At 38.1% G+C, this 72,089-nt stretch overlaps 2 protein-coding genes across 3 annotated transcripts; both read left to right on the plus strand.

Annotated features, from left to right (window-relative positions):
* The first annotated feature begins 3,081 nt into the window (after positions 1–3,081).
* On the plus strand, positions 3,082–5,481 carry gpr78b (G protein-coupled receptor 78b). Its single transcript, XM_036551905.1, has 3 exons — positions 3,082–3,749; positions 4,142–4,255; positions 4,985–5,481. The coding sequence occupies exons 1-3, from the start codon at positions 3,082–3,084 to the stop codon at positions 5,220–5,222; spliced, it is 1,020 nt and encodes a 339-aa protein (XP_036407798.1). The 3' UTR covers positions 5,223–5,481.
* Positions 5,482–7,982: 2,501 nt separating this feature from the next.
* LOC118793150 (carboxypeptidase Z-like) lies at positions 7,983–18,981 on the plus strand. Of its 2 annotated transcripts, none has more exons than XM_036551178.1 (11): positions 7,983–8,128; positions 9,042–9,071; positions 10,186–10,560; positions 12,687–12,902; positions 13,685–13,914; positions 15,574–15,735; positions 17,008–17,166; positions 17,363–17,498; positions 17,632–17,771; positions 17,907–18,006; positions 18,120–18,981. In XM_036551178.1, the coding sequence occupies exons 1-11, from the start codon at positions 8,014–8,016 to the stop codon at positions 18,467–18,469; spliced, it is 2,013 nt and encodes a 670-aa protein (XP_036407071.1). In that variant the 5' UTR covers positions 7,983–8,013; the 3' UTR covers positions 18,470–18,981. The 2 variants fall into 2 exon arrangements, with proteins under 2 accessions (XP_036407071.1, XP_036407072.1); XM_036551179.1 differs by having other exon boundaries at positions 13,685–13,881.
* The last annotated feature ends 53,108 nt before the right edge of the window (positions 18,982–72,089 follow it).

Genomic DNA, 72,089 nt, shown 5'->3' on the forward strand with positions numbered 1-72,089 from the left:
TGCATGATATGCGTATGTGAGGAGTGAAATGATGAATTTTACCACACTGCACAATGACCCTGTTGGGATGGTAAGTGTGGTGAATGGTAAATGGTGAAATGACACTTGTACACCCAAATTAAAACTGACAGTGAAATGTGGAAGGAAATGTCTGTCTTCATACAAAAGAAACATTTAAAAAGATAGAATCCAATTAGGGGTATGAATCATTTTGTTCGTTAAGCTATGTGGGTAGGCATGTTACTAGTCTATACAAGAACAGTGGCTCTCAACGTATGGGCTAAAACTCATTAGTCACTCATTTGAAAAAAGAAAAAAACAGAAAAGAGTCATACATTTTCTACAGATGCTCAAATTAATCAAATGAAGCACAGTGCTTGTTAGTTTAAATGAATTCATCAATGGGTAAAACTTGACATATGGTGTATAGAAAATGCTCTGTTCCCTTTCATGAGCACATATTTATATTCATCTGGTTAATGGGCTACTATCTCATGAGCAGTGGTTTCAGAAAATGCGTTTCCTTATTACGTGTGTCATGAGCTTGGAAAGTTTAGGAACCTCCTTGAATGAATAATATATGTAAATCATCAGTTCATAGGCATTTACTTGCACAATAACTGTTTGCCAAGTCAATGGCAAGACATACAATTCGACATACAATCTCAGTCTGAGCTGCTTGCATTTGCTGCTGTCTAAATGAAAGTTCATTATTTTAACTGATTGATTATTTATTTAGCATTTCAAGGCAAAGCTTACCAGTCAATCTTTACTGACTGGTAATACCGTCACTCTATCCCCCACATCGGAGATTGGTCACTATAGTTTTCAGGCAGAAGATACGCAGGTTTCAAAGATGCATTATAATTATATGATGACTAACAGATGCCCCTATTTGCTTCTAAGTTCACCGATTAAGAATGGGAATGAAACCCTATTTACCTTGTAGCCCCCAAGAACTGAAAATGCCAGAATGAAGCACAAAATAAAAAGCATAACAATAGGGAATAATGTAGTTCAATCTTCAATCAACTGTATGAAACAAAGGGGGGTTACAGTACATAAGGAAGCAATTAAAAAATCAAGGAAACACAATTTTGTACCTTTTCCATGGACATATGTAATAATTTCAAAATTATCATCTTAAATAAGCAGAATATTACAGCTAGCACAAGTTTATTGGGGGAAAAAAATGAAACAGAGACAAAAAAAACATCACAGAGTACTTACACACTGACTCTTAAATGCCACAGGGGAGAAGATAAAAAAAAATAATAATAAAGAGTGACCGACCCTCTGACTCAGATTGATGAAATTCCCATTAACACGCTCTCTCCCTCCTGGGCGCAACACTTCTATTTCTGTACATTCTAATTCTGCTCATTGTTCACCTGACATGAATTATCCCACACAAAGCTGCACGCCGCTCATCCACATTATTAATTACACTGGGCAATTTATAGGTCTTTATGTTAGTTAGAGTATTACCTACGTGTGATGCTTTTCAAGTGCATGCAAAAAGAAGCAAGCAAATGCACCACAGTCTCATGATGGAACATATAAAGTTCATTTAATTGGAGTAGACTTCCTTACTCCCTGTCATTCCGGGTCTGTTATGAATAATCAGTTTCAGGAAATGAACATCTCTGCTAAACTCCCAGTGTCCCTCCACTGTCAGCATAGTGCCATTTGGCAGATTGAGAGGCATTTCAATAATGTTCAGTCCTTTCCCCCATACTTTAGTACCATGTGCTACATACTGCAAATGATTGATTGCAATTGCAATCAATCACGAAAAAAAAAAACAGGTAACCTATCTCTAACAGAAATAAATGTATACATTTCAGCTCAGCTGTATTAAGACACATATATTTTATACATGCATATCTACACAAAATTTATTGTAATTAATATTAAAATAAAATGAAAAATGCTTAATTCAAATAGCAAGCAGCAATATGAGACTTCAGAGTTAAAATAGCAAGTGAACTTGGCTTTTGTCTTTAATAAATGTCACATTTGTTGACACTGTTCTACTCTAAGAGGTCTGTTACTTCATTACTTAACAAAGAGCTTTCAATGAGCACAAGGATGCCAGTATCTTTCACAGCATTGTTAGACCATGTGGATCAGGTTTTGGAAATGGGGTGACATGTGTCATTTTGTTATCAGCTATTCTTTGTGCATCTATCCTTTATTATGCATCTCTTTAAATATTGTATAATAGAGATTTTTTTTACATTACTAGTTTGTTACAAATGTACAGTACATGAAGCAGATCATCTCTATTCCTGTGAAACAGCATGCTAAAATCAGGGGTGCTAATAGAATTGATTAATCAGTCAGACAGATATGAGACAACAGGGAATGTTGTGTCCATCTTGAAAGTGAAATAACATTGAAATTATTAATGACACTAATCCGATATTGATGTCACTCCACAAAATCATACAAGCCTCAACAAGCCAGACAAGAACTATTATAATATATACCTGAAATAGCTTCACTTATTTCCCACACTAGTAGATAAGACCTGGATGTATTATTCATTTCATGAATTTACATACATGTTCGTATACGGTTTTCCCAGATACATCTCCTTCGAGCAATATATCACCACATGAATATGAGCAGAGCATCAACATTTCGTGGCACGCGTTGTTTTCTTGTGCGCATGATCTGTGCAAAAGGCATAGCGAGGAAAAGCCTTACTTCGGGTTTTCATGTGAGGTAGTCATAGCAGCGGAGGAACACGAACAAATACATGCCCTTATATTTGAAAAAGAACTGTAAGGACGTGTGATGCCCTGTGCCCCTGTGATTCTGGCATTTCTAAGATAGGAGCAACGGAAAGAGCACTCATCAAGTTGGAACATCACAATGGGGCGCAAGGGCGCGGGATCGTCGAATTCAGCACGCTGGACAGTTCCATCAGAGGGCTGAGTTGACAAATCTTGCAAGGAGTTAAATTGTCCAACGAGGAATGAAGTGTTGAGAATGCGCTGCAGAGGATCATGCGGGAGATAATGTACAGATCTCGACAAACGCCAATAAACGGCTGGTGAAATTTTGAATTGAGAAATGGACTTGGCAGAAATTCTCTTGGCGTTGTTTATTGTCGTGGTTGCGATTGTCTCATTGTTATCGAACTTACTGGTGCTGCTATGTTTTGTGCACAGCGCCGAGATCCGCAGGCAAGTGCCGGGCATATTCACCATGAACCTATCTTTCTGCAACATTCTTATAACGATTTTAAACATGCCATCAACATTACTGGGGATTATAAAAAGCCAAAAGCCTTTTGGAGATTGCGTATGCCACACTATAAGCTTTCTGGAGACTTTTTTGACCGCAAATACTATGCTGAGCATGGCAGCTCTAAGCATAGACAGGTGGATCGCTGTAGTTTTCCCACTGAGTTACTCCAGTAAAATGAGATACAAGGATGCGATAATCATGGTGTGCTATTCGTGGCTTCATTCCCTCGCGTTTTCTCTGATCTCTCTGCTTTTTTCTTGGGTTGACTATAACCGCATATACGCGTCTTGCACCTTACATTTAAACGAGGAGAGCGAAAGGATAAAGTTCACGGTGTTCACCATTGTGTTCCACGCAACAAGCTTCATGCTTTCCCTCCTAATACTGTGTTTCACATACCTAAAGGTTTTAAAAGTAGCGCGGTTTCACTGCAAGAGGATTGACATAATAACCATGCAGACCCTGTTTTTGCTGGTTGATATTCACCCGAGGTATTTACGCAAATTTACTTTTTGTGCGTATTAAACCAGTAATGTAGAAAGACAATTGGTTCAGAGACTAATGTAGTACCATGCCATTTTTAAGTATGCTATTCTAATGTCGCAGGTGAATTTACTGCTGGTTGTTTGTCTTCCGAAAGGTATACATACCCCCCAAAGGAAACTACACCTTACTGTACAGATTGTACAGCTATTGCATGTTATAGACGTAACGAATGAAATGTGACAACCCTTTGCAGTCAGTTTTCTCTGGAGTAAATCAATGTAGCTGTAAAGTAACATGTCTTCATGTAAGAGTGAAAATATGCACGTGTTTTTATTATACCCTGCAATGACATTGTTACCGCTTTATCATGAATTTCTAACGCCACTATCATTTCTAGTGTCAAACAACGTTGTCTCGCGGAGCAAAAAAGGAGGAAACAACGTGCCACCAAGAAAATAAGCATTTTCATTGGATCGTTCATTGTCTGTTTCGCTCCTTATGTTATCACGAGGTAAGTATATTTCATGATGTCAAATAACCCTTGAAACACTATTTGACATAGAGTGATATTTTCCAATTTGACGATATCGCTACAAACGGCGGTGAAGATTAGATGTGTTGAGAAAATAGAAATATCCGCAAATTGTACACACATTGTTTCTAAAAATACTTTCCAGTCAACACTACAGCTTATCTGTTTTATGTGTTGATATGCATACAATGAGTTGTGGGCTATGAGTCATGCTTCAAAGCCGACATCGCTTGCTCTTTCTGGATTGGGCCATAGGAAATATAGTTCAATTACCTCAGATGATTCAGATCTAGTGCATGTATCAGTTTTAAGATAGTATAATATAATATTCCATATTTTACTGTACTGGATGTTTAATGCCATGTACACAAGAGGCACAAGAAGATTTTGACATTCTCTTTCCTCCCATATTCTTATCAAAGAGGTTATCTTTTATTTATTCTTATTTCTTTTACACATTCTAGACATGGGTGACAAACACTATATGAATTAACAATGTAGACACAGAGGACTAGACAGGTTTTCATCCAGTGTGTCTGTGAAACTAGATCAGTGACCTGAAGCTATGAAAGTTGAAACCGTTTCTAAAATGAATCATTCAGTTAGACTTCATGTACCGTACATTTTGGTCCCCTGGAACTCTGGGATGGACTGAGTGTACCTGAGCCCCTGGTGAGTTTGATAATGCCCACCCCTTCCTGTCTGCAGGCTGACCGAACTCCTTCCATTTGTGGGGATTAACCGACACTGGGGGATTATGAGCAAGTGTCTGACATACAGCAAAGCCGCATCCGACCCCTTCGCCTACTCTCTCCTGCGGCAGCAGTACAAGAAGGTCCTGATCAACATAGTCAACAGGCTGCTGAAGAGGGACCTGTACCCTTCGTCTGGACACAACAGCTCTTTAGACACTGAGAACGACTACTGCCTGCAGAGGATCAGCTAACATAGTGCAGCAGGACCACAACACCATGTCCTTTTACCAAGAACACTTTTTTGAGAGAGCATTCAACACTGGAGATTTTAATAGATGTGTGTCCTTCAGAGATACTTATCCCAGACTGTTCAAGTAAACAAGGACCCAAGATGAGCATCTGTGACTCACAGACCAAGCCAAATGGAGGGATTGTATCAAATCTATTAATGTTGCTGTGGGGCATTAACCAGTGAGTTAATGGAAATGTTAGCAGGAGGAACATGCAGCTACAGACGCAATACTCAGTGAAAAGTGTTTAGTTGGCAGAGTACTGAGTTACAATAGTGGCTGAATTCATACTCTAGATTGCTGTTAGTAAAGGTGTGTGTTGTGCTGACTAGCCAGCTTTAGAAGCCTTTTCACAAGCAAAATTACAAGGTGGCCCTTTGGAACAGAGAGGTGACATTGTCATACATGCTGAGAAATAGCTAAAGCCACCTCCTGACTTAGCACCATGCCCTCTGAGTGCACAAGAGACATTGAGGGCATCGAGGCCATTTCTTTAAGTGGAAATATGTGTTCAGCTCTACAGGGGATACCTCAGGCTGTGGAGTCTGCCCAGAACAATTCTTTTACCATGTTTAATTTGGACTTTGTAGAGCTCCTTCTCGATCGTTCACAATGTTATTTCAGTCACTACATATTAATGCACTTTGTCATTATTTCAAAAAAAGAGCCAAAGGCAAATATCAGTTTTTATTTTGAGGTTGGAGCTTTCGTCTTAACTGAATGTACTGCCAGATTCTTTTACTGAAATGTATTTGTACTATTTTATTTTGCTGAGAAAGTGAAATGTTTATAAAAAATTATATTTATATATAACATTTAGGCTACCTATTTTGCACTTCACAAAAATATGGTATGTATTAATTAGATCATTATTTTATCTCAAAAAGGAAGAATGAGGGGAAGGAAATATTTAATGAAAGAATGTCTTTACTATTCAAGTGCTTTCAGCTATATTGTGTCAGTGCCAGATTTTGTCGATAAATTATTGGTTTTACAGTGTTATTAGGCCCAGAAGACCTTCTTGCAGTATTTTCCCAGTTATATTTCAGGCTGAATACTTTGGAAGTACACATTCAATGTGGATCATTCTGCAAACTAGTTTTTGTGTTTTTCTTATGCGTGAGTGAATTCAATTGTGAAACTAGTGCAATAAAGCTGAACAAATATTAAGAATTCTGACCTGTCCCTAATCACTTTGCCACACTCTAGGAATTATTGTGATTGTTGTGGTTTGTTAATTTAGTGAGGTCTAAGAAAGAGTTATGGGAAATTCAGTATTACCCCCCATGAACACATGCATGTGCGCATGCGCACACACACACACACATACACACACACACGCATTGCTACATTGAATAATAGGCCAAAACTTAATCTCTCTACTCTTAATTGTTACTGTCAGCAGTAACCAGTTGGAATATGTAATGCAGGGGGAACTGCTAATTTAAAGGTAATAAATCAACTGGTACTAAAATGAGCTAAGTAGCTATATCCAGGGCCAATGAGGAATATCTGCATTCTAGGTCTGGCTTCAACTGAGACATCAATGGACTAGCAACTGATAAAATCAAATTTATGCTTTACATGACAGCACACTACAGTTTTCATAATGGGGTAGTGTGACTTGTTTGTAGTGTTATTTATGTGTAGAACAATCTAGAAGCACACTGCTGGGAAAATACAGGGGAGACTTCCGCTAAAGGCAGAATCACTGTCTTGGCATGTAAGCAAACAGCTGTCACATCCCCGTGCTCATGTTTCATGTTAAAAGCCTTTAGTAGGCCTACATCAAAAAATCCGTTACTATCTCATTTACTGTGCAGACTGCATGAAGTTGTCAACTAATAATTACTGTTTAAGACATTGAATGCGTCAGACACAGTCATGATGACCATGATGCTCAATCATGATGACCTGTGTTAGAAAAAAAAAAATCTGAGAGTAGCATGGATGCGACGAGAAACAATAAAACCATGACGATGAGGTCATTGTGGCACTAAAAGGATCAAGCCACATTTTTTTTTGGTTTTGAGAAGGAACTTTATTATATCCGTGTACAAGGCACACTACGTGTCAAAGCCATCACACCGCAAGACTGCGGTCCACGGATAGCTTTGCCGAGAATGATTTAACTTCTCCCAATCCACCAAAACCTTTCCAAAACGGAGCGAAGCTAAGCATGACAACGGAGAGTCGGCGGGCTGTTAATAGCAAGGCTCTGGCAAAACATCAAATGAAACTTCTGCAATAATATGACTGAGGAGAGTCGTTTCGGGGAATTACATGGTTAGAAATGTCCTTCAGCTATGGATTCAAATCATAATGATGTGCTTACAGGTTAAAACATTAAAGGCTATAAAAAGACAGGTGGACTGTAACATAAAAGCATACAACATTAACTTTCACATCACGCTCCAGAATTTACAGATAAAATAATCACCAAAAGTAAAAATAAATAAATAAATAAATGAATAAATTAAAAGAATAACAGTTAACGACACTTAAAATCTGATAGAATGTTTCGTTGAGGGGAAAAGGCTTATGTGCATTAAAAACGCATTTAAAAAATATTAAGAAAAAAAATTGACGCAAGCTGTCTCTGTTCTTGTGCTCTCCGTCCAACACCCATGTCTTCTGAAATTTGATAGTCGACCGTAATACGTGTAATAAACTCACTTTTCAAGGGAAGCGCTGTGATCTGAAAGTTTCCATACTAATTAAAGCGGACAGAGTACAGAACTGCCACATCACAATGCATATGGAGTACAAACGGATCAAAATGAACTCAGTTATTTTTGCCTTAAATGTAGTGGTTACAGTTGTCTGGTGTGCACCACGACGTTGCGAACCTGGAGACGAAATCTTAGGTAAAGTATAAGTGTTTCAAAACTTCACAGCGCATTGGCTTGTTATGTAGTTTTACTCTAGGAAATGACAGAGGGCAACATCAAAATGAGATCATACTGTATGCGAATTTAGCACTGGACATGGAATGATATGTCTTGATAATTCATTGTCATTTATCCAAATGCAACAACTGTAGGCGTCATGTTATGTACCTTGTGAGGATCAAAATGCTGTGGTTGTTATTCACGTGCACTCCTCTAATAAAATCAGCTGCGCAAACAATGTGGCGAGTGTACATTATGTGTCGCATGAATGCGGTATTTTAGAAAAAAGTGTCGCCGAGTCATCAGAGTACGTGTCCCCATTCACCCTATTAACTGAAATTAATGGTAAAATCTTTATAACCGACTAGTATAAATAGTTGGTAGATATAACACTAATTATTATGGGAATGGCACTTAATGTAACTACATAGCCTACTGTCCAGAAGGGTAAAACTTATTGTAGTAATAAAGAAATGCGTTGTGTTGGCAGATGCAGTTTCTGTAATTATTTAAAGGTATACTTTAGAAACAGCGCATCATGTATCGGAGGTTGTGCGATGACATTGACATATTCGCAACGGGCAGAAGACAGATTAGGCATACTGGAAAATAAGTAAGTAAAACAAGTGTCACAGAGTTGCGAGGCATAATTATGTTAAACATATCCAACAACCGCAAGTACTGTGAAAATGTTGTGTTGTTGTGCAGAACATGATTTAATATGCTTTAGCAACACAAATAACAGCAATAACGAAACATTTTGTTGTTTTCTGTGTTTACATAAAGATAAAATGGGAGAGGTTTACATGATCAAGCGCTGTACTGCCATCTAGTGTTACATGTAATACTTTACATGCACCTCTCACGCATTGTATTGTTTATTGTGCAGGAAGATGCAAAGCCTCAGTCGAAGAGAGAGGTAGGTCTTGCTTTGATGTAAGAATTTAAAAGGTCCGTTATTAAACGTATGTGTTGCGTCACTCACAAATGAACATTACATTACATGTTGAATAATGGGTTGAACATTCAAAAATTGTAAAAAAAGTGAACTTCCAGCCTTCCAGAAAATTGCAGTGAAGCAACAGTACTAATACTATTTGAAAACTGTCAGTCTGCACTGTGTTTATTTTAGAAGATTTCTGATAGAGAAATTGAACTGATTGGAAAGTATAGTAATTACAGGAACTCAGAAGAGCTTGCTTGCATTGTGATCATCTCAATTATTGTTCTTGTTAAAAAGTTTTGGAATCATATCTCTGGTACAAAATAACAATTGCACAAAGTAACACATTCCTCCTGTATCTGTTTCACTGAAGATTATAATGAGGGGTTAGATCTATGGTCTGTCAGCTGTAGTGCATTGCCTGACATGCCAGCATTTTTGAATGATTAGACATTGCAAGGTTTTGGAATGTGTATCTCAGAGAAATTACTGGGGAAATAGAGAGTGACTGAGAAATATGAAGAAATGTTGCATGAAGGGACTTGCATGAGTTTTATATTTTGGCATAGGCTGCACTATAACATCACAGAACTAGGGAAAGGTTTCACATTCCAACACTGTAAACCTCCTGTACTCATTTTACATTTACATTTATTCATTTGGCAGACGCTTTTATCCAAAGCGACTTACATAGGTTACAGTTCTTTACAATGTTATCCATTTGTACAGCTGGGTATTTACAGAGGCAACTGTGGGTTAAGTACCTTGCCTAAGGGTACAGCAGCAGTGTCCCAGCGGGGATTGAACCGGCAACCTTTCGGTTACGAGTCCTGCTCCTTAACCACTATGCTACACTGCCGCCCCATTTTCTTAGACTTAAAATATGTTTTTACCTTGGTATTGTGTCAAGGCAGAACATTTTTAGATTACATGATACTACAAACCATATTTGATGAAATTAGCATAAATGTTGTTTTAAAATTGTTTAAAAATTGTCCCTTAATGGAGGCCTCAAATAAAGGCGTTAAACGCTCACTTTCCCTCCCTTTCGCTGAGCGTGATTTGTGTTTGTCCACTCCCGGGGAATCAGCCAAATGCACAGACATTGTGATGGGCTACTGCGACGATATGCCCTACGCCAAGACCATTTTCCCTAACATTCTGGACCACAAGACCCGAGCGGACGCCGAGACGGGCACGGAATACCTGCTGCTGAGCGTGATCCACTCCCTGCTGAATGGGGAGTGCACGCCGGACATCCGCATGCTGGGCTGCTCCGTCCTGGTGCCCCGCTGCGAGAAGGACAGGATCGTCAAGCCGTGCCGGAGCACCTGCGAGGCGGTGCGCAAGAGCTGCGCGCACACCTTCGAGGGCATCGAGATGGCCTGGCCCTACTTCCTGGACTGTGACCGCTTCTTTGTCAGCGATGAGGAAGGGTGCTATGACCCCCTGGAGGGACTGAGAGGTATGGCCCGGACAGGGGTAGGGTTTGGGCTGGAAAACTTTGGGCTTTTAAGATACGTGGATTGGATTTATTTCATTTGCATTCCATCAATCAGCCATTTTCCTTGTGCATTCTCAACTGGCTGAGCCGGTGCATCCATTGGCTGGTCCACGACTGGGTTAACCTGCCTATATCATCTGTTGAGGCTTGTGGAACAGCTGAACATTGTTCAGCATTGTTCAAATCGTTTCCCTCTGCAGTACAACCGTGACTCAAGTAACAACAGACAACAGAAGTGTATTATGACAGTATCCTGAATTACTTATCTCTAAAAGCAACAATAATAATGTTGTGAACTAGACTTCTAGGACAGGATGCACTACAGGCAGTTAACTTTTTACACATATACACAGTTCTGGTACATGAGCATACATCTCTCTTTACATTTGACATAAACATACAGCTGATTTTTTAAATGCATCAGCACATCAACAGTGTGTTGGACTAGACTTGTTTTTTCCAGTAATATTAAAAAGAAACCCCACTTTGTAGTGGAATATTTAATCAACCAATAAACACTTTTAAAATCGTACACCAGTTTACAACAGTCATTTGGTTGGCACACATATCTGGCCATTAACTTTATTCCTATAAAAATCTTCTGAAAATACATTAAACATTTTATAGGGATTTTGTCTTACTCATGTGTGTGTTTCGAGCACTCTTGTAGCTCAAAGGACCTTCATAAAAAAGCAGATTAAATGTATGGAGAAGCTATGCTCACTGTGGAAGCTCCTGTGAGAGGAAAACTACTGTATTGCTTTTCTTTGATATTGAACGTCTGTCTTTTTTTAATGTGCTAGTCAGAAGTAATCACTGATTTGTAGATGCATCAGTTGTAGTGACTTTTCAACTCCCATAGGCCAGGATATCCCACTCTTAATGTAACCATGTAAGTCTGTAAATGACTTACTGTAGCATTAACGTACATCACATTTATTTAGCAGGTGCTCTTATCCACAGTGACTTCCAGCACAACAGAACACAAGTGTATCCATTCAAGTTGAATGAGAAACAGTGTCAGTATATTATACTGACTTGGTCTTGAATACAGGTCTTGAATAGTGTTATGCTAATATATATAGCATGTATGCTATATATGCTGATGTGCTGATTGGTGCTTTGAATGGAAAGGAGCCATTGGGTACCATCGGTTGTCATTGTTGTAAGCTACTACAAGCACAAGTCCCTTTTGAGTTGTCGTTGCATGAATATTGATGTCCATATCAGTGGTGTCTTATACATGGTGGATTCAGTCCTCCACCTTAGCACATTGACTTGTTCACTTTTTACTCAGAGTGAGACTAGCTTCTCTCCCCAGCTAGTTGTGACTTCAACCTCAAATAGCACATCAGTGTCCATTTCAGAGGGTCATGATATTTATTGGAACAGCTGCTCTGCAATTCCTTTGCTGATGGGAAGATAAACAGATCTCACGACACCCGGGTAAAACAAATATTCACCCAGATGATAATGTCTTTTTCACCATATATGGCACAAGAATCATTAACATGCAATAAGGCTGATGAACATGCTTGGACGAAAGCTTTTTTTAGATTGTCAAAAAAAAAAAACTTTTCAAAGCTGATTTTAAAGCAGTAAGAAAACTGGAGCAGATGTTTGGCATTGCTTCTCAGTTCTTTAATTATTCCAAGGAGTTAAAGGCCAGATTTTTCCCACATTTTGACGTGAGTGACTCATGTTAGTCTAATGATACTGCTCTCAGCTGCTTTTGAGTGCAACCTTTTGCTTTGCTGGTTTGTTCTCACATTATTATTTTAAAGGGCAATTTTCTTCACATTAATCCTCAGAGCCATGATTCGGCCCAGTGGATTGTAGAGTTGCGGCAGACAAACTTTTACTTTCCCATTAACCCTTTTCAGGTTAAAACTACACTAAAAACTACACTACATGATGAAGGTACAAAATCATATTGGCATGGTTGAACCCCTACTTGTTAGCATTTGAATTAGCTACTCATTAATTATTAAAGGATGGATCTAAACACACCAATTTGAATTTGGTATGTTTAGATCCATCTTGGTTCATACCAAGCCTGAATTTTGTAAAATGTCCTCCTTCTCTAGAGAGACAAGAGGTGGCCATGGCCAGCATTTCTCCTGAGGAACCTGCCACCATTATCCAGTTCACCTACCATTCAAATGCACAGATGATAAATGTCCTAAAGAAGACAGCCGCAAGATGCTCCGACATCTCCAGAACATACAGCATCGGTCGGAGTGTTGAGGGGAAAGACCTTCTGATAATTGAGTTCTCAGATAACCCTGGCCAACACGAGTTACGTAAGTACTGTACATCTGCACTCTCCAGACTGCACTCACAGTGCATGCTCTGTGGGATTAAAACTTTGTGAATCATGAGAGAACTGAGTGCAGTCATTTAAACGCAGACCTAAGGTCTCTTTAGGTCTTCTACAAAAGGAACACAAATCCAAAAGTGTGTTGTCATTTACAGAAATGTCCAACAAAGTAACATTTGTGTACGCCATGTAATGGAATATTATACTGATACCAATTTCACTTTATATAATTGTTATATTACTGTACTTGAGCATGAAACTGAAAAACAAAATTTATACATACAGCAGTAATGGTTTGACCATGCAGTTAGTGCACAAAAATGATCCACCACACCTACATAAAATAATGCTTGATACTAATGTCCTTATTTGGGGTAAAATTATCTCTGAGTGCAAGATCAGACTACAGCAGAGTATAGGGATTAGCACAATCAGGTCTGAATACAAGATGTAGGACATATCTAGGTAATGGGGATCAAAGTTAACTCTGGACAGGTGGCTTTGTTGTTGCAGATTAGGATAAGACGTTTAGGACTTCTTGCTGTTGCAGGTGAACTTCCCATTTGCATGTAATTCATTTCCAAATGTGAATCTACTCATCTTTGGAAATGAGTTAAATGCAATCTAAAATGAAACTACCTGAAAATGTTAAATAAGTGTGTTGCCCATCGAGCATCTCACATATTGTTATTTTCTTAAACACGGCTTCTCAGTCACTCAGGTGAGCAGAATGTCTGTTATTTCCCTCCTTGTCTTCCGTGGCAGTTGAACCAGAAGTGAAGCTCATTGCCAATATGCACGGGAACGAGGTTCTGGGCAGGCAGCTGCTGATCTACCTCACCGAGTACCTGTGTTCCGAGTACCTGCTGGGAAACGAGCGCATCCAGACCCTCATCAACACCACCCGCATCCACATCTTCCCCTCCATGAACCCCGACGGCTACGAGCTGGCCGCCGCAGAGGTAGAGGGTAACAATGACCCAGAGAACGAAGAAGTAAATATCCGTTTGCAAGGTTCCTCTCCGGGCGCTCTCTGACCAACCTGCTCCTCCTGTGACCAGGCCGCCCACTTCCAGATCGAGTCCTCTTCGCTAAACCTGTTGAGGCTCAGAGACCTTGAGCAGTTTGTGATCCAGGGCCAGCCTTATTATTCACGTGCTTGCAGCCACACGGTTCGGGCATGTTCAGAAACCCAGGAATGGTAAAAGATTGGTGTAGATCCAGGACACCTGGCAGTGGGATGGCTATTGGCCTGAATCTTTAAACCAACTAAACAAGTTCTAATGACTAATAATTAAAATTTCTAATGACTAACAATTTTTAATGACTAATAATAGTTTTCCACTTTGATATATAAGGTCACCACGGGTTAAAAAAAAAAAAAATCAAATTTAAAAGGCAAATGCATTACAAAAAAATGTAAACAGCTTTACAAGTTAAATACCACTACTTGTCTCAAATCTAATATAACTCATGCAAACACATACCTTACAGAGTACAGGTTGAAGTGACATTAGATGTATTCAAATGTGTTATGTTATTCAATGTCAAACGTGAAATGTAAGTTAGAATCTCAGTTCCCTTGGAGTACTTATCAACCAGAATCCCACTGAGGGCCCACTCTCTGGACGCATGTGAATATGCTAGAAGGGAGAGAAACTGCACTACTAAAGATGTTATGCTTTGCTTAAAAGTGCATGGAAGCTGAGACGGAAGTAGTGGTATTTAATGGCTATTTATTTGGAAACACAGCTTGACACAGTGTACATCTTTCTGGTGTTATGATAAGTGTTAGTTTCCATTTTAAACTATAACCATGATGAAAGTTTTTATATAACCCATGTAGATAAAGCAGATGGTGTTATATATAATTTAGACAACATTAATGAATAATTTGGTAATCTGGTACTTTGATAAAAAATGGAATTTCTTAACCAAATTACAATAGCCTACTTGAATTAAGGTATTATTTTCCCACATCAAATGGAAAAGGAAAATTTAGGTTAATGATTATAGTAGGAGTAGAGAATTAACAAAAATTAGGGATAATTTCCTTATTAAATGCACACTAGAATTGAATATTTCCGTTGTTAGTTTATCTTGCATACAGAGTAATAGAGAGCTATAGCAAATCTTTGAAAGTGAAATAAAAGTGGAAAAAATGAGGTGATTATTTCCTTCACCAGATTTTCTCAAATTGAATGCATGTCCATTTCCTTTTACGAGCGATTGGGAAAGAAGACAACCGTGTTGATCTATTGTGTAAAAAATGCACAGAGAATTGTTGTTTCAGGATGCACTTCAAGAAGATCGTAATGCTTCACTGAAACACAAAAACAGCCTAATTGCCAAATCTCCTCTCATTGTTAATTGTGGAGCCTGAGAACAAAGAGAACAAACAGCATTGGTCCATGTGAGGCATTAGGCTGAAGGTAGTAATCAGTGAGACGTTTCAGTGGAATGAGACAGCATCATGGAGCTGTTGTTCCCTGTGCAGTTTTAAAGAGCACTTCGACATGTCTTTTCACACTGTACTTATACTCTGCCTATATCTATGTCTGTCATCAGTATCATCCATTCATTTCCTGTTGACCAGAGCTCCCTGAATGACCTAAAACAATATGCTCTTCACAATCACTATGTGAAATCTGTAGGGTCCTAGATATAATGGATGGACCAGTGGTCGGGCCAATTCCCAGAACATCGATCTGAACAGGAATTTCCCGGACCTGACGTCCATCATGTATAACCGGCGTAGAAGCAAGCGATTCCGCAGTGATCACATTCCAATCCCAGACTCTTACTGGTTTGGTAAGGTATGAATTGTATTTTTATACCTATATTCTCTTAAAAAGTGTACCATCTCAATGACTGAGCAGCATGCAGATATATGTGTGAATGAGGTATGAAGTACTAATGGTAGGCTTTCAGTTTGCAGCTGAATTGACACATATTATACAAGTACCTTTGGTAGAGAATGATTTACACTGCTATGCATGCAATACTTTATCACATAAGGCAGTGGTTTTTAACTTACCATTGTGGTTTTTAACTGTACCATTAAAGGGTCTTTCAATATGTATGGCATAAATATACAGTATCAGTCAAACATCTGGACACACCTACTCATAGAAGGGTTTTTCTTTATTTTTACGATTTTTCACATTTTAGGATAGTAAAGACAAAACTATGAAATAACACAAATGAAATTATGCAGTGACCCAAAAAGTGTTAAACAAATGAAAACTCTTATATTTTAGATTCTTCAAAGTAGCCAAAAATATTTTTTAAAATTAAATGTTTTCGGAAAGAAATTCATAAATAGACAAATATAAGCAGTGAAGGTGATACCTAAGAAACAAATTTCAAGCATTTAAGAATTTAAGTCTTTTGATAAAAATGTCTTTGAATGCATGTTACCCATTATCTTAATCAGGTGTGTCCAAACTTTTGACTGGTACTGTACTGGCACTGCAATTCGTCTCCCAGTATTAACAGTAACCGTCTACAGTATCCTTAAATGTCAATGAGCTACAAATAGTAGAAGTTTACCCAAATGCTCTATCATACAGCAGGCTCCAAGGGAAGATCCTTGTCAAGGAACATGCCACTGTCTCATGACTGACACTGCCAGTTAATTATCTTTCCCCTTCATTCAGCACTAGATAATATCTGCAGTGCCACCGATGGAAGGGTCTTGGCAGATGTTGTTATAGTCACCACATAGCAATGCAGTCAGTCCATGAGTGGCATTACATGTAATTACACTGTAAGATCAAAGAACCTGGGAGGACTGGTGCATCACGGAAAATCAGGGTCATATTGCAATGGAAAGAAAAACAGCAAACTAAGTAAGTCACAAATGCTGAATATCCACTGTGGGATGGTAAGTAGGTTTTTGTTATGTGGGAATCACAACTTTTTTATGTTTCCACCAGGAAAATTCCTGTGGGAGAGGAATAATCCCTCTCATATTAGAACATGACAATACTGTGTGTTACAGCTGGGCATATGGAACATGGTCCCTCTAGTTGAATGAACATGTTGTTTGCTGAAGACCTCAGCATGATGGTATCTGTCCTGTCCAGGTGGCTCCAGAGACATATGCTGTGATGAAATGGATCAGATCCATCCCGTTTGTGATCTCTGCCAGTTTACATGGAGGAGAACTGGTCGTTTCCTATCCCTTTGACTACTCTAGGCATCCCCAGGAAGAGAAGATGTTTTCCCCAACTCCAGATGAGCAGGTAATGTCATTGATGGATGCACATTCAGGTATGTATATCATAGCATGTCAGCATGTCAGCCCACTCAAGATTGTGCAGCCTCTTAAAATCCTGTGAAAACAGCTGGAACACCTTAGTCTCAACAACTGCTTGGATACTGTATGTGGTCACCATAGCTATGATATAGCATGAAATTGACCCTCTCCATTTACTGCAGGTGTTCAAACAACTGGCCAGAACCTATGCAGATGCTCACGCCATCATGGGGAACAATGACTCAAACAGATGTGGTGCATCATTTGCAAGTAAAGGCGGGATCATCAATGGTGCTCAGTGGTACAGCTTTGCAGGAGGTACGCTGTGCCACCACATAGGGGGTTTTAATGTTACAGCCCCCTGCTGGATGGAATTAGAGTCTGTCCTGGTTTTGCAGTGATGTATGTAACAAGACAGGTACTCAGAAAAGTGTGTTCCCTTGCTCATCAGGAATGTCAGACTTCAACTACCTCCACACAAACTGTTTTGAGATCACAGTGGAGCTGGGCTGTGATAAGTTCCCTGCTGAAGATGAGCTCTACCTGGGCTGGCAACAAAATAAAGAAGCTCTTTTGAGCTTTGTGGAATCGGTACGTTGAAGACTTGTCGAGTATCACAGTGCCACTTTTGTATAGTTTAGTCACACCAAAAATGAGCACAATCAAGTGTCCCTCATCATTGAGCAGGTGGTGATGACACTGTTTGTGTTCTTGTGTGTTTTCCAGGTCCATCGGGGAATAAAGGGCATAGTGAAAGATGAAGATGGTAATGGAATCAAAGGAGCGAGAATATCAGTCAGAGGAATAAGGCACGATATCATTACAGGTATCTTGTGACAAGAGTTACTTCGCTCACTCGTATCACTTTTAAAAGGCAGAACACTGTTCTTAAAATCATTTATAATTTTCAAATAATTCTGAGTTGCTTTCCTTCTTCAGCTGAAAACGGGGATTACTGGAGACTGCTGACCGCAGGCATCCACATCCTCACGGCTTCTGCCCCGGGCTACAGCAAAGTCATGAAGAAAATCCACCTGCCCTCGCGCATGCAGAAAGCCGGCCGTGTGGACTTTGTGCTGAAGAAGACTGTCCTGGAGCCAGACATGGACGACACCGTTCTGCCGGCCATGGGCACCTATGAGCGCTTCGACCCCTACAACCAGTTCGAGCGCTATTCCCTGAGTGAACTGGGGGAAAACGGGGAGGAGAGGCAGGAAAAGCCCTGGTGGTGGTCTTACTTCGCCCAGTCTGGCAGCTCCGCGCCCACCTGGCTCCTGAGGAACTACTAATCCCCTAGTCCCACTCCACCTCTATGCACTAGTTTAATACCAATAATCTCAACATTCTAAGGCCTATAGTCTTGCTGCCAATGTAATACTCAGCTGAGAGGCTCAGAGCACCTATGTAAAGGTACACCTGTGGTCATACAGGACCCATGGTTTCCTCTCTCTATCCTTGAACATCTATGCACCTATTCCTTAATGTCTCTGGCAGTTTTATTGAAAAGTTTTTTATTTTATGGAGCAACTCATTCTTGCCACTTACATGTATTTTGTGCAGGCCAACTCTTCTCCCAGATGAAGGGACAAAAATTGTATGGGTGTGTTCCTTATTTCACTTTGTTGGTTGACTGTTTCTTCTTTTTTGAACACCCCCAATCCAACTCTCCCTCCATATTTGTTGTAATTGTATTATTTATTTTTATGGATGAATGGAATGAAGATTCAGACAAGACAAGGTTTTGAAAATTGTTCCCCACCATTTCAATAAATAAAATAACCATGTCTCTTCATGAGTTTCATGCAGCCCAATAATGATCTGATTAATCATGATTAACTATGTAATGCATTTCAGAAGAAAAGGCTGTATAAGAGAGATTTTGTTTGGTGACCATATTACAGTTAATTCCGCATTACCTTAATCTAAACCTCTGTTGGATATGTAGTCATTTGTGCTTCGGGTGTGAAGGCACAGGTTAAACAGATATGTTTCATAAGTGGAAGACAATGTCTCATATTAAAAACATATAGCAAATCATGACTTGTAGCAAAGGAATGTGATGTAATAATGAGACAATATATTAAGTATATATAAAAAGCAATATTTGTCAACATGATCAAATGATGGTCACAGACAAATGTAAATGTGATACAAATACATTACTTTACCCCTGATTAAGGAACTTATAAATTACAATTATTTCAAACTCAATATGGGCCTTTTGGTCAGTAAGCAGAATGAACAGCAAATTCAGCATTAGCTGTCAATAACTGCAGTCATCACACAAACAACTTGATTATAAAGTACGGAAAGAAACATAACATCTGTCTTGTGCACACTCACACAATAAAGCTAGATGCCTCTTTAATGGTTTATGCATGGTTGAGATAAAATATTCAAATCTCATCTTACAAACTGCAATACATATGACATGTAGACTGGGCACTCAATGTTTCATTATTCCTAACAGAATATTTTACATTGCTTACTTTTTCAGTTTAAGATTAATAATATTGTGTAAATAATTTTCAACAGGAAAGAAACAGGACTTTAAGGCAACATGTTCCTCATACCTTTTAGAAGAAGAGTGATTCACTTGTTTTAACTGGCCATCAATATAAAATTAAAGAGATGGGACTGTTTGATGCACTTCCATGGATCAGATTGAGGTTTGTAATAATGGTATGTGATGTTGATGTAAAAGAATCTTAGAAAATGTTCACTGTATAGGTTTTCCATTGCTGTCAATAGCAGTTATTGCACGCAATACTCTGGCCAATTGTCTTCATTTACAGCCCTTCACAAGAAGGAACATGTGTGTCCCACAGGGGTACATGCATGGCTTTTTATAATTGGAGCTTCATAACAGCCCTCTCATACTGGTGAATGAATAGTTAGGAGATATCATTTATAAATGATGGCACAAATTAGACATTTACCTCAATGGGAAATTTCAGCTTTGCCTTACTGTTTCATTGTGTAATCCTACATGTGTATAAAGCAGCTTAGCTATATCAAATAAAACTTCATTGATTGATTAATGCATTGATGTAATATACTGTAAGTGTGGAGGTGTACCCTTCCCTCCTCTGATTTATTCAACATTATATCTGAAAATAAATGAATACAGTAATCTAAAAATTGCCCAGAGGGGGGCACTGTAGGCCCATTAACAGAGAATTGAGATGCTTTTCTTGCTCCCTCATGTGCTACTGTGCTACAGTTTTTGTGAGTCTGTAATTATCACCACGTGGTTCCACCACCCTTGCTAACATCCCCATTAAAAACATGAATGGGTTGGGATCTATAGGCTGGTGATACATTCTAACTGTTTTGTGTCATGCGGTATCAGACATTTACGGAAGAATCACTGTAAAAGGGAAGCTTTCCCAGACATGGCTAATGCATTTTCACTCTGGCACATGGCCATCATTTCCCAGCTATCATTTCCATCCTAAACTGCCAGTCTGCCTGCCTTCTTTAAGTAAACATTTGGCTAAAGCACACATATTAAATATAATAAAAAATGTTCTCATGAGTTAAGGATAAAAGGGTAAACAGACACTGGAACTTTTATATTAAACATGAGTCAAATGTTATACAGAAAGATTTTTCAGACTTCAGGCTTCATAAGAATGTCATATGACATTTAATGGGAATCACATTTTGTTCATGAAGGGCCCAGGGTAAAGCTGCATTATTCAGAAGCTTGAATGTGCATGCTTTGTCCTGTGCTGTCTCTTCAGGCAAAGGTGCTGTGAGATGCAGTATCACAGGTCAATGCCGTGGTGAAACCATGTGACTCTGGTACTGAATGACAGTGACAAGACTATGGGATTATTATCTTCAGAATATTTTTAACATCTGAAGACTTCCTTTTAAATCACAAGAGGTGTATGATGTAGAAGTGTTTCAGTCATCAGTTGGCCCAACAGTTCACCAGCTTCAATAAACCCAGGGCCTCTGCTTATGATAAACTTCTTCCTGCAGTTATGTTAGCTACTTCCCATACATGCACAGTCAGTTGCCAGGCTGTGATAGGTACATGTGCTTAACACTTTTGCCAAAACATGACAACCATATTGTGCCAGTGTTGTGTTTTTTTGGAATTGCCTGAATGGATCTTTGTGTGTGCATCTGGACCCAGAGATGCAATTCAGCTAAAATACCTGGGCTATACACAATAGTCACACCAATTTTTTTGAGGAACTAAACATCAATCCATGCTAGAATTTGTGGCAGTTGTTCTTCTCAGGGTCTTAAATAATAAAAGAATAAATCAGACCAATACTGTAGTGAAACGTGGGTTTGGATTAAAGATGTGTTCTAGAAATAAATAGGTACTGACCCAACAAGGTATACTAAAAATTTTTTTTATACTAAATATTTTATACCTAATTATGCATAGGTTATATGTCTTTGATATATGACCTTCAACAACAGATTAAGTTATGAATTTACAGATTAAGATACACTTCTAAAAACCTCAATATTTACACCATTGAAAAGGTATGTAGGCCCATACACTTCTTTTTCTTCTTTTGACCTATTATTAAAGAGAACTACTATTCTCTTGAGTAGTACTGTAACAGCAGTAACTGACTAAATGTTTACCTGTGTCTGTACAGCTACTTTCCACTTGGCCAGCTACTCGACTGCGGACTTTTTAGTCATTCTTCTTTTGTGCAATTCTCACATGGGTGAAGGTAAACTATAAGTAAATATTGGAAGTATACTGTTCTGGAAAGACACGTTGGTACAAAGACTAATATGTTGTATGAATTAACAGTTGTACGTGTATGAACGTAACCACTGAGTAAAATGTAGTTTTGTTTGGTCTAACATCTAGTCAAAACATCAGAGGAAGCTCAACACAGTTGCGCTCTGCTGTTTGCTCTTCCACTTGATTTAGAATCTTGCGCATACACGTGAGAATTGTCATGGTAACACAATTGCACTTATTGAATGCCAGGAAAATGTAGGAATGGAAGAAAATGATTGAGCACGTCCCACCGTAGCCCGCATGTTTACAGCCTTGCAGCCACAAGGGCCTGTCCCAGGTGGTTTTGTGTGGAGGCATCATGAAGGCATGGACTGCTTTATTGCAATCCGGGCTCTTGTATTGTCAGAATGTGCACCAAAGAAATAACAGACAACAGAGGACTCCCAACATTAATTGTTTGTAAGTACCTGCATGTTCATTTTGTATCAGATATTAATTATGAACGCTTAAAAATATATATGTAATACACAATTTTTAAAGGTCTAAGGAAAACATTTGAAGTTGTGAAAGAGCTGGTATTCCTGATGTCCTTTTTCTTAAGATAAATAAAAAATAAATATTATACATATATACATACAAACATACATACATACATACATTCACATATACATACATACTTGAATTCAATTTTTGATATAAAGCGATGAATTCCTGTGAAAAAAACATTTTTATGCTTTTTCAGCATTTTAGCCTCTTGTGAGGCTATTCTCAGGTTACTCCATCCAGTGTGGCCGATGTTATTGTTTCAGAGCTGGTTAAACATTTTTTAGAAAGACAGTGAAAACAAAAGGGAAAACAAAATAATATTTGTTGAGTGGAGGGGAATCTGAAATCTTCCGGTTGCAAAATTTCCTTGGCTGAGATCAATGAAACAACAAAAGTCGCAAGACATTGTGGAGACTATGCTTTGAGCTGTTGATGATATTTATTTTAAGATGGTTTAGTAGTTCTTTTTAAGACATCACAGTCTGCATTGACTGACTCAGTTCAATGGATTTCATTCATATGCAAGACCCATTGAGGTGTTTGTACTTATTTTCGCTAACTTTTTAGGGAGTAGGCACATCCCTTTTGTGGATACACTGATTTCCTGGGAAGCTTTTTCTTGGAGACATTTTCCTTGGCAACATTATAAGACTCCCTGAAACCCAGTGACAAGCTGTCACTATACCTCAAACCAGACGCCATCCTCTCCACCCCCCATCCAGTAGGTTATAAAGATCGAAGCTTAAAAATATTTCCCCTAATTTAAACCTTTCAGCATAAACTCAAGATGAACTCGTTAAATTCCAGTGTTGTGTAAACTGTAAGCTAGCTTCATTTGTGTTTATGTATTGACAGATGTTGGCTCTCCTGGGGCACTAATCTCCTGCTTGACACAGCCCACTGGGTGCCAGGTCACTCTTACCAGACCCCAAACCAGGGGTCTGCCATTCAGGGTGTCCTCTGACAAAGACAGGAGGGAGGAAATATTGCCCTTTCTGCTTCATTACCTATCAATAGAAAACGGCTGAAAAGAGGATTCTTAGCAAAAACATCACTTTCCAAAACAAAAACAAAAAGGGAAAATAATTAATCCTCTCCCTGCAGGTACAGTATATTGCAGAAGAATCACAGCTATTGATTGCAAACCTGGAAATTCACCAGTCTGGTCGTGTGATGAAAGCACAAAACTAATAAATAGCTCTTCAGAGTTTAAAGTTTTCATTACAGCTTAATGTTTCAATTAAACTGTATATTGCTTATACATAAGAAGTAGGTCATCATTACGTCAAGGCATTGTGCTTTAGTTATTTGTCATAGCTAAGGGACATGTCGGTGCATGTGATCACTGGATACACAATTTATCACTCTTTAAGCAAATGCTGTAATATACTCTTGCTGGTTTTCACATACTTTATTGTTGTGAAACCTCATTTATCATTGCATCTTTCATATATTAGTCTTTTAGAACTATAGAGACAAATATGAAACAGGCCTTGTCTAAACTCTCCCAGACTGGCACAATACTGGCCGTGGAATTTGGCCCAGCACTTGCTTCCCAGACTGACAGTAGATGTTGCATCTGTATGTTTGCAGATCTTAGCACAACTGAGAATTTTAATTTAGTCAGTCATTTCCTCCCATGTATTACTAATGTGCCGATATGTTGGAAAGAGGATCTAAGCAAAGTATTGTCTGCAAATGTGCTGCATGCATAACCTATCTATAGCCCATCTGGAAGTGGAACTTTCAGGAACTAAGGCTAACTTAGACACAAATCCTATAAGTCCACTTTCTTTCCAAAACAAGAACATGTGACCAGAGGTGGACACCCCGGCTTCAGAAAGTAAAAGTCCGGCCACATATTTGTTCCACCCATGTAGTAAACAAGGTGATTTCACTAATCAGCTCCTCTACCTGGCTGAAGAGCTGTGCTAATTAAATTCAGCTGGTGTAGTGCATGGGTGGAACAAATATGTGGCAGGACTTTTACTTTCTGAAGCCGGGGTATCCACCTCTGCATGTGACACTTGATCCTGACAAAAAGGCTAAATATGGAGGCTTGCAGTAATAAGAATAATATAAAATCTTTATCTGTATAGCACCTTTCAAGCAGCCAGCATGAAGTGCTTCACAAAAACAGAGGAACAATTAAAAATAGTTAATGACAATATCACCATATTGGGCTGAGTGCAACAAATGCTTTGCTTACCATCACACAACACACAGATGTTGAAATATTGTTCCACCAGAATCTTTATAATTCGACCTGTGTTGGACTATTCAACATATTTTATGGCAGGTACAATATTGTGTTAAACATATTTCCAAATGGAAAAAAAAGAATGTAAAACAGCTAGCTAGATAGCTAATCCAACATGCCAAGAATTATCCTTTGTTAGCTGATAATAGGGCTTATAATGGGCAAATGACAAAGACCAAAAAAAAAAGAAAATGAGTGAAACCTACTTTACAGTAATTTTGCTAGTTAGGTTACACAACTGGTAGGAAACTCGTGAGACAGACAAGTAAACAGTGGTCAGTACATATTATATAACACATACCATGTAGTATTGTGTGTGATATCCCTACCTTAGCTCCAGTTTCCCCTCTTGGCTTAGGGGCATTAGCAAGAGTAAGGGCAGAGGGTGAAAAAGATGGTAGGCCATTAGTTTCAGTTCCTGTGATTTCCAGTTCTAATTGTGGAAATGGATCTTATGTCTTACCCATCTTGTTTTAATTCACAGGTTTCCTTTCCTTTTCACTCTACATCCACATGTCATCAAATTGGAAAATTAAACAATGCAAAAACACATGAGATACAATGAAAATATGTCAATACCAACTGTCTGAACATTATATTCAGTAGATTTTTACCTTTTTAATATGTTCTTTAGTTCTTTCAAAAGACAGAAGAGATCATGCCTACGACCTACAACCTCCAAGTAAGAATGTTATTCTTATCTATATAATAATTCTGACATAAGGGATTAACAGGGATTTTCTATAAATCTGTGAATCGCAAGTGGTATTATATAGTGTGTTAACCAAACCTAGATACAGATAACTTCTGCTCGACTAGGTCATACCCTGAAAACCCATTTAGATGATATAAAAAATTCATGCTATTCAACTAATAAGTAGAGCGCCAGGGCATATCAGATATTCTACTTTAGAATTATTGCATTATTTCTGATATAAAGTGTGGGTTAAAAGGGAGGTGTTTTCACTCAGATCATGAGCAGTCAGGAATGGCTATGTATAAAAGGGCCATGACTGTAGGAATTAAATTTAGCATTATGACTGCTTATAGATACAGTGCATAATGGGGGTGATTACATGTCCATCTGTCACTTTCATCTGATGTAAATGCAGGATTTTTTTCCTGCTGGCTTTGTCAGCCCTGTACAGGCTGGAGCAATATACTGGAGTGTGCATCATAGAATGTGCAATGGGGAGTGGTCTTTTCATTGCTTATCTCATTACTGAAAGCTGAACCTTTTCAAATCTGACATCTAATTTCTTCTGTTTTTACATTATTACTTTACATTATTGTCATTTAGCAGACACTCTTATCCAGAGCGACTTACATAGGTTACAGTTTTATCCATTTATACAGCTGGATATTTACTGAGTCAGTTGTGGGTTCGGTAAACAAACAGCCCCCATTGGGAAATCAAAGCAACGTCCTTTTGGTTACCAGTCTTGCTCCTTACCATCACACCACACTGCCCACTGTTTCTTTGTCCGTTTCTACTGACCTCTCTGGTGCCTGTCACTCTCTCCACTTTCCTCATTATGAAAATATAGGAGTCACTCATGATTCTTCCCTGCCCTATACTTAGGATATTCCATATCTGATTAACTTTTGGAAGCTCCACAACTGCAGTGTTTATGTAATTCCTCACAGCATATTTTGCGCCAGGCCCGGCATTATGGAGGTGGTTCAGGGTGCACTGCACCCCCAGAGGAACCTAAATACACCTCTGTTGTCTCCTTATATCCTGATGTCTCTATAGCATTTATGACTTTTTGTGCACCTCCCGTTGATTGCAATTGCACCCCTCTTTTCTCCTGGCGCCGAGCCTGTTTTGCTTCCATAGCTGAATTCTCTTTTCGCTGGCCTTCCTCCTCATGCTTGCTGCTCAGTTCAAACTGCAGAGTATTCCGCTGCCTGTCTTGGCTCTTCATTCCTTCCCTTGTGGCACTCTGTCACTTCATTCATTCCCCTGGTTTCCTGTTGCTGCTCAAGTTTGCTTCAATACCCTTGTTCTTGCTTATTCCCCGGGTCAATTGTTCTGTCACTCTTCCTCCACAGTCTATCATGTCCTCCTCCTCGTCCCCTGAGATCAGCATCTGCTGGTCCATGTTGCCCTTTGCTACTGTTGTTCATCGGCTTGTTTTAATGTGTATTTAATAACTGCTTCAATTTCACACACTTCCTGAAATTCTATATTCAATGACATGTATTTTTTTCCCCTAGATTGTGCTGATATTGTATGTTTTAGCTTTGGGACCAGGAGGAGGATCATGATATTTATAAGTAAGGCTTATATTGAGTTGTGTTGATTTGTTAATGTTTTCTAGTCACTTGTGTTAGAGAATTGAGAATGGTTAAAGCTACAAGGAAAACAACAGCTAAAACACCTGCATATTGCATTAAATGCAAGTAAAGGGCTTCACTGGTCATCCAAGAGCTGGAGCTTCACAGATTGATGTAGGAGACAGAAATGTTACCTTAATGTATGTGTTTCAGCCATCACGGCATTTAAATTTACAGTTAAGCTGATATGTATTTGACCATGAAACCATCTGCTAATTTCACAATGCTATAAATAATAGTGTGTGGTTAACATGGACACAATGCTGTTAATCTAAAGGTCACTGATATTTATCAGATCCTGGTGGAATTGTTCTGTGTGGTGCTAACCTGAAAGGTAGCAGAAAAACAAAAAAACATGATGAGTATTGTGCAAAATAATCCTGTATGCCAGCCACATTCACGATTACCAGAACTAGAACATATACACATTTTTTCCAAATCAAACGGACATAATGTGATGAAGCCTCTTTAATGAAGAAAACATCTGAATGCTGAGATTTTAAAAGTAGCAATTGTAATCACAGTAAAACTTTAATTATTCATGGTCTGTGGTGAGTATGAGTCAGTTCTTTGCCCCGTCTGAGCACAGCTCACAGCTTGGCTCGTAGCATTGGAGCACATTCTGATTTCTGTGGTGTGAAGCAGATTGATGTACAAACACAGCTCCTAGACAGAATGAGTTCATGAAAGGACCATTAGGCTATCAATTTCTTGCTGATGATCCAAGAAGAGAGGTAGTGGGTTGTAGGTTGGACTAACACATTGAATGTAGCCTTGTATGATAAGTACATACATCTCAGCTAACCTGTGGACTTGCATGTGTTGATTGATGAGTATAATTACAGTATAATTTACATATTGCAGCTTACATTTTGCAATCGTTTGCCAGAATTCAAGGACAAGGGATTTGTATCCATTTTAAAGATAAACAGCTTATGAAATACACTCGCTTGATTTTGGCAAAATCATTACAATTATTCACCCTTCTTCTATATACGCATTCCAATGAGGATTTAGTCATTTTACCTGAGAATCAGTAAATTAATTCTGATAGAAAGCATTTACCAACAGTCACCGATGGTTGGGTGGCTACTTGCTGCAAACATGAGGTTCTTTAAATGTGCTGGCTGCTGTCCCACCTTTTCCCCTTCCCCCATTGTACTGGCAAGTCACTTACTGTCAGAGTTTATTCAGCCACCTAACATGACACTTCTTAACACTCACACATTTATAATGCAAAGGTGTCTGCTTTAAAACTCTCTCCTTCCATCAGTCTCCATTACCAGCCAGTATAGCATTTATTTTGAAGAAGGCATAACTGCAATAAAACAAGCATCAGAGCCATCTGATGCCATAGCCGCAGTGGCCCTCGAGTGAAGTGAGCTCAATGTGGTGGAGATAATTTGTTTGCTTTGCAATTATTTTCCGTCAGTGGAGACAAATTGATTTATTCGGCAAAACTGACAGTTGGCTTCCTGAAGAGCAGGAGCCTGACAAGCTTGTGCAGTTCCCCTTGCATGCAGGCACTGTGCCACAATGTGTGAAGTTTGTGATCAGCTGATTGTCATTTCAAACACATGTACAGTGATGGTTTTAAGTGACATGTTTGAAATATATCATATTCTGTACTTCCAAATGGTAGCATATGGGTTATTCCTACTGTACCTATTTGGTTTATACGTTTGACTAATTCTACTTGTTTATACATTTGACAGGGAAATAAAATTTCTATTAATTTTTACAGATTTACCAACATCACTACATATTTACAATGTATCTCAGCATTACACGAAGAAAGTTGCCTACATACTATTGTGTTCATTTTAAAAGGCTCAGATATTTTTCAATTCAATTACACCGGACTGGACGAATAACAGAGGAAAACTGAACAGAACACACAGCAGCCAAAGTGCTCATTCAAGGGCTTAAGTTTAGCTCTCTAGGTGTGAGAGTGAATGTTACATGTGTAGGTCAGGTTTCAGAGTTTAGAGCAATCTTGCCATGAACTAAGTCTTCCCAGCTACCCATGTGAGATAAGGTCCTAGGTCACCAATTACTTAGGGAGACTGAGAAAGTTGTATAGAGTTGCTCTCAGCTGCCACATGAAATTAATGTCAGGAAGCTTGCAGGTAGGCAGTTGTTGTAATGCTTCGTTTCATCTCACTGATTTTGCTCTGTTTACTCTTTTAGCAGCTAGAATATGCAGTTCTATGTCCTTCCTAATGCTTCATCTGCTTTATGAATTATTGTAAACCAGAAGTTCTTGACAGTTACATCAACATAAGTTATGTGATACTGTGATGTTACCTTTTTTGCAAATTGATTGATGATTGATTGAAGTTTTGTATAGTATAAACGTATCACAACAGTCACAACTTTTTGTTGTTGCTTCCATCATAATAGTTCACTTCATTGCAGGGTAAGAACAACTGCTTATTTCTTCCACTTAATGGAAGGCTATGAGTTAGGTTTCATTGATGTCAGATTGTAAAATGCTAAATACCCGACATTCCAAAATAGCTTTAAGGAAATGATACCCCTCATTGTCACTGTAACCAGGAAAAGATGGGCATTTAAGTTAATATGCCAAAATAGTACAATAGTAATAGTACACTGTATTAAAAATCCTAAATTATAAAAGTTGAACTGATCATTGTATCTGTTAAATGAATTAACAGGCATAAATCTTTCATTGTGCCAAAACAAAGCAGCAAAACAGTTGGATGCACTTCATTTTCAAGCATTTGACCAAAAACCATTGAAAGCAGACCACTGTGTATTTTAATTTAGGAGAATGAGCAGCTCAGCTGAAACTATCCACACAAAAGAGGTCCATCATTGTGTTGCTCAGCGTTTGCTGAAGTTGCACGGTTGTGGATAAGTTAACTTTTTTCTGAGAATCACAAGGCCGATTCACTGTGCTCAGCCAAACTAACATAATTGCAAAAACAGCATTTGATTTTCAAATAATGGTTCAGTGTCATCTCCAATTCAGTCTGCTTGTTGAGCGGCAGCAATTACCGGACTGTACATGTGCAGACAACTACTTCAGCAGGCGATAATAAGCCACTTTCATTGTTACAGACCTTGAGCAAACTTGAGCAAATCTGTGAAGCAAAAATAATGTGGCAGCTCATGCATGATTCCATACAAAACTAAAGATCATTGTTGTCAAAAGCTCCTCGACTATAACAAAGCAGGTCCAACTAAGTTAAGGTAATGCCTCTTTCAGTATAGGGATCCCCCAACACAAAAGCATAGAATAGGGTGAAAATACAGCTGCTCGTTTGCGAAAGTCACTTCCCTCGAAAACAGACACGAGGTTACACGTTTAAAGACCACAGTGGCCATCAGAGGCCTGTCTGAAGTTCAGCAGTTTTCTTGTTACAGTTATATTGCTTTATTTGATTTACTGTCCAGAAGCGTGACGACCAGAGGTCAACATGCTTGACAAAAAAGATTGTCATTTAGGCTTGACCCTGAAACTAATTTGGCTGCTAAATCTTTTCATAAGGATGGTTTCAGCGGCCAGGGTTTGTTTACATTTTTCTCTGTTTCCACTTGTTTTGATTTCTTTTAAAAAAGCTTTCTTTCCCCTGTAGTTTGGGATCAAAAGGAGATCCTGGGCTGCTCCAGAGCTTACACAGACTGGAGTGCAACACAACCCCAGTCAAGGTCTTTCATTAAACTCAAATGCCTGCACATTTAGACATTCTGAAAGGGAAAGTGTGCTCCATGCACCACTGATTCATTTTAATGACAGGACCATGTACTTCATGCTTCCTTGCAGTTAAAACTTATTTCCCAAATGCTGTTGCTGTGAATCAAACAGAAGATTTCTAAATCCTTTTATACATTAACTCACTGAGGAAGTACACCACTTTTCTCTACTCTGATATTTTTGATTGATGATCTTCTAAAGAAACTGAATTCCTTTTTCTCCTAAAAAAAAAAAAATGTTTTAAGAAAAATGCATGATATCAATCATTAAATAAATATATGCACTAAATTAGTTTCATCAAGACATGGATGGAACAACACAGCTTGTCTGTGATTATGATAAATTTTCAACCCAAACAACCTGTGCAACCCAAAGGGGCCCAAAGGGACAAGGATGTTACTAACAGAATGCAATCTATGGTTTCAATCACTCGATGGCAAGCTACAGTCAGTGGTTGGGAGACCTGTCTTCCATTGGCATTGTTATTGTCTATGCGTCAGAAAAGTTACTTTATTGCCATGTGGTGTCTGATTAAACGTATTTTGTTTGAATTTCACTTTTGTATAAAATGGCTCAGTGGTTTTCATTCAGTCCAAGCTGCTGTATGTGCGCATCTGTGAGACACGTTCCCCCCTCGTTTGGAACACTCCCATTATATCCTCACTCTACTCACTGTCCTTTTTTATTCTCCGCCCTCGTTCAGCCAAAATTTGTGCTTTCCTGAGTTTCTGTCAAAGTTCTGTTTTAACTGTAAGTCTTTTTGTCCTCCTCCAAACTACCAACATCCCCTTCTGTTCTGTTCCTGCCTCTGTGTGCCGTTTTCCTTCCTTTCTGTATTCCTTGTGGATACTGCTACATGGGCCCCTTCGCAAGAAAGAAAAGTAGTAGCTAAGGATACTTTACTGCTGATGAGTCTACTCAAAAATGCTATTGTATTATTGGCTCAGTCTGACAAGACTGGCTGGTCTATAGGGTTCAATTATAAGAACAGGCAATGAACTACATCTATACAGTATTTAAGTCCTACTACAGCCCTCAGTATGCATTCTTTCTGAGGTTAATGTGCTTTTTGTGGTTATCATTACTAAACTTACATCCATTTTTACAGTGCCATATTAGATGTAGACATATTCATGTAATCATGTTGTAGTGCAAATGTGTAATATTTGTTAAAGTTCTGCATCAAATATTAATAACATAGATTAAAAGAAATACTTGTCAAGTTCAATTTTCTCACCTTGTCCGTGAACATATTGATCTGCTGTAGAATTCTCAATTACTGTAATACAATTATTGAATAAGTTCCAGATTGGTAGATACAAATTCTACAGTCATGCAAAGGTGATACTACAACATCTACATGATCATGCCAAGATAAAGATGTATTTTGAAGTCATCTACAGTTTAATTGTGGGTTAAACAGAGATTTCAAAAAGTGGAAATACCCTACTTGTAACCTGGAAAATAACATTTTCCCCGTATAATATCCATTGTGTCTCACTTCAGTTCAAACATGTTTGTACATAATGAATGGTAATTTGATATTGTTGGAATTTGTAGGGCTTTGGAGAGAGGTAATGATTTGGCTAATGATAAATGTTGTGTGAACAGATTGAGGGCAAGAAAGCAGACAAATGAACAGCATCCAATGAACTTGTGTTGTGGTACAGAGAGGGTTTTGTCTACCCAAAGACCCTATGGCAAGGATTATGTTTTTTAAAGAGCTATTTCTCCGAGTAGATACCTGCGTTCCTAGAGATTGGTTTCAGCAAAGCAGCTGACATCATTTTGCAGAGAAACCAACGTTGAAAAACAGGGCATTATGTTCCGCTCTTTCAGAAAGCATAAAGAAGGAATAGTCTAACAGAAGGTCTGCAAGCCTCGGGCAAGACTGACTGCCGATCAGATTTCAGTAAGAGAAGTAACTATTCGCAGGGCAGGGTTTCAAAACACTTGTCTGAGTGTCTGCCTTACTGAGGTCAGTTGCATTTTACCAGCTTTTGCTGTTTTGATTCATGGCAGTCTCTGTGGGTAATGTCAGATTACAGGTAAATCCAAAACAAGAAAATTACTCCACTTAATTTAATGAAAAAGCTAGCTATCTGGTATGTGTGAATGTCTGTCAGCGTGGTTGCTGCAGTATGTGTAGTTAAATTTGTTTTGCCCATTGTCTGAAATCTGCCAACCTGTTAATCGGAGACTAATTGATGTTTACATCTGAGAGGTTAGCTAACTACCACATCTCAATTCATATTATATTAAAATAAAGCAAAATGAAAAAACACACAGGCCAAAATGATAAAATAAATAGTAAACTAAAGAAAATTACAGTAGAAGCTCATATTATGGCTTGTTCTAACCTAACTGTGAAGTAATGCTGCCAGACAAGCAAGCCCACTGAGAGCCATTTTGGTTCATTATGCCAACTAGCCTTTGCATTCACAACCATTATTGATTAATTACAGCTTTTGTATCATTCAGTCAAGCTAGTAGTGTGCCCTCAGTCTTTCAGTTTCAGGATGGATGTGCTAACCACCTGCCTAACAATTGCCTGCTAATTGATTTTACCATATGCTCGGTAGCCTGAGTCAATTGAATGTACTGCTCAAACATCAATGATAATCATAACAGAACAAAGATACCTGCAAATTGTAGCTGAAAAGGGACATACTGTAGAGTTGCTATCCACACTGGTTAAAAAAGAATTACAGTCTGTTGGACATGCATAGATGAAGCGGTGGAATGAAATGGTAAAATATAGCACAGACTAGGTTAAAAACAATTGGAGCTTGAGATGACCTGTGCATTCATCTGCAAAGGCCGTCCATAATTCTCTTTGTTAAATTGTTAATTGGTACATGCCCTTAAGCAATTAAAGTTCAATGCACAGAGACAAAAATGGAAAACGGTGGACTCTACAGGATGTGGCAACATCATATTTACATTTCATACTTTTAAGTCACTAATGAATACAGATGCTGAAAATAAAATTAGATTATTTACTCGGGTGAAACAAATTCCTTTTCCATTCTAGAAAGCAACAACAATTGTATAATCATCAAGGTTCTACAATTATGATTGGTCTGTTGCGGGGAAAAAAGACACCGATATCAGCCTCAACAGCCATACAGTAGATTCAGCAGCTAAAGAGGTCTAAGCATAACAAAGCACCAGGTAATGTTTACTATATTTGTCTTTTTTTTAGGGGAGGGTGATGTGTGTGTGTGTTCTCTCTAAGGGACCAATAAATTGTATTTTATATTGTTCACTGCAATAACTGTTCAGCATGATTTGTAATGGAGTACCATTAGGATACAACTGTTTTTTTAATCATTATACAATCCTTTTAGCCTTTCCAAAATTTAGTGAAATAAATTCAGTTCAATTAGATACAGCCCTGAGGCCAATGCTGTTCCAGTCTCATCTTGATCCCAGCATTTCTTATGTTCTTATATAATACAAAAACTAGACCATCCATAATTTTAAACACTAAAAGTATAGTTTACACAGAAAAATGAATTAAGTTTGCAAGTGAAATAGGCCAGTTGTACAGATAGATTCCTGTTTTTCCTTAGGCTATACACATATTTACACATACCACCAAGTATGAAAAAAAAAGACAAAAAAGGAACAAAAGTTGTTACATTCAGTATAATGAAGAACTTTGCTTCAACAGACATTGTTGAAGTGGAAGATGGAGCATGCCCAGTGGCCAAACATACACTCCAACTGTCTGTACTGTATGCTGTCGCTAACAGACATTGTGCCAGTTTATGCTCTTTTGCCTTAAATGCCTGAGAGCACTTCTCACGTCTATGGGGAAAACATCCCAGTGGGCTGGCCAGAGAATTTTGCCTGAGATTCAGACTCTGTCAACATTGTGACCTATTAAAGACTGGTTATGTCCAATAGACAGTGCACTGAGACCTGTGAGCAGATGTTGCACGCCAACGGCTGATTTCAGTTGGCCCACAAGGTCAACACCAGAATCTGGCTAACACCAAAATCTGGTCAAGCCAGATCAAGTTGATAAAGTTTTATGTATTTCTGTTTGCCATTAGCCATTTTGTGATTTGGATGTTATGTATTGTATTAATCTGTCTGATGTTAAGTAAACTAAACTTAGGTCTGTCCAATTACTTCAAAATCTTTGTTTATCAATACAATTACTGAAGTGTGGTGACTGAACAAAAAACTGAACTGTTCCACATTCCTCATGTCACAAGAGCATGTGGCAGAAAGATAATTGCATATACCTGGGTAAAACAGGTCACCTGTGTGGACAATGGGGTTAATACTGTATGCTCTTGAGATTGGCTCTCTGGGTGGCTATGTAATCTGATGGGGGGACAGAATCTGATGGGTTTGACAGGGAGAATAGCATAGATGGCGCTACTGAATTGAGATCAGTGCTCCTTTCTCTCCCACACTGCAGAGCTCAGCATACAAGTCCATAAGGACCCAGAGAAGAGATGACAAGTGATGACTAGTAATGCGAATCATTTTCTGTTTTTCTTAAAAATTACACTGCTTAGGTGCTGTCATGGTTCACATCCCCCCTCTGCTGCCAATGCTGGCCTCTCATGCCTCCTCCTGCTGTAGACTTGGGAAAAACACGAAAACAGCCCTTGTTCCCATGTTCCTTTTTGTTCCTACTCCTGTAATGGACATCCAAGCTACAGACTCAAACTCAACTCTAACTCTCAGTTTCAATTTTCCGATGAGGTTATTTGTGTGGTCTTATATGTAGGGGAGCCCCGTGTTTAGATTGTTGGGGTTTTGAGCCATTTCAGAAGACTGTCTGCAGAAACGTTGTATTTTATATTCTAATAAATGGTCCTTGGTAATTCCTTGTCTGAGTTGAATGTGCATTGACCTGGCTGCGGCCTGCCCCCCAATGGAGATCCTACGTCCTCTATGAACCCTAGGTGGCACAGTTGGCTCCCCTTTTTCCTTTACTCTTGGGACAGAGGTTTGGTATAGAAGCCAGTATTTCAGACCTATTTAATTTTGTGGAAAAAAGTAGTACAGATTAAATTCCTATACAAATGCTCACATGAAGCAAGGTCATCAATAAAATAACATCTGAATAAAAACAAAAGCACAAAACAAACTTTAAAACATAAAGTATATAATTTTGGGTTATGCTTTTGAAGTTAATGCTATGAATTCAGTTTATATTATGCTAGCCACAGAAATGGACAGTGTTATTTATGGATTGTGTTTTAGTGTATTTATTATTGATTATGTTTTATGTTGTATGTTTTAAATGCCTTTCACCTGTCTTATATGTATTGGTGAGCCAAAGAAAAATTTCCACCCCGGTGGACAATAAAGATCTATTCATTTATTTATTTATTCATTTATTACGACTGATAGTTACCCTTTATACAGTTTGAAATTAATCAGCCATCAGACACTGTGACATGAGCCTGGCACCATGTCCTGCTTTTTGGGAATTGAAATCCAGTGTCATAATTCTGTCGTCAATGTCAGTCCGATGACAAGATAAAAAGTGACAGAGGTCTGCTTTTCTGCCAAAGCTGTTTCCTGAAGAATGCCAGTGTATGGAGCTCATAAATATCTGTTTATTTGGTATCAGAAAAAGAGTATCATTACACAGCTGCTGCACAATGGATCTTTAGAAATATTCTGTTACAGCCAGCGTGTATTGGGTTCTCCATTTAGCTAAAGGGGGACGTCTGCAATACCTTGGAATGCGTACACCTCATCTGAACTCACATACTCTTTTTCTTTATATTCGGCTAGTTTACGCTCCACAGAGCAACCAGACAGCTAGGAGTATCATGTTCTAATATACTTTCAGATAAATTCAAATTGTACCAGACCCACCCTTGTCTATGGATATCTGGTATGCACTGGCATACTTTTTTCAAGCAGCACTTTAAATTAACACTTAAACATAATCATAACTGAAAAGTAGGAATGAATATTAATATTTTGGTCGAACTATATTAATGAGAAAAATCTGGTATGCAATGATTGCATGCCACCATACACACAAACCATAAGACCCAGCAGTGGATGCTGGAGAGGAAATGTTGGCCACTGCACTCACGAGTGCATTCACTCACCTGTGGTCCACTGCTCATTCAAAGACACCCACTGAGCTCATTGTTTACATGAATAAGGGCAAGATGCTGCTGAGCTCCACTTGATTCAGTTCAGCCTAATTTTGGCATTAACATTTTTATTTATTTTTTTTTCCTTGCTGTAAGATATTTAAGCATGTATAACTAAAATCATGTTTACTAACTTTATTGAACTGTTTTGCTTGGCACTCACCGTGCCAGCCCTTCGTGCTCTAAGAAGGATTGAAATATGTACAGTATTTAAACATTTTGTATAACTGTATAATAATGTTGAATATATAGAAGTGAACTACATTTACACAATAAGTGAATATAAGTAAAAGTTATTTGATCAAGTTTTATCAAAGCCATTAAACAGCCACAAACATGGACACCCCTGATCCAGCATACCCCACGCAATACAAACAATATAGAAACTCCATGATCTTATTCCTAAACTCACATTTATGTGGGAGATTTTTAAATAGCATTTCATTTAAAAACTCTCCAGCATGTGATGATACCATGGATGCGGATTTGGTACATCTGAACATTGCCTTGGCAGCCTGGAGCCATGACCCTGTGTGAAAAGGCTCAGTCTGTTTGAAAGTCCTCCAGGGTGAAGCAAGAGGTTACCATCTGTGCCCAGACAGCGAGAGAGACACAGAGTCTGTCATCAACCCCTATTTACTTATGTACTCATTAACCAAGGCCAGGTTGCATCTTATGAAAGGGGGAAATTAGTCAAATAAATAGTACATGTATATGCAGGCATGTACCCACACACACACACATTATATATATGGGAATGACACAGATGCAGCTGCATTATGCGGGAAACAGGCTTTGCGCCCGTGACTGCAGCCTCTTCCATGTGACTAATTTTCAGTGCAGCGCAGTCTAGACGTGGAGAAATTAAGGACAGAATAAAACATGTACTGCAATCAAATTAAGTGTTTTGCTCTTAGTGCAAGATCCTAGGGTATCTTGGATAAATAACTTTAAAGCCAACGAGGAAGGGAAAAAGCCCAGGGGCTTGGGGCTGTGAATATTTCTGCTCTACACATAGCTACTTTAGCTGTCAAGCAGCGACGTATGAGTGCACCACTGAATGCACTGATGCCTAGCTTAAGCTTTTTAACCACGTTAGGTTAACTGATTCCGACAAAACTACTGATTCTAGCTTGATCTCATAATAACACCCCTGGCGAGCAAGAGGCTGTCTTTGCATATCCTTTGCAGCATGGGTGGATAATTCAATTTGCCAGTTAATAGATCGAGATGAAGATGCCCTTTGATTGTACAACTATTGCCCCTGAGGGAAGGAAAATAAAACAACAAAATGTAAAAACGCAGACCTTTCTGATAATCACTATAAAAGGAAATAGAAGTATATGACTGCTTAGGGAGATTAACGTGATGGCGCTGACTCATTCTACTAACACCAAAAAAATCTAGGTGACATCCAGCGCCGAGCCAATGGGCAGTCCAGGGGGAGAGACTCAATGAAACGTTGAGTGCTCTCTAACACATTCATCTGAGAGTTGTCGGTAGATAATTTTGCTCCTGCATGATTACACTAATCCATCTGGAGCACTGGGTTTGAATTAAGCAATGGTATTGCGATCAAAATGGAAAAAAAAAAAAAAAATGTGAAATCTCCAGAGGGTGTGTACTTTGTCTGAACAAATCATGCAGCTAGACTACTCTCAACCAAATGTGACACTGTGATGCCATGTAGGAAGTAGCTTCATGATAATTGATGTAAAAGCACCAGATACTTTAAGAAGTGAATGTGAGCCGTGGCAGCTGAGAGCATGGTGTTTTACAACATCAGTTTCCAGGCAATGGAGTTTTTCTGGTTAGCAGTTTGTGCCGTCAGCGAGACTATTCAGGGTTTCCACTGACACAGAAGAATAACTTCTCTTTTTATTGTTCATTTGACCATGCCGCTTGCACATGGTGTGAATGTAACCCGGTTTGTTTTTGCTCTCACCTGCTCTCCAGTCTTCTGATATTGTGAAACAGCTGTCAAAATGAATAAAATTAAACCAATTCAAGTAAATGAATGCGAATGAAAGTTCTATAAACCTTGTCCTTCCATAAGTTTATACAGTATACAACTTTTTTTTTTAATAATCTAAGGCATGAAACAAGTTTGACAAGTACAGATGTAGTCATTCATGTTAAAAGTAAAACATCTTTGATCAAATGCTTTTTCACATTTGATATGCTCTGAAGATAGTATCAATGACTTTTTGTGGCATTTTAAATAATGTACAGACATTTAATTTGCTACAAACAGCAACACATTGCAAACAAGTATTTTGGGAAGTTTTCTAGGCTTATAAAATATTTTTTAGAGAACATATTGAGACTGCACTGAACATAATGTGAAGCTACAGCAGCATTCACACTGGATGATGGAAATATGGTGTTGAAAATGAATGTGCACTGCTGTCTTTTGAGGGTAACAACTGAATTTATCTGAAATCCACTGCATATGACCTTTAAGCTTGTATTAGCAGTCTAAAGTGATCTGCTGTTAGGGAGCATAGAGCTAATTATGTGACAATAAATCTTGTACAGTGTGGAGCAATTTTGATGCTCTTTAAAGATAGTGGAAGATATGTAAGATAACAGCTTTAAGCCTTTGAATAGCAGCCACAGCAAGGCTTAATGTGGCAGCAACTGTCAGACTGGATCAATACATGCTTCTCAGGGTTCCTTTGGTGCGGTAATCCAGGCCTCGGTAAGCAATGACCTCATGGGCTGCCTGAGCACTTGTTTTTCTTGTTCATTTTTTAAAAAGAATAACTGCACTTATGGAAATGACAGGACCGAGCAGAAGCTAATTACTTTAGAAAAACAGAGGATCTCTCTGTGCGTCTAACTAGTTAGCGTGTATCCATGACATTCTACCCTGCCTTTGAAAAAAATGGTGTCTGACCTTGAAGGGCATTATTTGAAATGTTTTCAAGTGTTTTTTTGGTTGCTTGTGTTGTTTGTTGTTTTTTTTAGTGTGTGTGTGTGTGTGTGTGTGTGTGTGTGTGTATGTGTGTGTGTTGGGTGGGGGGTTCAACCTGGCATTGTTAAATATTTACATCAGTGAACTGCATTTCCTAGGGGTAAATCACCATGGTAACAATAGTTCTCCTCTTCCTCATTGCAACATTCAAATGCATGTATGTTGGCATCATTCATACCTATGCATTCCTGAACTGGAATTGCTGTTCAAAATTATGTTCCCGTACTGCAAGAAGACAATTAAACCTAAACCTAAATCAAATTACTCATGTCTGGACTTTTTATTTAGATAACCAGACAAGCTGAGAACACACATGGGTATTTGCATAAGACTGTCTAGTTTCGAGCTGACTAAATTGTTAGTCACTGTAACCTGACAGACGTGATTTAATAGAAATAAAAGAAATGTGTCCCCTTACAACAGAGACAAGCTTGTTTGTACAAATGGTGATATTTAATTTATTATTATTATTTTCCAGGTGAACAGCTTCCGGTGCATATACAGTATCCTCTTCAGACAAGTGCAGGACATATGTGTGACATCAGTAAGAACCCATGCTCACTGTCAATGTCCCTCTCTTGAGCTTGAAGGAAACACAAAGGAAATTCTGACTTTTCTAATTCTTCTAATCTGTGTGCCATTTTCAGTATGGTGATTGCCATGCAAAGAGACTTGACTGGCAGAAGGGAACGCTCAACACGCAAACATTCACTCAACACATGGAAGCTTGACCACCCATAAACAGCTGACAGAGACAAATGACTCAACAACGAGCCTGGACAGACTCCTCTGCCAAAACAATCCCACAGGACATTGTGTGGGTGTGCCTGTTGCATCTGCATTTCCCCATGTGTCTACAGACAATTCCGTTTCATTTGAGAAAACCACAAAGCCTTGTGACACTCAGAATCCATTTCAGGGTTGCTACAGTATGTTGTCAGTATCACTGGAAACAGCATGAACCTCAAAGTTAATGCTTATTTCAAAGTAGCATTCCTCTGCTAAAGCTCTGGACTGGTGCAATTAGTATTGCTTTTCAGGTCATTTGGAATCATGTTTGTTAGTATGGTCAATCAATATTGACTGACTTTTCTATGGTGTCTGTGCAAACAAAATATTTTATGTGAATATTTCTAACATGAATGAGCAAAGATTACAAATGAATATTTAATCCATCTAAAATTTATTTCCCCTCCTTCTTTTTTATTCAACATGAATGCTTTCCATATTTATAACCAAATATGCAATATCACACATTGGCCTAGCTAAGTGTCACATTATTGCTTCAATCAAACAATCAGTGGAGCATCTAGAAGGAATGTGCACCCAGGCAAATGGCAGAACATGGCAAGGCTACGAATGGGAAGCACATGAACAAAATCTTAGATGAGGTCATGAACACCAGTGACAAGGACCCAATGGAATGCCACATCTCACAAGTAGCTACATGAAGGTGCTGAACACTAAACAATCCAGCCTAAACCAACAAATATCTATAAAAGTTAGGTTTGCCTCAGTGGCCTCAAGAAGCCGTTGGATTAAACAACATATATGCAAAGATGTTGCATCAAATCATGGCAAGCCTTCGAAGCAAATAACTCAGAGATGTTGCTCGCACACCATACTGCATGTTAGTACACAAGTAGCATAAGTAGATTCTGTAATTCTTTTTACACTTAACCATGGTTGTAATAGAAATATGTCTACCCCTTCCCTGGGGGGAAAGGCCAAAGGTTGCAGGTTAAGATAACTCAACCTTACAATCCCCATTCCGAGAGCACATTAGTTCACTTCCCTGAAGTGTTGCAGACAAGCTCAGTGACTGCTCCATTGGTCATGGCGTGGGGATTGGTACCAAAAGCTCAGGGTTTGACTTTGAGCTGCAGCCCTATTAAATACAGCACAGGGGGTGGAGTCTGATCCTAAATCTTGAAAATAGCATTCTATGACCCCTGTAACATTTTTAAACCCTGAGAAACCCCCAGCCTTTTAAGTTAAGGATTGTGAGACACACTGGCTACTGAGCCACACTTTACAATGCACTGTCGTCTATAAGCGTTGCTCACTAGTGTGTATCACAAAAAAATTCAGCAAAGGATTGTGTTACAGCTGGGCAAATGGTTAACTGATGCCATGTGATTTTTGCCAATAGTCATTCTTTTCACTCACACAGCCTTTTTTTCATACAATCATAAAATTACAATGTCCACTTGGTGTTCCAGTACTGGGTACTAAGTATCCATCCATACCATCATCATCCCTTAACTGGGACAGATCCAAGTCCTGGCATCAGTGGGGTCAGAGTCAGTGAATTAACTCACACTGCTTCCTCTATCCGTCTCCCATATTTCTCTGAGAAAGAAACCCTGAGTCTTCCAGCTGATTTCACAGATCCAATTTAGGGCTAATCTTGCATTATCTTACCTAAAATAACATGAGGTAATCCTGGAATTGTGCTAATCAACCATGAAATTGATTAATCTCCTCAAGCATAGGGAGGTCACTGCCACAAAATGGCTTGTCCCCAAATTTAGTTCATTTATCGCTTTGAATCATTTGATATAATCTACTGATGAACGTCTTTGAAGCCAAATACAAATGATATTAAATACAATAAATCAGAGGTAAAAGGCAACACTAAGGTTGAACAAAGCACATTAATAAAGAATTTATCTTAGGAGGCTATGTGATATTTATGTGAATGTGAATATATATACACAGAGAGAGAGGGAGAAAAAGCAAATTTGTATGTAGGAAGGGGTGAGTGTGACTGTGTGACTGAATTGTAAGTGCTTCTCAGTCACTTATACCTCTGTCTACGTTAAAAAGCCTCCCATTAAAAATGTAAAATTAACATTTTAAGTAGAGCACATTTCTGTTTTACGCTCTGAGGTACTGAAGCTCATGCATGCATATAATATGCATTTGGTCATCCCCATGGCAACACAGAATTGGATGAAAAAGTATGCTCAGTGAAAAGAGATCAGATTGTATTTATTTTTAATTCAGTGAGTTTATTCATAGAGAAAGTCATACCAAAACCCTGAAAATCTCAATGAATTCCCACCTCTGAAAGGGATTTCATGGGGAAAGGTGTCAATTCTAGTTTTCAAATAACTCTTAGTGATTAGTAGAAGCTAAAAATCACTGCCTTATTTGACACTGATGTAGAGAAGGTTTTTTTGTGAGAAATTAATGGAGAGGTTTTGTTCTGGATTGCACAGCAGTGTCTTCGCAAGAGGGAAAGCAGCATGTTTTAACATCTGTATGCAATGGAAGAGGCTGAGTAGGAAAACATAAATGGCACTGTACTGATACTAAAATATTCAATAATCACAATTAAGATTTGCATATAGATATCTAATCTTGCACTTCCATAACATCTGAATGAATATACGATTTAGGATCAGGCCCAAGTAAGCATGACACTCTTCTGCCTTTACTTCGATTGGTATCTAATATTGACAATGGTATTTTTGGAAAATGGCCTTACAGACGTTTTTTTTTTTTTTTTTTTTACCATTATTATAAAATTAAATGATACTCACTCCATGAAATAGCCTAGAAATGCAATGATCCTAATTAGACACATCTGAATTTCATTAGCTGTTCCTCTAAGGTTGTAATTCTGGGTGAGTCAAACTGAGCCTGCTGAGTTGTACTGGCAGAAATACTCTTCCAGTCATTGAAATGTTTTGTTTTCTACAGTACATTCTACTCTGGGGAGCAAGAAAGGTGAAAAATTATAATTTAGAGCTGGAAGAACATAAAAATGGAATTTGTTTTGAACATCTCATCTTTACTGATTATGGTGAGTACTTATAAATTGGTGGAGGCACTAATGGGTGACATGAAAAGGGACAAAAATAAGACATGTCCAAGAAAAAAGGTTGCTGTATTAACTTCAGGTTGAAACTATGAAGCAACTATTATCATAAATCACCCTAAGCCCCCCAAGATAATCCTGAGAAACTGCTTCAGCTTTGTCACACATGCATAGCCTTGTAAACTTTTTTTCTAACATACATTCAGTATACTGTACATCATATGCACATTCAGTATGGCAATGTAGACGAGGAAAAGGAACATTGCCGCTTATTAGAATGTGCTTGGAGTGTTTTTATGGTTTGTGTTGAACTAAAGCTATGCAGAAAGCAAGTTACATGATAAAGGATCTGATAAAATTTGCACTCAGGCATGTACTCACACACACGCACACACACACACACACACATACACACAAATATGGCCATCACAAGTAAAAGTGCAATGGAAAAAAAAAAAAAACACGGTTCACATCCTGCTTTAACCTGGCTCACCAGCCATATGTCAGGTCTGCCTATGTGCCTAGAGTGACATCTGTACTCATTATTAACATGAGTAGCAGGTAGACTTGCATGTACAAATGAATAGCAGCTCATGATTCAATTATTTTTCAAATGAATAGCAAGATAATGCGATTTTCAATAGAAATTCATGCCAGGCAGTAAAGGTGGAGTTCCTTGTAAATGAAGTCAGAGATGCAAAACAGCAAGGTTAGCTAAACAACTGGTATACCTGGCTGGATAACTACATGTGTGACTATGCACCAGAGCAATGATGGTTTGCTAGTAAACAATTTATGTATTGCTAACTGAGTTAATTAGCTGATTAACCTTTCTGAGCTAGATTCCAATCAAAAAGAATACATTTCTCACCCTTTCCCTGAAGCACATGTGACTGACAGGACAACAAACCACAGGCCTTGCACAGAAAAGGCCAAACATTACCAGCATGACTCTTTTCAGGCAGAGCTATCATGGCACGTGACATCATTAGGTAAGTCCATTCAGTGAGAACTATAAAAAATGAGATCAGGTGTTCGGAGGCATGCAGCATGGAAGCTAGGTGCTCCTCTTGTACTGGATAGATTGACTAGATTGACTAAACCCTATAGGGTAGCTGCATGAGGGAGCACACAGCACCAGATTAGTTTGATAGTGATGGCTAATGTTACTCTACGTGCTTATTTCTCTGACATGATTGAGACTACTTAACATGGAGGATGGCTTCTTCCTAATGTCTATGTTGTATTCACCATATAAGGAGATCCAGAAGGAGGGTAGACCTGAGACTCTGGATCTTGGTTTTGTTCCATCTAATGGAGAGGCCCAAAGGCTGGTATCTTTAGTCATAAAATTGGGTCAAAGCAAAATGGGAGATGAATACACTAAAATGATAGCAACCAATGCATCAGTGATGTGTTCAACATTGCATGTGGACGGCTATAAGAATCGTCCATTTTCTCCAGCATATGAGATTGTGTTTGAGCAGTGTCATTTGAGCATATTGGTGTGCCTAGGGCATTACAATTATTGTAGTTAGGATGTTTGACAATGCCTTCCTGTCAACAATGTCAAAATGCCTGTCAGAAGCCAGTGAACAGGGGCTTTCAAATGTGCCATGCCTCTCAAACAGGATGGACTGAACTCTGCCTGAAGTACATGAGCGAATACCTTGCCTGGGTACTGAGCTATGCTTAATTGGGTTAAATATCTGTGTGCTTTGGCACCATAGTTGTTCAATCAGGCCAACAATGCATTATAGTCACCAGTATCCATTTAGGATCTGTTCATGTTTTCCAAGTCGGAGTATTGTGGTAATTCAAAAAAAGCTAAGGCAGTGTAATCAGACATGTACATTAAACAGGCATACCGTTTTGGTTAACTATTTAAACCACGCAGACAGAAAATACACTTGTAATTGATGAGCTGATCGGTGCGTTTAGAAAATGAATGAAATAAAATGTTAAATATTCAGTACACTCCTGTAACAGAGACACTTTGTATTGCAAACATTGTGCTTTTAGACAGTGCTGAGAAGTGTACCCACTTATAGGTGCAAGACATTTCTGTTTCTATTACAAACTATCAAAATTCAGATTTTAATTTTTAATACATCCCTTCAGAAAAGAATATCCATGTTTTTTCTATGAAATATTGCTTTACTTGTTTATGATGTATATGTGCATGTATGTGCATTTGAGTGTCTGTAAATAGGTGGAGGATTTGAGGTGATCTAGATGAAGGGGATTATCCATTGTTACAGCATATACCTTTTGTTTTACAAAGGCTTGCTAATGATTTATTTCACTGCATACCAATAGAAAAGTTGACAGCGTTAGTGATATCCCAGTCTTTGATTTTTTTTTCCAATAATACCCCCACATGTTTCTGCTTTGCTGCACAGGCCCTAAAACTAAAGCTGGGAAACTTCTACCTCAGTCATTACTCACCTCTTCATTATCGTAATCGTTTAACATATGATCTGCCCTTTGTCCGCCTATAGGACTCAAGTAGCCATGAGCTATATTGTAACACTTCCCCCTCTTTGAACATTTAATGAACCAGCATCTGTTTCGATATAAGTTAAACATAGCAGTTGACTTTATTTTCTTCATCCATGTCTAAGAGGTACAGGTATTAGAATGGCTCAGATTAAACGCGTTTGTGCCCAAGGAAAGTAAACTTGACACAAACCTTTCCCTTCCCTCCCTGAGCTCCATCAATCATGACTGATTACAAATTCATCACCTTGGATCAATTTGTGCTGTTAACATCAAAAGGGGGTGCTTATGGGAGTCTAGCTCTCTTCACACTAATTCATTTCATATGGGATGATTTTACCCCTAGAAGAACAACATTTTGATTTATAATGCACACCATTACCTTTGGTTTGACTGACCTGCTGGTATTAAGTTATATTATCCTTATTCTGTTTGACAAAATTTTAAACTGGTGTTTCTCATACTACATGCTAATTAAAATATTTTTGCATTCTTTCATTTTAGCCTTCTGTGTAGACTCGAATGTATAACCTCTTAAAATATAATGAAAACATCTCTCATTAACATTGGTGTTCTGTTAAAAAAAAAAAAAAGTGTACATATGTAAACCCTTTGCAGATTTGGTCATTGTGGTTTTTCCATCCACAGAGAAATCTGGTTTGTAAATGTTAATCTACACTTGATTGCTAATGACAGGTCAAAGGAGCCCATGCATTCATCAGTGCCACAGCCCTGGGAGAAACCATGAGCCTTCAAAGCTCTCACCCCTTCAGCAATTACAAATAATTGTCACTGCAGGCAAAAGTCTGTGAAAAAAAAAAAAAAAACCCGCTGTTCCTCTTTGGGGTTTGGCAGCACTGACGGTGGTCAATCCCAAAGCCAGCCTTGGAGGAGAACATTCAGGAAGTAATTCTTTGAAGACAACAATTTAGTGAATGGGAAGCACTTACACAGGCCAGTAAATGATCATTTAGACAACAAATATTAATTTGCAAGTTATCAAGAATTGTTCAATAAATGTCGGACTGGTGGCCAGCAATTTAAATTCCAAAGACCCACAACACTTATTTAAGTAAATATAAATGCTATGGCACTATCATGTGCCCAACTACATTACAGCTCTGGAAGTGAAAGGCATTTGTTAGGGTTGTAAACCCAGGCAAAATGAAGTTACTGTGAAACTGTGAAAAAGTGGCTGCATTAATTAATATTAGTAAAAAAAAAAAAAACCCTTCACAGCATTTCCTGAATACAATACAGAAATGTGAATTTTGAAAGCCATTTTAAAATTTCTTGGATAGAACAAGTATCATCATGCCCAAGAGATGTAGTATTATAGTGTTGTGCGATATGAACCATTTTAAAACTTGAAAAAGGTGGAGTAGCTTCAAAATGGCATTGGAAATTAGATTTTGTAATAAACCCATGTACACTAAAAAAGACACTGCATTTGTTTGTATCAGTGTCTTTTGCACTCTCTTGGCTGTTAAAATAAACTAATAAATAAGTAAATGAATGAATAAATAAATAAATCATACCTAAGCCAGCATAGTGGCAAGAGAGCACAACTCGTTGATGAATATGTCACCTTAATCTAATGTGAAGTGCAGCATAGGACCCTGGGATTTCAGTCAATGCAGCGTCTTAGAAGCCATATCTTGTGACAATATGCGCTTGGCCACCGTGGTTCAAATCAGTCACAGATTGGCATGAGGAAGAGCAGAGTTAGACCACTGGCACAAGGGGAATGGGATGCATTTAATTTCAAAGTCAACACCTACAATGTCTAGCCTCACCCCCCTCCGCTTTGATCACAGTCACGGTTTGGAAATGTTACCGGTAACCTCTTCCTGCTTTGGCTCTTAACAGGCAGGAGGCCTCTGGTCATTGCCCCTGCATTGAGCCTCACATGACACCTATTGCAGTCAGTAGAGGGAGAATCAAAATGCCATTCATGTGTGATATTACTGGAGTGGTAAGTCTGCTGCAACTTTTTGTGGTATTTTATTTTACATTTTGTGATTCAATTTTCAGTTCAATTCAGTTTTCTTTCCGAAATAATCTCTAAATCTGAACACAAAGCAATATTAGTCATTGGTTTACTGAAAGAAATAAATACAGATAAATTGGAGCAGCTTAATTTATTGTCTTCCTTTTAGTTTCCTTACTTTTAATTTTATTGTCTTCCTCTGAAGAAATATACAGACTAGACCACTATCCATTTTACAGCTCAATCAAGATACATTAAATAAAAGGTCAATAACAGAAATAGCCAATATACTCTACACTGTGTTCTCAGGACTGTTCCTTTGGCATGTTAACTGTTGAAGTGATGTGAACGAACACTTAGCACAGTACCACCTGGCATAACAACACGTGCAGAAAATCCCTATCAGAACTTCAGTCATGTAAAGAAGCGATGTATGGAAATATTTTGATAAAACAACTGTAGTCAATTCACATCGCTAAGATGGCATACAAAACAACAAGTTATGTGACACCACATGCAACTGAAGCATACAAACAAATCATTAGGCTTTGGACCAGAAGATAGCAAACATTGTCATATAATTTGCAAGCATAACCAATAACTGATGCAATTCTGTAGAAAAACCAACTTCCTTAGTGAAATAATTACTGAGGATATGGTGCCCCTGAGTTTTAGTGAAGGTGAGAGTTTGAAAAAAGCCTTTCAATTTGGTGTCTTTCCAGCAAAATAGTTCTAAATGCCCTAGTGTCAGCATGCATTGGGCTTCCTTCTGTGGGTGTTTAAACATTATGTCATCTAGCATTCATATATTTACTTTTTACAATTTACACCGAACAGACTTTTTAGGTTACATTAAATATCCCTCTTTTTAAAATAGATACTTGATAGAAATGAATGAATGAATGAGCAATAAAAATTTGTCTATTAGAGGACCTAGTGGTTGTTGTTAATGTGGGTATAGGGGTGCTGAAATTTGTCTTGGAGTCCGAAAAGAAGTGGTAAGTTGGATTTTATACACTTTTTACTTTTTACTCAATAGGACTGGTTTGTCTAAGTTTGGATAATTGCATACGGATTGTTTTGTTTGGAACTTCATGAAAACATGGATGTTGGCTTGTACATTGTTAGTATTTCCTGATAAAAACATTAAATTGTTACAAGTTGCCATGTGTTTTTGCCATTTTGTGTTGTGCTATTACCATTTTGAGTTTAGTTAAACAGAGGATATGTAAACTGAAATTTTACTAAGCCATCACCTGTGTCACAATAATTTATCCAGCATACCCCTTTTTGTATTGGTTTCTAGTCTAGCATTTGTTTGCTAGTCTGTAAGGAACTTTCTGAGGTAGCCATGGTAACATTATGATTTTGACAGGCTTCTTTATTCAGTTACCCCCAGGAATTACTACTTTTATTTAACCCTGCTTTTAGCCAGTCAAGTAAAATGAGTGTTTATGAACTAATTTTAATTTTGATGGGTGTTAATTTTAACAATTACCTTAGAATGGGCTATGGTGAAACTTCTCATACATTTTAAATTCTGGCCTGATGTTTTCATGTATCAGAAATGACTTGCTGTTACAGATTGACTTTTACAGGTAAGCCATGTTTATTTATATATATATTATTATTAATAATATATTATTGTTATTATTAGGCAAATAAATTTTTTGATAATCTACATTAAGAGAAATAAAATATGCTACCAGTTATACTACCACTGATATTTAATAAGGACAAATACCTGGTAAAACAAGATAATATGAAAATGTTTTAATTAAACACAAATACATATGTGTATCGTGTGAATAAATGCAAATTTATTACGTTTTTAAAGTGAACAGTTAGAGTTTGCGACGATTTCTGTGTGTTACTTTCTATTTCGCAAATAATCTTTTTGGCACTGTTAAGAGTACATTAATTTATTTAAGCAAAGGCAACTCACTGCTCATTCACCAAATTATCTTAATGTGGCTATAACTCACTTCTTTATGACATAAATCAAATATTTTACGCTAATGTAGGTATATTTCACTATGTAATAATACCATTCTTAATCACTGTAGCTTTTGCTAAGTTAATGTACAAGCCAATCAACAAGTATTCTTAATTTAGTTAGAAAAGCCACAATGGTGTCTTGGCAGTTCATGACAACTCAAATCTATCACTAACCCTTAGCTATGGCTAAGGCTATAATCCATTTTTTTTTTGCAGGCAGTAGCAAAACATTAAAATGTCATGTCTCGGATGTCAGAAAATACATTTCAACAACATTTCTTGTTATTCTGGAATGATGATTGTCTCTTCACAGTTATATCCATTTGACTTTAGAGTTCTTATATTAATAAAATGATTTTTTCTTTTATGTGTACTCTGAAATTAATTAAAGCTAGTTATGGAATAGTGACACTTTGACATATATTTTTTCATACTCTACAATATGCAACACTGTTGTTTGTGTGTGTGCATCTGTGTCTAAGTAACACCATAGTTTCCACAGCATTTCAAAACTTGTCCACTAATCCATGATTAAATTGAATATATACATTCACACAAATGAGCTCTCCTAAGCTGTAGTCCAGTTTTAGAGCTTTGTAAGAAAATTCCAATATTCTACTCTGAAATCAGGTTCAATGATGCACACAGTACAACCAATTGATCCACAGTCGTAGGAGGACAAGAGCAGACCCAGGGATTCCAACAAACAATGCAAGTGGCTGGAGGAGGAAAATCCAAATAAGACAAAATATATACATTATGTTTCAGACGCAGCTTGTGTTTGAGAAGTAACTATGTTTACATTAAGGGAGGGAATAGGATTTATGAACTTTACAATAGCTGTTTGTAGGAGCCAGCTCAAAAATGCAAAATGAGATTTTCAGGCATTGCAAAATGAGAAAATGGAAACAACCACAGACAACTTATGAGAAATAAAGGATTCTCATTGAAGGGGTAATTTCCACAGTCAAGCCTGTCTGGTGTCATTATTGCTTAATCGCAGTGTCTTTTGGAGTTTTTTGGGGGTGGGGTGGTTATGAAAGTGCTGGTATTGAATATCAGAGATCAGGAAGGGCTGATAACAAGAACATTGTCATCATCGCTCATCACTTGCAATGAAAAATTCCTGCATAATTGTTTAAATGACCTGCAGAGATTTCCGCTTCTTGCCACACTTGGAGCACTTGGATTACCTTTGCCTGTCTATGCCACATCAGTTCTGGCCTGGTCTGCACAGTTTATTTCACATGAGAAAATAAATTATAATCATTCTCTGAAAACATATGTTAATATTGTTTTGGTTATTATTCAGAAGCACATTTTCTCTGGACATGATCCAGGACCTAACAATCAGAAAACCTTTCAAACAACTGTATTGTTGTATTTGTTATTGACATATACAGTGTGTTTGCTGAAAGGTGGCAGTTGCATTTGATGTTTTTTTTTTTCTTTTGTCAAGCAGCTAAATTTATTTTGATGTTACTGTATGTATGCAGACAAGAAAAAAACTGTAGACAAATACCCTTATTGTTCGCAAACCTTATTTATGTGAAGATCATAATGAAAATATTTCTGACATTCTTCTGAGATGGAATAAAATGTGACCTCAATTGTGATCTGAAAAGAAGCTGCCTCTGTTAGCCGAAAGAGGACTACAGGGGCATTGTATGGTCTTATCTAAATCTGCACCATCTGTCATATTACCCTTTTATAAAAAAGGGGGGGGGGGGGGGGGGTAGCAATTTCAAATAAGACCTTCAAACAAAAACTTACTATTCTTTCTATAACACAACTGCCACTTAAAAACAATCACTTTTATATTTGCTCTACATGAGGTATGCATTTTTAAATTGATAGAGAGATTTGAGGTATTAAAATTCTATGCAGAGAAAATGGATAGTTTCAGGTTGATTCTCCTTACTAAATTGTGAAGTATACATAAAACAAACCCTGTTTTCTATTTATGCTTTGCCAACTGATAATACCACAGCAAGATCTTATACATATCTTACGTAAATCTTAGACATGCAAAACAGAGAACATCTGATTTCCATAGAAATCCAGTCTGAGAAAGTTGTGCAATTATATGTGTTTCTCAGACAATATTTCATTGTCATTCAATCTGTTGAAAGATGTTAACTAGATGTAACTCAAAGCACTTTTGTCTGGATCAGCAGTGGACTCTATGATATCAAAACGCACACAACTGACATTGAGAGAAAAAACCTCCAAGAAACCAGGGTTTGGTTTCCCAAAAACACATAGCCCTACAAAGAACTTCAGATCATTCTTATGATGCAGATGTTACATGTACTGATGTAGGCATTTCCTGACCTTCTTTAACTTACATAGCCCATAAATATTGTTTTTATCTTGTGAATAATCTGGACCACTGGTAGAGAAGTCACATGCATTGTTAGAAACTTTTTGAGCAGTCTCAGACAACTTCTATACTGGAAGAATGTCTGCTGAGCACTGTGTTGAGGTGTATAATTGAACAGCCATTCACGCATTACAAGATCAAAATTAAGGTCCAAGAAAATGTAATTTTCCAAATATGTGTTAGTGTGTACATAAATGTAATCATTTATTTGTGTGCAAAAGTCTCTTTTCAGTTATACTTTGCTACCAACTGCTCTTAAATGTTTATACACTTGTATATGCTAAGAACTGTCCCTGTAAAGCGTTCCATCAACACAAGCATGGGCTACTCAACATTACTCAACATAAATTTTCATATGAATTACATATTTTACATTTTTGTTTTTAGTTGTTTGTTTTTAGCGTTTCCTTAGCTACACAGTGTCATAGAAACAGCTGCTGGCCACCTAGCTAGCTACCAGCATTTTCCATGTTTCCAAGATAACACAGACCAAACATTTTTTTGCACAGCTTCTGTCTGTGACTGAGCAAGTCGAGGAGTTATAATGAAACATATTGACACAGTATATTTTACCACAAGTACAGCTGATCAGATTCCAAATGTGAAACATCAGAATACCCAAGTATTATTACAGCATGGGCTAAAACTACTACTCCTAAACTACGTAGAATGCATAAGTGACAATGTAACTCATGCTGTGAATGTTTTCATGTTTTCTTTTTGAGTTACGTTATTGCAGTTGTATGATTAGTTATGTTGCCTGACTTGGACATTAACTTGATGAACATTAATCACAGATAATGTGCTATATTAGCGCAATCCAGCATAAATGCATTGGCAGGACTCACCAATGAATATTCAAGTATTAAAACTGATGCACCTTTTGATGCCATTCCCACAGTCAGTCAGTGAGAATTAATGTGTTCCACTAATTACAAAATTACTCATATATACATTTTTATGAATGATTTTCAAGTTTTTGGAAGTTGAGTTGACAAACTAATACACACAAACATTCCTGTGCACTGAAAGCAAGGCATAAAAAACTTTTAGTCCTTGACTAGCATTGTGCAACTTCATTATTGCGATATTGATTATTTTGCCATTAACTTGCCATCCATTTCAACATCAGTGGAATAGTGTGTGGATCCACAGGAACTACAATTTGTTTTGGGAAACGTGAAACTGAAACTCAGCTACAATCAGTTGTAGGGTGAAGTTTGTTATTGGGGAAACAAAGGCCTGGTCATTATCTGTATGGACTGTATTCATGAATAAAAAAACCGAAACAACTATATAATACAAGTGGCTTCCATCCCTTATGTCAAGGCATCAAAATTGATCAAACCTCCTAAATTTAATATTAAGAGGAGTGTATTGTGGACAAGCACCTATAATTGTACTTTATATCCTTACATCCTGTGTCATCAACTGGCAACCGTGCTCAAGATGGTCAGGGTGTGCATTCCACTGTAAAGACAATACAGTTGTCCAGGGCAAGTGATAGTTTAATCCTCCTCTTGTGTTTTATCTTAATACTGTCAGCCCAAATTGCACTTTTGTCCAATACATCTTTCACAGAAGCAGCAGCAGTAATTAGCCCTTTCAAGAAGCTATAATTCATAGTTCACTATACAGGCTGTCACTATGAATGATGTGACTCGACTGTGAAGTCGCTCCAGGCATGGAACATAGCTTCATTAAAAGTGCATTAAGTTTAAAAAAACAGCCTTGTCTTTGGTTCTCCCTAATATAGTGCTCTTTAGTATTTAATGTCTCCTACAGACACTAATTGACTAAAAGAGTCCCTGTCCTCTTCTGAGCAAAAGAGTTCTTTACATTTATGCCATAAGTTCTGTAGTCAGATTCTCAGATTCTTTCACACCAGGGAAGTGAAAAGGTTTTCCAAGAGGAGTATACCCTGTGTATCCCCCTGTAATTGTGTCTCAGTGGTCTAAAAATCTAAGACCCTTTTATTATCTATATTACATGACTTAAGACTTGTTTTTCTGTTGGTAAAGAGGTGGTGTGGAAATTCAGTATGTTTTTATGCTCAGCTAACAATTTCTAGACAGGTAACTCATAAATAATGTGTTACCTGACCACAACTCTAAGAATTTTAAGTCACATTTTTTCCAGTGTGACTAAACATTGGATCCTTGAAGAAACAAGTGACATTAAATTACATTAGTAAATGAAATTTTTATGGGTCTCCTTGGATAGGGCAAACTGCTTTTAAATTAGGCAATACAAGAAACAAGTGTTTATATTTCACATATTTCAAAAAAAAACTTAATTGGGTGCAAGTGATCCATGTCTCTTGACTTATATTTCTGCCTAGCACAGAAAGGACAAAAGTCCTTTTTCACAATGTTTAAGAAAGTGAGAATTACTCTAATTACTCTCATTAACCTTTCACAGTCAAGAATAAATCAAATATTTGTCTCACTTGTGGCAAATCAAACATTTATAAAATGTACTAGCTACCTCTATGTGGTGACTGCTTCTACCCTCACATGATGCAATGTTCTGATCCAGTTTAGTTGAATGTTTCCTTAATATACTAACTAAATATGTGCCCCAGTCCTCAGCTGCAACCACAGAGAAAATAAAGCCTTGCCTGTATGTACTAAAACTCCTGATTTTGAATGAGAAGTTGACCTCTCATAGAATTAAATGTGTAAATGTGACAACATTGTCCAAAGACTACCCCAAAAGAAAGAAAGAAAAAAAAAAAAAAAAACAAACACAAGCTATACAACAGCACCAACAAAAACACATACAAAAATTACACACCTGTATTTAAGTACAACTAATTAAACAGGTGTCATTCATTAGCCAATGTCTGACTTCCCTCTCACACATTCCACACACATACAGATAATTATCCAGATTGAAATCAGACTGATCGAACTGAATTACTATTGTTAAGCTTGGTAATGGGTGTTGAGGATCTTCAAAACAACATTCACCACCTTCACATTAACACAAATGAATTTCACTCACTATTTTAATGGTGTTTAAATCAGTGTAGTTTATTGTACAAAGAGGTCACTCCTTCACAATAAATGATGAAAATCTGATTATTATCCTCTCCTTCATTTATTCTGATGTATGGTTCTGATACATGGTTGTTTTGTATCATAAGAAAACAGAATTTTATTTTGGTTTCTTTAAAAGAATGCCTGGAGGACTTTGGATCTGTGTGTTCATTCCTGCTTGCTTGTTCACCTGTACTATTGACTTTTACATTTTAACATTTTAAGAGTGTGTGTTGGTAGGGGGGAGTTGTAAAGCAAATGTTTTCCACTGCTGACAGTACTCCATTATATACAACTTCTGCAGTCAAGTGATCCCTGACAAAATCTACTATGCACCAATTACTGTGCCATTTCCCCATAAAATATGAGGATTGCATGTACTTCTCACCTGACAATCACTGATCCTTGTAGTGAGTCAAGTGTAACCTTGGAAACAAACACAAAGTCAACCAATGTACAACACCGATGTATAACAGCCTGTGTTTGCCACCTGTATATCATGGTTCCCTGTGTATCTGAATTATTGTAATTGCCACCCATCACCCAATAAGCGTTGAAGCCATATGATCTCACAATGAGGGGGCTTGGTGATTTGGCATGCTAAGGCTTGCTATGTTAGCGGCTGCTGTTAGGGTTGTCAAAAGGGGTGTGGATGTCTGGAAGAAGTGGCATAATTTTAAATCACAGATTCAGATTAAGATGTGACTATCTTGGCACTTTGTGGGCAAACTGGATGGGGGCACAACTTTATGCTAGAACTCACCACATTGCAGCAACATTGTGTGTCTTCCCTGGCTTGAATCTCTGTGTCAGAACAGTAACCTTATGAGGTCCTTCACACCTTATTGTACACATAGGAATTGACAGTATTTCTTGTGAGCTAACTAGTGATAATGTCCACAATTGTTGCTTTAAAAGGCATGAAGGCAGTCCCGTGACATGAACCCTGACCCAAGAGGTCATTAGGTTAGTGAGCTGGCTTTGCTAGCTGGAAAACCAATTTTCCCAGGCACTGAGTTCCAGTAGCGAGTGGTGCACATTGTGACATTAATATGCTAAAATGCAGGGTTTGTTATTGTTCATAGCCTTGATAGTCTATCAACTTGTAGAGTCTTTTATTCCATAAACAATGTCTGACCTTCAATAGTTCATTGTTGGATCAAACTGTCAAAATGATACATACCTGAAATATTGAAAACATAACAGGAAATTTGATATACACACATATATACATACACACAGGTTATTGTTGTTTTCAAAATATGCATTTCCAGGGCAACTGTAGTGTGCTATCTGGCATAAACACTCTCTGCCGGCCGAGAAGTAGAACCTGCAGCCTGGAACTGTTCTAGTTAATTCAAAGTGATGTGAGGAAAGCAGACAGGCGAAAGAAATAAGCCCAAGAGTCATGTAAAATGCAAAAGAAATACTACTGCACTGCAGCCTTTTGATGGAACGCGGTAATAATCCTATAAACCAAACCATTAAAATAGTTTTACATATTTCTTACTCGGGATGTTTATGTTTTATTTTTCGGGCGGTCCGCGCTTTTATGACACAATGCGTTCCTAGAAACCTGACATAAACTGGAACAGCTGAAGTTGAATGCTTTCCTCATCCGATGTAAATCCAGATTTAGTTAAAGCCCGCATGAATGAATTCCATAAATGCAGATCTTCATGAATTGAATTTTCATAAATGGAGACTGCTTTTATATACAGTACTTTTTTGCCTCCCTCACACACAGACATGTATGCCCTGGCAACAAAAATGAAACTTTTCTGATAGCTTAAATACAGTTTAAAACCATGGTACAGTAAAGGATGCATAACAGGTACATAAGTAACAGGAGTTGTTCAAGTTGTTCATTCAAACTGAGATTTTAAGACACCGGATAGTCCATACTTGTCCGGATATTTCTGTTTAGCTGGGTCATGCCATAAGGGTGTGAATGGACCTTAAATGTACACAGCAGCTCTCTTGACCAAGCCTGTTGTGGCATGGTGTAAGTGATGGCTGTTAAGCGCATGTCCATAACTGACCCCAAGGTGTGTTGGAATGAGCCAGTTGTGAAGAACAATAGCCCAGCTGACATCCTCACAGCAACAGGTAAAGAGAAAAGTACATGGTGAATGGGTCTCAAAATCTGCCACGAGAATGTGACATCTCAGGAACCACTGGCTGAGGGAGGTACATCCTTTTCCTGCATTCAGTCTCTGTCTGGTGTAGGTATGTTGATTTAAGTAGGATGGCTTTGCTTGTGGATTGTTGACCTTGGATTTGTCTGTGACTTTATTTCATTAAAACTAGGGCTTATTCCATAATACTATTAAAATAGAAAGAGGTTGTAAACATATTTGGGTGTTCTTGGATCATCATTTACAGAAAATGCTGATCTCACATGGTATTGCTAGTTCACTTGAACCAGAATTGATATATCTGTGTAGTTGTTGATCATGAAACACTCTGCAAGGCTCTGACACTGGATTGATGAGGTTGTCAGAAATGATACGTCTACACAGAATATGGGTTATGTCTTATTTAACAAAAATAAAAGATTCTTGCACTCCATTAATATGTACAGACTTAACACAGAGTTATCATCTGTGTAGCCTTATTCATAACTACAAAATAACACTACTTCTCTTTCATTTAGACTTTTTTCATTATTTTTCCTTTTTTGTGTGAATTTATTTTTAAATCACATCTTTCTCCAAATCTTTAGAGGTGCCTGCCTTCAGATGTGCCCTATCTTAATATAAGATAAGTGCATTTTATGGACTCCATTGCAAACTGAATGTAAGTCCATAAATGCATGCCCTCTGAAAGCAAGTACAAAGGGTTGAATGGGGGGTAAGTGGAGAAAACACTTAACTTAGGAGAGTTGTACACTATGTACTCATATGTACTTTCACTCCCAAGAAGGCTTCAAATGTACAGTTGAGCTAAAAGCTTTGGATTTGCAGCACTTACTGTGAACTTTCATTTTAACTCTCTCTTTGCAAAGTACAAGAGCAAAAAAATAAAAATTAAGACCAAATACATCAGTGGTTATTTGTTTCCCTCCTTTTTACACCTCAAAATCTGCAAAAGCAATGAAAGCATGTGTAAACCTCCAAGTGGTAGACAGTACACTCAAGACCAACTACATCATCACACACACTTGGAAGATCCAGTCAGTGTATACATAAATCTAAATCCATGTGATTGACATCCTCGTAACATTCATCAGTTTGTAACCCCAACAGCAAATAGTCCTAAATATGCTAGAACATATTAATTTATATAGCAACTGGAGCAAAAATGTTCCACTTATACTGATGGAGGGCGATGTCAGAGAAAGACAGCACAATAATACTTGTGTTCTTGTGTAGACTCCTTAAGGAAGATGGAATTATACTAACCTGATACATTTTGGTTTTGTTTTCAGGCAGGTTATTGTTAATAGTCAAGAACACACAACATGCCTGTAAATATCTGGGGAAATGGCACAGTGCTTCAGATAAAATTACCTTTTGAAACAAGCCTGCAGATTCTTGAATGGAACAGGAGGCTTCAAGAGTAAAACAGATTTACAAAAAATCATTATCTCTTCAAAATAGCTGTAAATAATGAGAGTAAATAAGATTTCCTTCCTTCATGCTTAAGTTCCGGTTCAAACAGGACAAGACTAAAGTAGCTGCTCAAAGCAGTGCAAGAAGACGTGTTTATTGTGTGCCTACGGTTGTTGGGCCCATCAATGATTCAGAAAGAAGAGCATTTTATATAACTCTATTTATAAAATAACAAAACATACACAGGAAAATCCATGCTTTCTATTGTAGATATTTCAAATGATTGTTGTTAATAATGCATAGCTAAGAGCATCTTGGTAGGCCAGCTAGATGGCTGTTGTATTGGTAGTCCATCTCAGTTTGTACACAAGGGGAAGTATGTAGCTGTTATGTAACTGTTAGATCCACAGCATGGTCAGCCATCTTTGCCTCACCTTCAATAGAAAATGGCATGAAAACACTGAAAACACTTCCTCTTGTACGTTCCAAGTCTCCCTAAACTTCATATGGTCATCATATATGTAAGATAAGCATATAAATTTGATCCATGGACAGTCATGTTGTTCTGTTCTCATATTGGACATACTGTAAAAAGCAACTTAGTATCATTGGAACTTAGTATTTAAAATTGACCTTTCAATAAAAGTCTTTGATAACTTAAAATAAATGGGAACATACTGTGGATGATACTCTGATAATGTGCGAAAGCAAAGAAAAGAAAATTATTCATCAAAAAACATGGCAATCTCTTTTAATGAGCCCATTATTTCAAAAGTCATCGCTAATATTATGCCATGCCAATACCAGAAGTTTAAAAACGATTACAAAGAACACCACCTGTGGAATGTGGATCCTTCATGTTCCCACGGTTAACAAAAAACTACTGTTAGCAGCAAAAAAGTCTTTATCACATACCCCACAGTGTTACCATGAACTGATCATTGTCACAGTAGGTAAGATGGTGACTGTGTGACAAAAATCAATGAGTGATAGAAGTTAAGATCTGTAATGACACTGAATAAGACTAAAAATGCTAATCCTATTGATTTACACAATCTTAGTTACAGTGAAGAAGCATCTTACAGAAAACACATTGCTTTCCATCTAAAATAATCAGGTGAAATATCATTGATACCCTTTGATATAATTTTCATACCCATTCATATAAAATATGCACATAAAATAAATACTCTAATGGCCATGTGTGTACTAATGTGCTGGATCTGATAGAAGTGCTGTGGACTGTCCTGTGTATGGAGCCCCATGTGCAGAGCAGTTCACCCTCCCTGTACAGAGATGCAGACCCAGTGTAGCATAGGTAATTGTGTTTGAAGTGCTCTGATGACATCAGAGGGATTCAAATGCTGTAGGTGTAAGCCCAGGGATTTTCGGCAGTCTTTAGAGATTTCCTTTTCTTTCAGCTCCCCATAACAGTAACATTTAGCTAGCCTCTTTTGTAATAAAAAAAAGATTTAAACATCAAATCCAAATTAATGATTGTTGTCTAAAAATGTTTGTGTCTGCATTATGCTTTATTCACTGTATAAGTTGTTATGCGTATTTTTAAGTAAATAGTGTTTTACCTCACACTACACATTTTTTAGCTATCAAGGGGTGGTTTAATACATGGATCATAGCCAATTTTGAATTAACCTAAATCAGGGACAAAGTTTCACATATAGACACACATTTGTAAACTGACAGGCATAAGGATAATATGTAATTTTGAAGTAAATTCCAGAGTAAATTGTAAAACGAATGGATATACTATAAAAACCCTGCCAGAAACTGGATCATCCAGAAGTGAATCCTATTACCCACAGACCCTGTAGTAAAGACAATAAAATTAGATTGTAGGGGCTTAAGTCAAATATTCATAATATATGATGTAGAATAATTTTTTTTTTATTTTAAAATTTAAAAATGTCATTTTTTTTATATCGTGATGAAATCAGACCACATTTTAAATTGTGCCAACAGATTTGTTTGGGTGATGCAACTTATTGTTTAATTGACCAACACTGCCACAGGACTGAACTGTTCACTGCTGAAATCAGAGTGTTGAACGGTAGAATGAATATCTGTTCAATCCTTTGTAAAGCTTTCGCTCTTTTCCATGTCTTTTCAGATTCCTCCCTGGAAAAATGCCTGCATCAGGAGTTTGACTGTTCTTGTTCATCTGAGGTACAGTAAATGTTAAGAACAAATAAAAAGTAAATAAAACATGAATGCTAATTGTCTATCCCTACATTAACTGGATAGATAGCTTTTCAGCCACACGTTCTGACCTGTGACCCTGGTAGCGAGCTACCACTGATGCATTATAATGACAAATTTTCAGATGTCATAATAGATATCATAATCTCTCTCCATCACCTTACCCCTACAGCCTAAGTGCAGCAGTAAGAAAGAGCTGGTTCCTTAAGCTGAGCTTTCTGAACCAACCACCCTGTAGTGCATTTACACCACACTGACTATTTTCTTAGTAAAATGCACTTGATCCAGTAAATGAGAAAGAATCTTTAGTAATAATATGAAATTTATTATCCAAAGTATGCAGGCACAGTAAAACTGTGCACCATGGATATTTTGGATACACCAAGATAGTGTGAAATGTTCAGCATTGACTTGCTGCACTTTATGATTACTGCACTTTATGATAGTGTTTTCATTTTTTAGAGCATTGGTCAAATCAGTTGACAGATCAGCTGCACTGGGTCTTTGATAACAAGTCTCTAAGGCATCTGCTGCTGTTGGAAATTATACAACAAATACATTTTGCTGGTCAGTAAAGCTCACAGTTGGGTGAATTCAAACAATCAATGCCATGAATTCTCTCTAAAAAATGAGAGGCAACCAGTACCCTCCAATATCAAGCATAGCTACTTGTGGGTGCTATTCAGTACATCTACTGCGACATCAGCTGTAGTTTTCAAATGTGCAGCTGGAACGACATACATTCTCAGGTAAAAAAAAAATGTCTTGACTCCTTTGGCATGCTTCAGATATTGAACTGTCAGAGGTTATTTGACAAATGATTTGCAGCTGGCTAGCCCTGTGGAAGAAACGCTGGGAGCACATATACAGTAGCAGCTCACCTTGATGTTCACAGCTTTATGACAACTTTTACATTCCTCTGGCAAAAAAGCGAGAGTCAAGTTCCTGCTCTTCAGCCAAGTGTCTGGAAAGTGAATGTCAAGAGAAGATAAGTTAATTGGAAACATGTTTACTACTTACTATCAGAACCTGGACCACTTCATTTTCACACCTTAGTCTTTAACTTTAATGCGTCAACATGGCTTTTACACGACACTTTATATTATGGGTGGTAATTAAGGTTAATTACTTCATAGTTTATAGTTTTGTAGCTGACATAGTTAATTAAAATGGAATTTGTGGTGTGTATGTGTTTAATTTAATTTACTGAGCAAAAATGATGATTAATATTTGGATGCATTTGATCAGTTGGCATAACAGGCACACGGTTCAAATTATTGTAGAACATAGTATCTGAAACATCCTTAGTTTGCCAGGTAAAGATACTTTTTCACTCATATTTTTCAAAAGATTACATGTTCATGCAGTTATTTATCTGAACATGCATTTATGTACAGTATAATAATGATACATTTCTACAGATGTCTTCTGAGTTCTTGATACCTAGTTGTCCAGCAATAACACACATTGCAAAGGACTATGGCTTCCTCCAAAACTCCCTGAAACATAAATGGCAACAGCTACAGGGTGACTTGAACAGATACAGTTTCAACATACACAGTGACTGACTGGGATTAATAATCTCTTTGGTTCATTCCCGGTAACATCTGTCATGACTACAGTGTCTCAGTCCTTCTTTCCCAAATTCCTAGTCCTCATTAAACTATACTACAGCTGTATCTAGTCAACACATGGAAGAGAGTGCATGTTTGACCTGTAACACCAAGCAAAATGCCACATACATCCAATTAACCTTTTTGTCACATCACAGTTGTCTCCCGTGGCCCCAGATGGCATTCATACACACAGTTTATCTCTTTATCACACAGGTCAAAATATGAACAAGGGTCTGTAACTATTTGAGACATGAAAAGGACAGTGAGCGTGTTCCATACTGCAAAGCCATACCACATGGAATAGATAATGATAAATGATGACACATGGCTATTTCACTTAGCATATGCCATTATATCAGATTTTTTTTTTTTCGGGTTGTCTCAAGGATACATGTAGATTTCTCCGCTGTGTTTGAAGCGTTGCTTGTGAGTCATGTGAACAGGGACATCCCAGAGCAGCAATGCTGTAAACATCGACACTGCGCTGTTTGCACGTCCCCCTGGGTCCCATTATGTTTCATGCGTTCAGCATTTAGGTCACCTTTCTACATGCACATTTGCTTTCCCAATTACTTCTGCACCAGTGCAGGCCCTTTGTAACACAAACCGAGCAAGACAGAGGTAGGCAAAGAACAATATTCACAGGTTGCCCATCTTTCTTTTAGTTTTGGCTTTGTTCGTCATTGGTTTGTTTAAATGCACAAATGAATGCACCATGAAATAAACATTTTTTATGCAATGGTAAATTGTGTGTATTTTGGCTTAAATTAAAGTGAAAAGTTAAATGATGAGGTTCTTCTGCCTGATGCCATTGCCTTTCAAAAGCAGTTGAGAATGGAGAAGCAAATTGAAGGCAAAGACTTTGTGCCACATTTTCTGCAGTTGCTGGCTTCAAAGCGTACAGATGTTGTAACAGTGACCTGCCATCACTCTACTTTATGTTTATCACTCCCAAATGTGAATGTGTATATTTATGACTCTCGAATCTAGTCAAGACATTTCATTGTTTGTGTGAAATGACCTGCTCAGCATTTTTGCGTGTGTGAATGGGAGTCAATGGATAATGCCAGATTTTTACTTTATTTGCAAGTAGCTATTCAGTGATGGTGAACCATGTAATCTGTATGGGTACTTTGGTGAATCTCTTGGTGTGACCAGTTGGGAAGATAACTGCTCATGCCCAGTGTGTGCACCAATTCATGTGTCATACTACGATTATTAACGAAAGAGCTCTCGCCCTGGATCCTGTCTGCCGCGTCGTCTTAATGTGCTGATAATGTTCTACTAAAAACAAGCTATTGATCAAAGAGAGGAGGGTAGAGCCACTCCTGGTCCAGAGGATGGCTGAAACAGAAGATCTATAAATCCAGAGAGGCTGTGGCACTGGTTGACATGTAATATTCACCATGGTTTCACGCTGACCAGTCGATAGGTTTCCATTAAGATTGGATAGGCTGTCAAAGTGACCCGCTGACCTCCTTTCTGTTGCAGGCTGGCCTCTGCTGTCCATATTAATATGCATTTTAGGCTCGGGGTCTGTCACCATAATTCCACGTCCATTAGTCTCATGTTTCTGTTCTCCTCAGCTTGTACTATTGATTTTTATTTCGTATCATTTGCTGTTCATTTGCCATGCCATCAGCTGAAAACAGTGGATATTCTGTGTACCAGGGATTGTTCCACTGTCTGTCCGCAGGACACGGGTGTCCACCCTGTAATGATTTTCAGACCTCTGTGCTTTGTTGGAGTTACCCTCCCAACTCCTGGTGTTGCCTAATGGCCATGTGAGTACACTCAACAGATGTGTCTAATAATGTGACAACCACAACTATGAAACTGCAGACATGTGACAATACGGAGGACAGTTTCTGACGTTAGCTGGTGCGTGACCAAAGGGAGGGGGATTTCCTCCGTATTGACAAAACACAATTAGCCTCTGTCACAGTCTGCTTCCTGGGTTGAGACTACAATGCTGTGTAAGTCAGGGGAAGAGTAAAGGTCAAGATAGTCATATTTCTTTATGTTATTAGAGAGTATCAGAGAAGAATTGAACAGGGAATGATTTCTTTAGCTGTCAATCCTGTCAATCCTGTCCAGTCAATCCTGTTGCAATGATGTCATTCCCCCCATGAATAAATGGAACAAGACATGAATTAAAATATTGTGGGATATATTTATAGAACTATGAGCTATCCACCCATGTTTATTATTTGTCATCATCTAAAAAATATACATCCATTGTCTTGGAAGAGAGATCAATGTAGCAGAATCACCAAGCTCAGTAATCTAGCCAACAAAACTGAGAATTTAAATGGCATAGTAAACCGTAGAGGATGTAATTTCCAGTAACAATGTCCAGCTAACAACACTGGAAGAGTCTAAACTAATTAACCAGAAGAAAATGTTGTTCTTTCATCAAGCATCAAGCAGTGTTCTCTTTATGAATCATTTTAGGTTGGAAATTTCAGGAGCCATAGAAAGATAGAAAATAAACACGTACATCTTTGCAGGTGTCTTACTTTTGCATCACTACCATGTGAAATGAAGACCTGGCAGGCAAGCATCAGCTCTGCTGCAAGTGAAAAATAGACAACAGCAAATGGAGAGATGATGTCATTTTGATTTGGCAGCTCCTGACCAAATACATAAATCAGAAACAAGAGCTCCTGTGTTTTGCTAACCATGTTGTCTGTGTGACAGATTGAACTGGTCTCTCACAAGCACATAGTGACCTACAGCATCTCTTTTTTCTTTAGAGGGGGTCATTGTAATCCCTTACCCCCCTTTCAATTTTCTGACCCCCTTGCATTACCCCAAGCCACAGAAGTCTACTAAATTAATGGATCAATAAGCCATCTAAAATGCTTCAGAGACTATTGAAATGCCCAGTGTTCCTCTCTGGTTTCAGGCCTTAACGAATAGGATGTTGTTTATGTTGTAATGTGCAGTGTCATGGAGTTCTTATTACAAGCTTCCCACAAGACCTCAGAGCTCTCTTGGGAACAGTCAGTCTCTTCAGAAATGTATGAAGAAACTTAGTGGAAATACCAACATTTATTGAAGAGAAGTGTTGAATTGTCAATATGATTGTGCCAAATATCCCTCAATTGAAAAATATTGTAGGTCTGGAACAATTTAAGCAGATCATCTGTGCCATTGTTTTGTTTATTTAGTTAGTATGTTATAAAAGTACTGAAAGGTTTTTTACTATTATTATTTATCGTAGTTTTACATTTGGAATTGAGTACGTTGTTTTGTTTTTATTATTCGAAGATGTTGAATATGTGCAAAAATTCACAAACATCACATTTTGCAATGTGTTCCACACAACATTTTGTAAATTGTCAAATAAGCAAAATATGGAATGTTTCATCCTTTCCAAAAGAAATAAAACTACACTGACTTGATGCCGCCCCCCCCCCCCCAATTCTTTCTCAATGCACAATCTCTCTTTAAACCATAACTTGCAAGAACAAGAAGAAGATGCTCAAAACCATATAATACAAAGTGTGACAATTTAGTACCTCTCTGTCTCTGTCAAACACACAGATGATATGGTAGAGTGTTGAGTATGGGGATTCATAGAGAAAAATACATAAGCAGACAAAGCCCCATCATTGAACAGAAAATGTTGAAGTCCATGTCTTGATGTTTCTTTTAGATGTGTGTACTTCTGATTTCTGTGGAGATGTGATGTTTTAACCTGTCCTCCCTGTGAAACAATTTGGGCTGTTAATTAATTATAATTAACTTGAGGTTAATGAGAAAATAAATTCTTTATTTAACAGGACTGTTTATTAGAACCAGGTAATTACTGTGTGTGCGTGCGTGTGTGCGTGCATGTGTGTGTGTGAATGTGTGCCATTTTCTGATGGATAGTTTTGTTGTTTGCTTAAAATATGTGACTGTTCTAGACTCTCTAAATTGTTTGTCAGCCATAGATAATGTGAAACAAAAAATTTAAAGCCAGCAAATTGATGACTCTCTCTGTTTCAGCTGAGGGTATCTGACGCACAAATATCAACACAGAGCATTCTGTTTTGGCATACATATCTTAAGTGAAAGGTCTTTTATCATTCAACTTCCACAGTTCAGATCCCATTGACATCTGGGATCTTGAGTGCTGTCATTAGTGAAGGAGCCTTGGGCCAGTGGTGGGCTGAGCTATGACCCTCAGTTAGGAGTTTGACTTCTCTTCACCCCAGTGCGTCTGCCCCTCTCAGGCCCTACACAGGCAGCTTGTGGGCCTCTATTGTCTAAATGTTTGTTGCTCCAACGGCCACGCTGGAAAAGGTCCTATTGAGCTGAGAGATCTGCAGCAACGCTGCTTTCAGCAATTTTAAACATGGCAAAGTGCTTCATTTTTTGGGAAGATTTTAATGGACATGTCTGAAGCTTCCAGTTCAAAAGAAGAATGTCTTCAGTACTTTTTTTCTTTCCAGAACTGATGCTTTGAATTTCTGAAATTGGCTCAGAAAAATTTGCTTATGAAAACTGCTGAAAATGTTAGACCTAGCACTGAACAGACCGTAAGCATGGTCAATGTGTGTCTGACACAACATAGGGTGCCTAAAGACAGAAACGAGAAATCCCTGATGAGAAATGCACCCCTATCCTGGGAAATGAGGCCAGTTTGTTCATCAACCTTTCTGGGCCTCTTGTCATTGTTGGCTGATAACAGGGCTGTGATCAACCATAGGTGTCAGCTCGGATTCAAGACAAGCGGCTCCCAACTGAACCACTTGATAACCTCCACAATGTGACCTCTCTGTCCTGTCATGACGTTGTTGCTTAGTCAAAAACAGAAGTCCAGGCACAAGTTATATGTCTCAAATCAATAAGAGAGCAGCCCCTCAAGTGTCTACATACTGTTTTTCATCAATACAGGATGTACACAATGTCTTAATTTGTCAATTGTCTTAATAGTTGCAATTGGTAACATCACATCTATCAGGACATTCAGAATACCTACACCACTTTAGATTTACTTTTTTGGCACCATTGGAACATTACTTTTCTGACTGTATTGTTTTATTATGTGCACATGTGTGTTTGTGTGCGGTTGTGTGTGTGTGTGTGTGTGTGTGTGTGTGTGTGTGTGTGTGTGTGTGTGTGTGCCGAGAAAACAAGCATTATCGGCACTGGCATCTACATTGCCACTGAGAAGTAACTGCTATTGAGGGAGCCTGCAATTACAGTAGAGACAGCCATAACCTGGCAGATACAGTTGGCCTAATTGATGCTCTGTGCTTTTTTCAATGCTTCAGCCACACAGAGCAGCCCACTGCCTCTGGGGTTTTCCCATCCAGACTAAATGCAGATCAAATGAGCACTCCTCACAGTGTGCTAAATTAGACACTCAGCTAACAAGCAGCAATTAAAAATCCTATGCTTGGGTGTGTACAGGACTTTGGGGCTTTGGGAAATGCTTTATGGAAAAATGGACATGGTGAGAAAAGAATTGCCACTGAAGCACAAACCCGCACAAGGTTAAACAAACAAATAAAAATTCATATTATATGATAGGTGAATGACAGTGTCCTTTCCATAAAGGTGGAACAATCAAACATGACATACATACATATGCATCTATTGTAGCTCATCTTGGATAAATCATTACTGCCACTGAACAAAGTTTGGGTATTCATTTCAATGTACTAATGTTATCATAATATTTCATTTCATACTGTATGAGACTGTTTATGCATTAAAGAGCAGTCAGTCCATTAAGTCTAAATGTCAATGGAAATGTGTTTTTCATCTTCTTTTTTGTGGATTCTGTTCTTTTGACAGGTACCAGCTGAACTCTACACCCCAAGGAGAAATGGTCATACAGCTAGAAGCCCTGTGCTGTTGTTTTGACACCCACCTCTTGTAACCCTGAATCCTTATAGCCACATATAAGAGACTCACAATGATCTTGTAGCAATATATAAAGCTAAAGTCTAGCTAAGTTTCCAAAAATTCTGAAATCACAAAACACTAAATAATTTTGCAAATGTAGAAAATAAAAGCAAGTAGAATAAATATATAAATATGAACGAACAAATTAGAACTATTGACATGCAAAAAATACCTTAGACATTAGCATAAAAGAGTAATACTTTAGGCTGATCACAGAGCTGATCTCTCCTCAGATTACATTGACATGCCTTGTAGGAACTATAAAGCTTATTGTTGAAGACAATGACTCTGTCAGATGACTGAGAAAGGTCAGAGAGGTCAAACAAATTGGGGGATCCACAGCTTCACTGACCCACAGCAGGCTCTCTAATCATGCTGAAAGGAGTTTAGCGTTCATTCTTTCGACCGTGCTTTGTGACCCAAAACCAGGCACAGAAATATGAATTCAAAGCTCAGAACACAAAAACAAACTCTCAGTGACACACAATGCAGCCAGGACAGGGTTCTGCCATTCTCTAGCGTTTCAGGTGTTTTTCTCTGTTCAGGGAGCAGGCTGTGGAATGCGGAATGCGTCCTCCGTTGGCCTCTGTGCTCAGAGTGCACTGTGCTAATGTAGAGTGGCAGAGGGGCTGGGGTAGGGAGGCCCGCCTCCGCCTGACCGTGATTGGCTGATGGGTGAATAAGATCACACTCTGCTTAAAATACCACCACAGGCATGCTTCCTTCTACCAAAATTAAATAAATGTAAAGGATGACACGCTGTTAAAGTAAATTGTATCGATATAAATTCTGAAAGTCATTAGCATTCTTGATTGTCTGTCTCGGGAAGAAAATGTTTTCATAAACAACCATTGCACTGTGTGTGTAGTATCCAGTGCTACACTGCTTATGTAGATCACCTGATGACATGGTAAAAATTAAATTTTAAAAAATGAAAATTAAATACTGTACACATCAAATTTGATGGCTCAATTTTCTGCAGTGTTATCTAGAAAACCTATCTCTATATTGTAGTCTGAGAGACAAGCTTTTGCAATTGAAATGTTGACAGGACATGTATCACTTTCAAGATGAACACGACTGAGCTGGCCGAAGCGATGAGAATACCATCCAGTGATGAATCAAAGGGGCTTGGCTCCCTCAGATTTGGCGTCTCCACCCTGATGATTAAAACCGAAAGGAACACACACTGCTGCACTTAATTAAATTTCGCTGAGACTGACAGATTCAGAACAGGCAAACAACTGGATAGTTTAAGTGCTAAATATAATAGTTGACATTGCAGCATTTATTTAGCATTTATCTCACGTTCCCAACCTTCTACTGAGGCAACACTGCACCTGGTCTTTATAAGTCCTCCTCTGTAATTAAAGAGCTTATCTAAATCAGTTCTGAACATGTCACCTACTTCTAAGTGATTCAAAGTCATAATTCTAATAATAAAAATATGTGATATAAGCATTTACCACAGTCTGTATGCAGGTGTTGGAGGTGCCATGAATGTGTCTGAATCATTGCCAGTGTGGACTCTGACAGGACTGTGGGGTTGATGACTCCACCCCTGCTGTCCTGCAGTCTCATTGCTGTACCTCTCCTCTGTAGTCCCGGGCTAGACGTTTCTGCTGAGGTCATTCTCCTCCCTCAGGCTTTTATTGACACTGGCACGTGAAATGGCTTTTTCCAACTGTAGTCCCCAGCAGCTCTTTCCAAATATGGACAACTGGAGTATTATAGTCAATGTACCCACACCTCACGCTTCATTTGTATTAGTGTGTGTGTGTGTGTGTGTGCGTGTGTGTTTGTATATATGTATGTGTTTGTTTTCACGCTATACAGTTATTCACAGCATTTTCATGGATAACGTAATGGAGGAAAGAAATGCAATGGGTGTGGATTCTTGTAGGGTTGTCTTTGTACACTGTGCATTCAGGCCCCAGCAAAAATGTTCAGAAACATGAGATGTTTTCCGTGGCTGTGTGCGGGTGCTTGAGGGGCTTTTATTCATCATTTATTCCCCAAAACCTAGCCAAAGGTAAGATCGCGCTCAGACACTGACATGCATGTAACCAAGTAAAGTTACTATGTAATATAAAAGAAGTATGACCTATATTGTTCTAGATTGTAATTAAGTTTGATGAAAACATATAAAAGCATGGGATCCTGTTTTGGCAGCAGGTATATTAACTTTGTGATCTGTCTGCCTTGTCTAAAAGAGTAGGCTGTAGGAAGCCCCAGAGGGCATTTCACACATTGCTTTATTAGCTCTTTAATATCGATGTGACAGTCCAGTGCAATTTAGCTGAAACAGTTAGAGTAAGAGGTGATTATAGTTCATCAAAATATTCTTGAATGTTCTTTTTTTGAAATATTCAGTGGTTTTGAGTATGATTTTCCAGAGGGTCATGCAGAATATTGGCTAAAGTTACTACTACTACTGGTACTACTACTGAATTAGAGGAAGTTGGACAAGAAACTATCCTTTGTTTGCATCTTTTTCAATATGTGTGATCACAGTATGAAGAATGACAATGGTTTACAACATTGAGCAGCTTTGATCCCAGTCTTTTTTGTACTTCAGAAAGGTATGGTACTGTAGTTTCACTGATAATCCTGAACGGTTCAAAAAAAAAAAAAAACTAAAACTTAGGAAAACCGTGAATGACTATGGATTTGTGAACCTCTTAATGTTGTGTGTGTTTTGCTACTAGTGGCATTAATCAATAACATCTATGAAACTTCCACACAGCGCTTAAGCCATTGATATCCCTAAATGTGTGCAGATGGTGTCTTTATGTCACGCTCTTTGATCAGGTAAAGATTTTAATAGATTTTTTCCTTGATTCTTACTAAAACCTGACGAAGAGATGCTCATGACAGACTGGAAGAGCTACCAGAAGGTCATGCGAGCCTCTCTGCGATTTGATAGGCGAGTGCAGGGTGACAGAAGGTGGCCCAATGTTTGTAAGCACCGGTCGCCAGCAGAGTCAGGAAGTCTGGCGGCTGGCCCTCTCGTCCCAGCCATTAACAGATCAGAAACACAGCTTTAATGGGGTTAATAGAGTACAGGGGGGAAACTCAATATTGAAGCTGTGAAGAACATGCCATCTTCACTGTGTTGCATTTTCTGCTGCTGTCAAAAAGTAATCCACATTCATTTTTTAGAAAGCAAAT

This window comes from Megalops cyprinoides, chromosome 18, assembly GCF_013368585.1.
Source record: "Megalops cyprinoides isolate fMegCyp1 chromosome 18, fMegCyp1.pri, whole genome shotgun sequence".
Taxonomy (NCBI): domain Eukaryota; kingdom Metazoa; phylum Chordata; class Actinopteri; order Elopiformes; family Megalopidae; genus Megalops; species Megalops cyprinoides.

Bases quoted from the DNA above. Each gene is read 5' to 3' on its own strand.
- LOC118793150 (XM_036551178.1), top strand. From the start codon at position 8,014: ATGCATATGGAGTACAAACGGATCAAAATGAACTCAGTTATTTTTGCC. The intron at 8,129-9,041 runs GTAAAGTATAAG...TTTATTGTGCAG, and splicing joins ACCTGGAGACGAAATCTTAG to GAAGATGCAAAGCCTCAGTC. The intron at 13,915-15,573 runs GTAAATATCCGT...TGAAATCTGTAG, and splicing joins ATGACCCAGAGAACGAAGAA to GGTCCTAGATATAATGGATG.
- gpr78b (XM_036551905.1), top strand. From the start codon at position 3,082: ATGGACTTGGCAGAAATTCTCTTGGCGTTGTTTATTGTCGTGGTTGCG. The intron at 3,750-4,141 runs GTATTTACGCAA...TATCATTTCTAG, and splicing joins CTGGTTGATATTCACCCGAG to TGTCAAACAACGTTGTCTCG. The intron at 4,256-4,984 runs GTAAGTATATTT...TCCTGTCTGCAG, and splicing joins GCTCCTTATGTTATCACGAG to GCTGACCGAACTCCTTCCAT.